This window comes from Somniosus microcephalus, chromosome 10 (genome assembly GCF_052327205.1).
Source record: "Somniosus microcephalus isolate GS21.2 chromosome 10, FLI_Smic_1.0, whole genome shotgun sequence".
NCBI lineage: Eukaryota > Metazoa > Chordata > Chondrichthyes > Squaliformes > Somniosidae > Somniosus > Somniosus microcephalus.
In genome coordinates this window covers 122638754-122710842 of record NC_140996.1, presented here as the reverse complement: position 1 = coordinate 122710842, position 72089 = coordinate 122638754, and the positions used below count along the sequence as shown (strand labels likewise).

Sequence of the window (72089 nt, the reverse complement as noted above, 5' to 3'; positions counted from 1 at the left end):
TCTGGAGGGAAACGCTTCACTAAGATTGATCTGGCCCAGGCGTACCTGCAAATGGAGGTAGAAGAAGCCTCGAAACAGTACCTCATGATCAACACTCATAAAGGTCTCTACCAATACAACCGGCTGGTGTTCGGGGTAGCATTAACTCCGGATATTTGGCAAAGGGCAATGGATCAAGTCCTGCAAGGGATTCCAGGGACCGGTGATATTTGGACGACATCCTGGTCACGGGCGAAAATGACAGTGCTCACCTTGCCAACCTGGAGCAGGTGCTCACTAGATTGAAGGAATATGGGCTCCGAGCAAATCGCCACAAATGCGAGTTTTTCCAGAAGCAGATCTCGTATTGTGGCCACGTTATTGATGAAGAGGGGTTACATAAGTCCCCTGAAACGATTGAGGCAGTAGTCAAGGCTCCAGCACCAGAAAATGTGTCAGAACTGAGGTCGTTCCTCGGACTGGTGAACTACTACCATAAGTTCTTGCCGAATTTGTCTACAGTGCTACACCCACTGAACACCCTACTGCAAACGGGGATACCATGGAAGTGGAATGACGAATGTAAACGAGCTTTCCAGAAGTGCAAAGAATTGATCACATCAGAAGAGGTGTTGGCTCATTTCAACCCAGCACTACCAATTCGGTTGGCGTGTGATGCATCACCCTATGGCATTGGAGAGGTGCTGTCGCACAAGTTCCCGGACGGCTCGGAGAGACCGGTAGCCTTTGCCTCTCGGTCACTAACCTCAGCCGAGCGTAACTACGCCCAGATTGACAGGGAGGCCCTCAGCCTAGTGTGGGGAGTGAAAAAGTTCAACCACTATCTGCACGGGCAGAAGTTCACCTTGCTGACGGACCACCAACCACTTGTCTCCATCTTTAATCCAAAGAAGGGCGTGCCGGTGATGACTGCACAACGGCTACAAAGATGGTCGCTTTTTCTAGGGGTGAACCAATATGAAATCGAGTATAAGGGCACGAAACAGCATGGAAACGCTGATGGGCTATCACGCCTGCCACTGCCTACTGCGGAGGAAGCACCAGCAGTGGATCCTGTCGAAATATTTCATTTGACTATATTTGAACGCTTGCCAGTAACTAACGCTGATATAGAGAAGGAGACCCGAAATGACCCGACACTGTCTCGGGTATATGACTTGACGGTGAAGGGATGGCCAACACATGGCAACTCACTGTTGCCAGCATTCTCATCCAGAAGAGAACAGCTATCAGTATGCCAGAGGACCTTGATGTGTGGATCCCGAGTGGTAATTCCACCCAAGTTAAGGGAGAGAGTGCTCAATGAGCTTCACGAAGGCCATCTGGGAGGGGTAAAAATGAAAAGCCTTGCTAGGGCTTATGTGTGGTGGCTGGGGATCGATCAGCAAATCGAGGACCTTACAAAGAGCTGCTCAGGATGCCAGAAGGTCCAAAATGCACCACCACATGCCCCTCTACACCCATGGGAGTGGCCCTCATCTCCATGGCAACGGGTGCATATTGATTTTGCTGGTCCATTCATGGACTCAATATTTCTAATAGCTGTGGATGCGCACTCGAAATGGCCTGAGGTGATCAAAATGTCCTCCACCACCACGGAGAAAACTATTGCAGTCCTACGGACCATATTTGCCAGGAATGGCTTGCCAGAGCAGATTTGCTCTGATAACGGACCACAGTTTGTGTCCGAAGAGTTTCAAAGATTCATGAAAAGGAATGGGGTAAGGCATTACACATCCGCCCCGCATCATCCAGCTACAAATGGATTGGCTGAGAGGTTCGTACAAACCTTTAAGAAAGCAGTAAGGGCCATGTGCGATGACGACATTCCACTACAGTGTCGGGTCATTTCGGGTCTCCTTCTCTATACCAGCGTTAGTTACTGGCAAGCATTCAATTATAGTCGAATGATATATTTTGACAGGATCCACTGCTGGTTCTTCCTCCGCAGTAGGCAGTGGCAGGCGTGATAGCCCATCAGCGTTTCCATGCTGTTTCGTGCCCTTATACTCGATTTCATATTGGTGCGCCCCTAGAAAAAGGGACCATCTTTGTAGCCGTTGCGCAGTCATCACCGGAACGCCCTTCTTTGGATTAAAGATGGAGACAAGTGGTTGGTGGTCAGTCAGCAAGGTGAACTTCTGCCCGTGCAGATAGTGATTGAACTTTTTCACTCCCCACACTAGGTTGAGGGCCTCCCTGTCAATCTGGGCGTAGTTACGCTCGGCTGAGGTTAGTGACCGAGACGCAAAGGCTACTGGCCTCTCCGAGCCGTCCGGGAATTTGTGCGACAGCACCGCTCCAATGCCATAGGGTGATGCATCACACGCCAACCGAATTGGTAGTGCTGGGTTGAAATGAGCCAACACCTCTTTTGATGTGATCAATGCTTTGCTCTTCTGGAAAGCTTGTTTACATTCGTCACTCCACTTCCATGGTACCCCCGTTTGCAGTAGGGTGTTCAGTGGGTGTAGTACGGTAGACAAATTCGGCAAGAACTTATGGTAGTAGTTCACCGAGGAACGACCTCAGTTGTGACACATTTTCTGGTGCTGGAGCCTTGACTACTGCCTCAATCTTTTCAGGGGACTTATGTAACCCCTCTTTATCAATAACGTGGCCACAATACGAGATCTGCTTCTGGAAAAACTCACATTTGTGGTGATTAGCTTGGAGCCCATATTCCTTCAATCTAGTGAGCACCTGCTCCAGGTTGGCAAGGTGATCACTGTCATTTTCGACCGTGACCAGGATGTCGTCCAAATAACACTGGGTCCCTGGAATCCCTTGCAGGACTTGTTCCATTGCCGTTTGCCAAATATCCGGAGCTGATGCTACCCCGAACACCAGCCGGTTGTATTGGTAGAGACCTTTATGAGTGTTAATCGTGAGGTACTGTTTCGAGGCTTCTTCTACCTCCATTTGCAGGTACGCCTGGGCCAGATCAATCTTAGTGAAGCGTTTCCCTCCAGATAGCGAGGCAAAAATATCTTCAATCCGCGGAAGCGGATATTGTACAGTGTGAAGTAGTGGGTTCACTCTCACCTTAAAGTCCCCACAGATGCGAACCTTCTTTGGTTCCCCAGGCGTATTACTCAACGACCTCTTCATTACAGGAACGATGGGTGTAGCCCACTCGCTCCAGTCCACTTTGGGCAGTACTCCTGAACGTTCCAAACCTTCCAGCTCTGCTTCGACAGCTGGGCGGATCACATAAGGTACCGGTCTGGCCTTAAAAAACTTTGGGCTTGCATTTTCCTCTAGTTTGATCGTCGCTGTTATGCTTTTTAGTGTTCCAAGTCCCTGCTGGAACACTTCTTGTGCGTCAGTTAGCATTTTTGACAGTCGCCCAGATGTGATGTCGTCATCCTTTTTGGCATCTACAGTCAGTGCTTGTATGGAATGCCAATCTAGCTGTATCTTCCAGATCCATTCACGTCCTAGTAGTGGTGGCCCTCCATCTGGCAATACATATAGATCCATTTTTGGTGTTTCCTTGCCGTTATATATAACGCTCACCCTTATTTTTCCTTTGTGGTAGACTTTTTGCCCCGTGTACATCTTCAAGACAATCTTCATATCTCTCAAGGGTATATGTGAGAATAGCCGCTTGTAGTCCCTTCGGTTTATGACTGTTAGGGCTGATCCTGTGTCCAATTCCATTTTCACTTGGACTCCTGCTATCTTGAGCGTTACCCAGATAGTTTGGTGATCCTCCGTTTTGATCACATTATGTAGTTTCAGACAACCCAGCTCCTTGCTTCCGGAGTCTGTATCACTCTTCTGTTCGTCTGAACTACTCTACGTCACCTTATGTACCTTCTTGTACTTCTCCTGTGGAGATTTCTTGCTGCTGGTTTTCTTTCCCGACCTGCAGACTCTTACTTTTCCACACTGTCTGCACACTTTGACCTTGAACCAGCAATCATTATGGTCGTGTGTTGTTCTGCCGCAGCGATAGCACTTCACTGTTCCGTATGACATTTCATTTGTGCCATATTCTTGCGGTCTCTGTTGTATCTCTGCAGCGCCCCGTGCTGCTGCTTCGTGTGATACCGCAATGCTGAAAGCCTTGTCCAGCGTAAGATCCTTTTCTGATAGAAGCTGTTTCTGGGTTCCTTCACTTTGAAGCCCACACACAAACTTGTCCCTTAATGTATCTGCTAGTCCCGTTCCAAACTGGCAGTGTTTCGATAGCTTGCGCAGTTCCGTTAAATACTCAGCATTACTTTCATCTTTATGCTGGTTCCTTTTGTGAAACTTAAATCTTTCTGCTATCAGCAGCGGTGTGGGGTTTACGTGGTCCTGTTGGATTGATGCTATGTTTTCAAAATCCTTTTCTACTGGTTTCTCTGGGGTTACTAGGTTTCGTAGTAAGCCATACGTTTTTGCACCCATTGAATTCAACAATACCAGCGCTTTCTTGTCAGCTGGCACTTCATTCACCTTGCAGTATACTTCTATGCGTTCGACATATGTCGTCCAATCTTCGACTTCATTGTCGAACGCTGTGATACTGCCACTCTTCGGCATTTTTGGGTGTGGTTAGACTGGCTTAAAATGGCGTGTCCCGCGCTTTCCTTTCTTCCCCGCTGCGGCTTAAAATGGTGTCTCCCGCGCTTTCCTTTCTTCCCCGCTGCGGCTTAAAATGGCGTCTTCCACGCTGCTGCGAACGCCGCTCTCGGCGGTCCTCGTGGCAAATGGCGATGTCCTGTGGGATTCGTGTGCTGCTCCTGCGCTGCTGCCAATGCCGCTCTCTGTGGTCTTCATGGCAATGGCAGCGCCTCGCGTTTTCCTGCGCGCCTCTCTCCCCCGTTGACGCTGCTCAGCCCTTGAACACCGGCTGCGCTCTGCTCTCTCTCGTCTCTCTCCCCGTTGATGCTGCTCGGTCCTGAACACCGGCTGTGCCCTGTGCACTCTGCCCTCTCTCTCTCCCCCATCGACGCTGCTCTGCCTTTTTCTGTGCCGCTCGGTCGGCTCTAGCCGCCGCTGTCCGGGAAGGGTCTGCGCAGTACCTGTTGCCAGCCCGTTTTGCTGGACCACCATGACTGGAAAGCCAAGCCTGGCTCTCAACAGCCTCCCCTGCGATGGTCAAATCTCCGCTGGATGACTGTGCGGTTGCCCATGGTCGACGCCCGTGCTTCTGGACTCGACCTCCTTCCACTGTTCTCCAGGAGCGAATCCCTGGGAGGTGATGCAGAGTTGCAGGTAGGTTCGAATCTGCGTCGTCGCCAATGTTATATCCGTGTATCTTAATGTTGTGTCCTTCAATAATCAGACAACAGACTGCAGGGAATTATCAACAGGTGTTTACTGAATGAGGGTTACTCTAGAACAAACTGTACAGATCACTACTCAGGGTTTATATACAGGTGTGGTCACTGCCGGTACTACAGTATACAGGAGCTGTAAAAAGTAGTTCTCTCCCTTAAGGTATATATACATTACATACATTACAGTACCGACCCTTGAGGAACACCCCAGCCCGAAAAACATCTGTTCACCACTACTCTCTGTTTCCTGTCACTTGGCCAATTTCGTATCCATACTGCCACTGTCCATTTTATTCCATGGGCTTCAACTTTGCTGGCAAGCCTATTATGTGGCATTTATCAAACGCCTTTTGGAAGTCCATGTACACCACTTCAACCGCATTGTCCTCATCAACCTCTCTGTGACCTCACCAAAAAACTCGATCAAGTTAATTAAACACGATTTGCCTTTAACAAATCCGTGCTGGATTTCCTTAATTAATTCACACTTGTCCAAGTGACTTTTAACTTTGTCCCTGATTATCGTTTCTAAAAGCTTCTCCACTACTGAGGTTAAACTGACTGGCCTGTAGTTGCTGGGTTTATCCTTACACCCTTTTTTGAACAAGGGTGTAACATTTGCAATTCTCCAGTCCTCTGGCACCACCCCCGTATCTAGGAGGATTGGAAGATTATGGCCAGTATCACCGCAATTTCCTCCTTAACTTCCCTCAGCATCCTAGGATGCATTCCATCCGATCCTGGCGACTTATCAACTTTAATTACAGACAGCCTTTCTACTACTTCCTCTTTATCAATGTTTATCTCATCCAGTATCTCCACTACCTTCTCTTTCACTATGACTTTGGCAGCATCTTCTGGTAGCAATCCATTACTTACACTAGCTTTATATTCCAAATTTACTATGTTCTCATTCTGATCTACCACTGCCCACCCAGTGTGTGGCTCTCCATCTATGTATTTTCTAGATCCATCTACATATAAGGTGATGTCTGGGTTCTCAATGGCCTCATCCGATATTCCGCTAGGATTTTCTAACTGTATTGCCACCTTACAAAGGTCTTCCTGTCCTTCAGCTATCATTCCCTCAGCTGGGTTGGGGCGTAGGTCCCTAACTATCTGTACGGACTGGTCCTTGGGTATTAGGACTGTTTCCCAGGCAGCCCTCCTGCTGTCTGAGACGGCTCTCAGCTTCCCGGTATTTAACAGTTCCACCAACGTATGTTGGGTATGTAAGATAATTTGTCCTGACATAACTATGCGTTCACTGACTCTGATGACCCATGCCGCATAATCTAGTGCCGCTACACAGCGGGCCAGTCCGGCCACTACTGGCGACTGTTGAATAGAGTAATATGCCACTGGTCTCATTCTAGCACCGTGTTCTTGGGTAACTACTGCATTGTAAAAGTTACCCTCTATGCTACAGTGTAAGTGAAAGGGTCATCCCATGTTTGGCAACCCCAATGCAGGTGTTGCCATCAGGGCGATTTTAAGTTCGGTGTAGGCTACATCTTGTTCGGGTCCCCAGTCCACCCTCTCTGCTGACGGCTTTCCTCCCTTTACGAATCGTTGGATGGGCTCTGCGGTGGCTGTGAAGTTTGGTATGAAGTTTCTGCAATAATTAAATAGTCCGAGGACTTTGCGGACCCCCCTTACTGTGATGGGTCTGGGCATCTGGCTAATGGCTGCTTTCTGATCCTGTGGCAATATCTTGGATCCTTGGCTGATTTCATGACCCAAGTATTTTACTCGTTCCAGTCCCACCTGAGCCTTTCTGGGATTTACCTTAAATCCTGCCTTTTCCAGGGCCTGCAAGGTGCTTTTTAAAGCTCCTGTGTGTCCCTCCTCACTTTCAGATGTGATCAGTATATCATCTACATATTGTAGTATTGTACTGTTATACTGTGACAAATCCAGGTCTTCCAGGGATCGGCTCATGACCCGGTGGAATATCCCAGGACTGTTGTGAAACCCCTGTGGGACTCTCATCCTGAAGGGATAATTACTAGTCCTAGCCCTTTTCGGGCTACCCCAGATCAGGCATATTCCCCAGACGTTCAACTTCAACTAAAGTTAGAGATAGCCGAATTCTATAAGATGCTTAATTGGGTCTAAAGGTTCAGACTATCTCTCCCTAAAGGAAAGAAATGACTTGAAGATGTTACCGTCCTCCGGATAGCACTTCTAATAAGTTTAACTAGACTGTAACCTTCCAGATATTATGAGGGTCCGGAATACCCCCCAGAATTCTGCAACTCCTTACAAAAGAGTGTACAGAAATTGAGTTCGCGAGATTGATACAGAAATACTACTTGAGACTATTCTAAAAATATATAGATTTATTTAAAGCCGACATACAGTTAACAGCTTTTGAGTCAATCGCAACATTAACAGTTCAAAAACAAATAGCTTACATTTCTTATCCTCAGAGACCCTTATTCTCAAATCTTAACTTCGTACATTTTTACATTTCTTATTCTTAATTCTAATCCAGGATATCCACCAAAATCAAATACCTTGATTACCCGAGACTCAGAGTTGTAGGCTTACAGAGTGGTTCTGAAGCCGAGAATCGCTTGCCCATTTTCAGCGACTTCTTACTGTCTACCTGAAAAAGCTCTATTTTTATACCTTTTTTAGTGGTTTAGCCTTTGAAGTTTTCTGCTGATGTAAGCTAATTATCTCAAGTCATCTTTGTTGAATTCTTTCTATTCTTACTGTCATTTCAGCTGCCAACTCTCAGACTTCTGTCTGTTGTTTAGGTGTTCAAAATGTATCATAAAATGGCTATAACAAATGTATCTATTTGATGCCATTTTTATCAAAGGCCTTCCATTCAATTCTTAATATTGGCTTAACTGGTTATTAGCAGACTCCTATCTTCGTGGTGTTCCAAGTTCAATACAAAAACCATGTAATTGCTTGGTGTATCTATTGAAGTCATATCTTCAAAGTGTTCTGTTGGTATCATATTTACAACATGTAAATTAAAAACACTTCAACTAGGGTGTTTGCTTGTTTTCTAGCTATCTCAATGGTTGTATTAAGAATGATATCTCCTGTCTTCCAAGTTTAACATAAAAACTATTTGACCAGCAGGTGTTTCTTTTACTTGATGTCACCTTTTCAAAGGCACATGCCTCTTTTAATGTTTCTGTGTTTCTGTTCAACGTGTTAGTTTATAACACTTTACTTGGGTCATTCCATTGTGTTTGTCCCAAACTCCAGACCTTCTGGAAGCGCCAAACTGCTATTTCAATAGGGCCATTGTTTTAGTATTTTTAACTAATTCCCATTTCAAAGCTTGTATGGTGTTTTACAACTTTTGTGTTATCAAACCATCCCATCTCAGAAGCCTGTATTGACACAGCTTGTGTCGCTGAGGCTTTCCAGACTTTTAAACCCATAAAATCAGAATTCTGTTCATAAAATGGTGTATTTTTCTGAAATATGGCTTATTCCTTCACAGTCTAGGTATATTGTTGATTCCCTACCGTAAATGCAAACTTATCTTGTCATTCCTGGGCCAGTGGGATGGACCGGAATCCATTAGCTATGTCTAACATGGTGAATATCCTATCTTCAGGCTTCAATCCATTAAAGATTGTTGCTGGGCTGGCCACAATTGGGTGTTCCCATGGGATTACTTTGTTCAAAGTGGTGTAGTCTATCATTAGGCAATACGAGCCGTCGGGCTTTGGTACCGGCCAAACGGGCGAGTTAGTTGTTGATGCGGTTTCTCGCAGTACCCCTTGCTTCACTAATTCCCCAACAATATCTGTCACAGCCCTCTTGGCTTCAGCTTTTATAGGGTACTGTTTGTGCGCTATATGCACGGGTCCGGGCACTTGGATAGGCTCCGTTTTTACTAAGCCACAATCATGTTTAAAATGTGCTCCATCCCCTGGTATACTGGCACATAAGGTTCCCCAACGTCTGTCTTGTGACCAGTCTCGGGACAATGTTTTGGTACTTCCTAATCGTATAGTGTAGTTGGTCATGGCTCTTGTCCCGGACATTTTCTGTTTCCTTCCTGTTTTATCAGTCCATACTAACTGCTTTCTCGTGGGGTCTATCAGGACTCCCAGTTCGCTTAAGTGATCTATCCCCAGTATTGTTCCTTCTGGGTTTTTGCATACCCAAAATTGTACAGGCAGTAATAATCCTTGTACTTCCAATATTTGGGTTTCACTTTTATATGCCCTGGTCTGATTTCCTCCTACTCCCTGAATAAGTATAGAACGTTTAGTTAGGGGTAAATCTAAATCTGTTATAGACACTGAGGCTCCCGTATCCACTAATATATCACACTGCCGGCCCCCTAACAGCGCAGTTATGTACATACGAGGGTCTGTTATTACTCTGGGGCCGATGCTATCTATTTCCTAGTCATTGTTTTAATCAGCTCCAGTAGTTGTGTTCGTGTCAGGGATTCCACGAGTGGTCCCTCCATGGCTCCTGCAGGGCAGTTTCTTGGCCCTTGGCCCTCACTACCTCCTCCCCGAGCCCAACAGTCCTTTGCTTCATGTCCCATTTTATTACAGTTTCTGCACTGCATTCTCCGTTTATCCTTCCGCGGTGCATTGCAATCTTGGCGCCTGTGCCCCGGTTGGTTGCAATTAAAGCAGGTTTCAAATTTATCCACCGCCCCTTCTTATTCTGCGGCAGCTAGTTTGCTTTTCTGCATATTGTCTACCTCTGTAGCCCACTCTATCAGTTCATCGTAATTTTGCATAGTCACTAGTACGGTTTTCAGAATGGTTTGGTGAGCGGGGCTTAACCCTTCCTTGAATGAATATTGTCTCGGGTAAGGCTTGCCATTATTCCTGAATGTGCTTGGAAGCTCTGGAATTTCCTTTCCCCATATTCATTAGTTGATTCTCCTTTGTTCTGTGTTACCCCCATTATTATTCCCCAGTTTATGGGGATCGTGCCTAACATGAGGGACACTGCATCTTTAAAGGCTGTGTAATCTGCCTCATGCTGTGCCAGGGTGGGTGGTACTGCCTCGCACCATGTGCCATCTCTGTAATTCTGTGGTAATAGTTCCCATTTATCTTCTGGCATTTTTGCTCGTACTAATCCTTCGACATCCTTATTATTATGTAAGAGATGGCATATATGTATTTCTCTCGCTTTTTGCCAAAATTTGGCATTGTTCTGTCTTGCTCTGAATTCGGGGAGTTGGTCCAGTAATTTTAGTTTTTCGCTTGGGGGAAAAGGGTACGTAGGTGGTCCTGATTCTATTTGATCCCGCACCTACGGGTGGGTTAGCATTGGGCTGCCCGGACAATTCGGGTATAAATTCTATCTTTATAGGGGCCATTGGTCTAGGGCTTTTTGGGAGGGTGGTTTCTGATGCCCCGGTGTCATCCTCCCTTTATGGGGGTGGAGTATTCCACCCACCTTCTCTTTCTCTTTCGGTTTTGGCTGCTTTCCGTTCTAAGTCTCCCCAGTCTATAGATCGGTCGTTGTCGTTAGCTGCCATTTTTCCTGTTTCTGGGCTGTTATGAATTCATTAGCTCTCTTACTTAATTCGCATTACGATCAGGTTATTATTATCACTGCCTTCTCTTCTTTGTTTTTCTTTTCGCCTTCCCACCATTCTTTTTGTTTGGCGGGGACAGCGTTGGGATCCCAATTACTTGCTAGCATTCTGGCTATCATTTTCTTATTCTTTTTGGCCACATATTCAGTCAGGGACCCTTTTGGTCCCCAATCCATCTCTCTATCTCCCATGGTGATTTGTTGCCAGTGGTATCTTCCCCTTTTTTTCCCCAAGACTCTTCCCGAGTGAGACTGATACTTGCAACTTATACCGACCTCGCAATGTTACGCTCCGTTACCAATTCAACCTAGATAACACAGTATTAGTAAGAGTCGTTTCACCTGGGGTTGTTATCCGTAGGTTGCGTGGAGTCTCGTTCAGACCTGCAGATTCTGATCTCTCGGGCAGCCGACACATAGCAGGCTTTTACTTTGTCCTAACTATGCATGGTAATTTTAAACGTACTCATGCAGTTGACATACTTCCGTCTGCCGTCCGCTGCGAGATCCTGCCGACTATGCCAATCGTTGTGGGGGACTTTCAAATCACTCAACACAAGTCCAAGATCGAGAGTCCAAACAGCCTTTATTTGCACTGGTGGGAAGATAGCAGGCTCCCGCCTTAGTCAAGCTTCTCCGAATTGTTACAGCAGTTAGTAGATATTTGTACATACAGTTTGATGTGCTATACATTGTTCCCATCTACCTTCTAGAATGTTCTGCAGTATAACATCATTTTGTTCTTATTCACATTTGTTTACTGGCCCTTTGTCCTAATCCCAAGAATCGTTGACTTTGTGTCTGCTTCCTGATCTACTTAATGCCCTTGGGATATTGTTAGGCCATCTGGTTTCTAGGCTGGTTACACATCTTGAGCATCCCCTTTGTCTTGCAACATTTGCATTTCTATGTTTTTGCTTATGGCCCAGAAATTCGGGTCGGGAGCTTCCCGCGGGTGTAAGCCCCCGACCTGCAGTTACCTTGCGCGCCTGCCGTTGAGCTGTGGGCCCCCATGGAATTGCGATCCTGGGCCTCCTCCAACTGCCGGCGTGCAGTGCTTGCGTATCCCAGGGGCGCAGTTTGTTCGATGCATCCCCTGGGATCACGTGGGCCTTGGAGAGCCAATTGGAGCAGGGAATGCTTCATTCATAAGTTTGACAGGAAGGGCTGTCAAACTTATAAATACTATAACCCCCAAAACATCACTAAATCTTCAAATAAATAAAAAAGTCACATTTTTTAAATAAACTATAAATTACATGAAATAGCTATTTTAAACAATAATTTAAATTTTTGAAAAAAATAATTTTATTTTCTAACGGGGCAAAAAATAAACTTACCTTTCTTTAAAGTATTTAAAAATAATAAACCTGTGGAAAAAATGTTTTAACTTTAATTAATTCACCACTTACCTTGTAAAAAGCAGGCCTTGCGACTGCTTTTTAAATGTCTAACATCTGGAGACTTACCCTCCCGGGAAAACCTGCAAAAAAAACATAAGTTCGATGGGCACGCGCAGCCTCTCCTGCACACGCGTTCGACCTGTGAACCCCTTCTTTCAGGGGAAGGGAAGTGCCGGTTTCCCGCGCATGCGCAGTGCATGCAGGAAACAGGCACTTCCATTGGGCTTACGGGTGAGTACCCCGTGCGTACTCACCCGTGGAGGCCCGAATTTCTGGGCCTATATCTCTTGTAGCCAGCCCAGTCATGTGATTATGTGAGGTAATGTATACACCGCCATGTTCTCCTGACCATTTTTATATAGAACCAAAGTCCCCATCATGCACCACCACTCTACGCTAACTTTTATACATCTTCTTTCCCCCTTTCACCATTAGTCGATTGTTAACATCAGTATTGTTAACTTTCATATTGCTTGCTGTGAACCACAATCCTATCGGGGAAGGCAGAATTTTAGTTCATTCACCAAATTTAAATTTAAAAGTTATGTTTCCTGGCCTTATCCCATGTACACATAAGGATATACCTACAAATATTTCAGATTAAAACTTAATTTTTGTTAAATTATTTATCGCCCTTTTGTAGCTGAGAGACGTTCAATACCCCTTGATTTATTAATTCTTTGGTGCAAGCATTAAAGTAGTTTTGACCTGGGGTTCAGTCAATATGGTCCAATCTTAAGATGTCTCCAGTTGATGCCATAGAAATGGCAGAAAATGCTCCAGTATTTTATTAGACTTTGAACAACAGTCAGTCACAAAATTTCAAAGAGTGATGTTTATTACCAAACTCAATCCAATACATCATGTCGGAATTAACTGTCTTTAAAAAAAGATCAAAACAAATGAGACAAAGCAGATCAGCCTTAATCTCCCAAGATTTAGGGGTTCAATCTTAAATTGGACCTTGTTAATGCCTTGTATTTAACTAGGCTTTCTTAGATATAAACTGTATTCACGTTCTTCGATACTTAACATAACAGCTCCGGTTACCTTAATTACACACAACATTAACTCCTTATTCACCTTAAGTTATTCATTCCCTGTTATGGGTGATGAGGCCAGAGATGCTAATTGCTATGTAACAATCCCATGTCACGAACTAGAGACTGATTACATAATTTACATAACCAGTCTTCCAAAAGTGGCCACAATAGAAGACCAGTAGCCATAATTTAGTAATTTGATCAGACTCTCGCAGGTAGATCGTGACCCTGTTGGCAACCCACCCCACACCATCACACAAAGTCAATATCCACCCCCGTCTGTAATCTCAGGGTAGTTAGCTTCAATTACTGTAATTCAGTTCAGCCCCAAACACAGAGGGACTCGTATCTCAAAATAACAGATACACATATAAAGTTAGGACAGCACATGCTTACAAATACCCAATAGATTACAAGTCATCTTCCTCTTGTTTTATTTTTGGTATGCCTTGAGTTACATAGTTACATCGGGTTGAATTTTAACCCCAAAAACAGGAGGGTTGGGGTCGGGTGAGATTTAAAAATTTAAAAAAATCTCAAACCCCAACCCGCCCAGTTCCAGGTTTGATGCAGGTGGGACAAGGGGCGGCCAGCCAACACACTCCCAGGAGTCGGGTTGACCATTTAAATATTTTAATGAGACTGGCTGCCTCAGATTTAATCTTTTTTACAGGTTTAACCCTAGCAGGCCGGATTTCACAGGCCTCGAGAAACCCGGCAGATAAAGGGAGATGAGGACTGCTTCGAGGAGAAGGTACGTGCCTTTGCAGCACTGCTTGTGGGCCAGGAGAAGCAGGGGTCCTTTCCCTCCCCCCCCACCCCGGCCCCCCAAGCTTCCCTTGTTCCCTTGGATTGGACCCCCCTCCCATCAGACACCCCCTATACAAAGACTGCCCGATCGGGGATCGGATCCTTTCCCCATGCTCCCACTAGCAGCTGCAAGCTCCTTTTCTGCAGCTGCAGCCTGCTCCGGAGTGCTCCCCACCAGACTGGAAGCCAAGCTTGTTAATTAGGCTGACTTCCAGGTGGAGACCTGCTGTAAAAACAAATACGCACTCTGTGGAGTCAAAACTCCACAGCACACGGAAAAAATCAGACTTCCGGGTTTTGTGACTGAAACTCTACTCCCCAACTTACCAAACCCGCCCCAAACCCGGAAGTCAGCCTAATTAACAAGCTTGGCTTCCAGTCAAGATCGGAGCCATAGGCCTGGATTTTAGCCTGGAGGCGAGTTCTGTGTGGGTGTTGGGAAACCCGGAACTAGAGGTTTCCCGAATGTCCTGCAGAATTTAACTGCAGTGCCCCTTTAAGTGGGGTTCCCACCCACCGGCAGTCTGATTGACAGGCTGAAGGGCTCTCAGGCAGGAAGCCTACTTCACAAGCCTGGGAGAGCAGGTAGGTGTTTTGGGGGAGTGAGAGAGATCGTGGGGGGTTCCGGATCATGGGGGTGATCCGATGGTGGTCTGAGGGGTCCTGATTGTGGGAGGGGGTATTGATGGTGGTCTGGGCCGGGTGGTCTGCGGAGGTGGGGCGGGGGGGGTCCCAGTTGAAACTGTAAGTGGGCGGGTTCAAGGTGGGTTCGGTTCAGATTCAGCCCATGGAGTCTACAGCACGGAAACAAGCCATTCGGCCTAACTGGCCTATGCTGGCATTTATGCTCCACACGAGCCTCCTCCCACCCTTATTCATCTAACCCTATCAGCATATCCTTCTATTCCTTTCTCCCTCATGTGCTTTTCTAGCTTCCCGTTAAATACAACTCTGCTATTTGCCTCAACTACTCCTTATGGTAGCGCGTTCTACATTCTTACCACTCTTTGGGTAAAGAAAGTTCTACTGAATTCCCTATTGGATTTATTAGTGACTATCTTATATTTATGACCTCTAGTTTTGGACTCCCCACAAGTGGAAACCTTTTCTCTACGTCTACCCTAGCAAACCCTTTCATAATCTGAAAGACCTCTGACAGGTCGCCCCTCTGTCTTCTCTTTTCTAGAGAAAAGAGCCCTAGCCTGTTCATCCTTTCCTGATAAGTATATCCTCTCAGTTCTGGTATCATCCTTGTGAATCTATTTTGCAGCTTCTCCAGTGCCTTTATATCCTTTTTATAATATGGAGCCCAGAACTGTTCACAGTTCTCCAAGTGTGGTCTAACCAAGGTTCGATACAAGTTTAACATAAGTTCTCTGCTTTTCAATTTGATCTCTCAGAAATGAACCCCAGTGCTTTCCAAATAACTGTAAATTTACTGAATATAACTGAGGAGGACGTTAGCTTTTGCAGGAAATTCTTAATGTTAATTAAACTAGGGCTTATAAATGATTAACCATTACAGACAGTGAAAGGGGTGAAGCCTGCCGCAGCCAGCAGCACCGCAAAGTGAACATTCATGCACACTTTTAAAGAGACAGTACACTGAAAACAAAAGAAATCCTGTAGCCTTTTACTTTTAGCCTTTTTCTATCAAAACAATTTTCAGTTTCTGATGTTTGCTACTTAACCCCATTCTGTACTGATTGGAAACCTCAGGCTTACAGTCTGCGTCCTCACCCAAGCCTGGTATGGTGAAAGTCCTGGCAATAGTTTTGTGGGTTTTTCCCTGATTCTTTTGTTATTCTTGGTATAACTAACCAAGGGATTTTTACGTAACTCCTTTTGCAACCTCTGACTGGTGTAAAAGGGCTGATACTAACTCCACCACCTCTTTCACAATTTATTTCCTTCTTCTCCATTGGTGGGCAGGAGAGCTGTAATGATTTAGAGTATCGGGGAAGGGGGTGCTGGGAAACCAGTCAAGTGTCCCAGTCCCTTTCTAGGTTCACGTTTCAGAACAGCTACCACTTCTTTTTTCCTTGTTGGTCTCAGCCCTCAACTCCCGTTCTGCATTCCTTTAGACTATATTTACACCTCTCACGTTTCTTCTCTAGCTGTTCCTTTCCACAACTTACACTTTGTGCCCTAAACACCTGATTCTCAGTTTTGAGATGGTTCCTTGAAGTAGAGTTTCTGAGCAAGTACTCCTGCTGTTTGTTGTTCAACAATCTTATCTTTAAGTTCCTGGATTTAATTCTCCGGCAGCTGTTTAAAACCTCCTCTTCATAACATTTCTCCAAGTCATTCTCTAACTCCACTATCATTGCTTCCATCTTTAACTGTTTCTGCATCAATTTCTCACTTGTTTTCATATTCCTTACAAACTTTAAGCAAAAATGCTAATAGCCAGACCACCTTTGTCTGTCTATCCTTGAGTTTCTTTCCTGTTTCAGTTCCCCGAGCCAGAATCTGCACATCTGAAAAGGGTCTATGTGCTGCTTGAAGTCCTTAAATTGTTCCTCCCACCTTGGGAGTTTAGATGGTGGTCTCCACCTAACCTCAACCCCAGCCTGCAGTCCAATGTCTGCAGTACACGTGCAGCACACTACCAGCTGTACAATGCCTGCGCTTTACAACTAAGCTCCCAGAGCTTTGGTTAACCACTTAAACCAGTTATACTAGGATGCGATTGCCCGAGCTACTGATCCCTTAAACTTAATTAGCAAGTAGGCTGTTGTGATGGGGCAGCCCCTTCCTGCCTCTAGCCAGTCCGGGACTTGGTCCAGGCTTTCTCAAACAACTAGGCTGATGTCTCTTCATCCAATTTGGCTCTTGGATGATCTTAAAGCTTTCGTGTCACGGGATTTTGCACTCAAATGAAGGACTGTGTCCAGGCTGAAGCTGGCATTCATTAGGACTTCCAGGTACTGATATGAATTAACAATTGGAACTGATGCCCCTCTATCTTCCAAAGGTGATGGTCCCTCGGGTCATGTAAGGCCACAATATTGCATTGTGGGGCACCCAACACTGGTTACCCCATGGTTCAAGATGGTGAGTAGAGTAAGCTAGTTCACCAGGTGAATCTGCAAAGATACAATATCATCTGTGAAAAGGAAGAGCGCAATATTTTCAGAAATGCCTGGAAAAGACTCTCCAAGTATAAGTATAATGTCACCCAACACATCATTGATGAAGACACAAGTAGGATGGGTAAGAGTGTACAACCTTGCCTCAGTCTTCTTGCAAGAAACAAATTCAATGGGTGGAAATTGGCTAGCACCAGACTATGGGCACAAAACAGGTGGTGCAACCACAATGCACATCCGAAGAGGTCGACCAAGGATCTCCCAAAATTGATCCTCAGCATCTGTCACGCCTCCAGAGCCAGCTTGAATATTTCCATTTGGACTGGCTGTCTTGCCGGCAGTGGCCCTAAGGTAGGTCATAGGGGGTAGACGGAAGGAGGATGGTACGGGGCTAGCGTGGACTGACAGCAGACTCAGGAGTGCGGTGGAGCCGAGAGGAGCACTCCTGTTTCTCCTGGGTCCACGTGAAGATAAAATTAGAAAAAAACATACCTATTTATTTGTGGCGCTGATTAGACCACAGTAAACACTGTAAATCTGAGTGGAGCAGGCCTGGAAAAGATGCTTAAACAGGCGTTAGGCTCCTCATTGACATATTCAAGAGGACTAATGATGTTTAAGGGGACTGCCTGGGATACCTGAATATCGTCTGAGGACAATATTGGGGTGTGGGACAGAGCCCTGTGAAATTGGCCCTTTTTGCCTCCCGTTTTCCACCTGGAAAACAGATGCAACAAGGATAAACTTCTCCCCCAGTGAGTCTCCCATCCACCTTCACATGAATCTTGGAGCTGGAATAGATATCCTAGATACAATTCAAGATTTGGGCTTGTATTCCCATAGGCTCCAGATTTTTCATGAGGGCTGTATGAGGCTCTAGTTCAGTGGTTGCCAGGTAGATGCTCCAGGGCAGACAGCTACTTGGGAAGTGCAGCCAATCAGGCGATACTGCTTATTGAGCATTCCTTCTTTCTTGCAGTACCACTGGAAGAATGAGACAGTGTGACTGGGGAGTTTACATTCAGAATTACAATAGTCAGGCCTTCACATATCAAAAGCGAGGGAAATGCACCTCTATCTGTAGATGCATGTGTGAGGGTACTGGTGGGTGTGCACAGAGCATGTCTGGTGATGTCTGCTTTGTCTGGTGTCCATTCGTTGGTTCTTCTCTTCCTGTAAAAAGTTCAAATAGGGAGATTCCTATTGAGAAACCCATTGGCTGGGGGTGTGGGGGAGGGGGAAACAAATCCAAGTGGCAATAGCAAAAGCACAAAAAAAAAAGTTGAGAAATGGTCTCAGGACTGTCCGATGAATCTTCTTACTAGGCTTTTTAAATGAACATGGGGTAATTTTGACTTTGTGCGATAATATAAAACGGGTGATAGTGAATCCATTCTCCATCACCTGTTTTTTATTTCCATTGAAGTCAGAATTATTTTCATATGTCTACAGTTGATCCTCGAGCAACTCCGGATGCCGAGTTTTTATGGGTGTAAACATCACTCAGCTTAATTCACGAATGTTGTGAAATAGTGCGCCGGACAAACCAATGTTAACCCCTTCTAAATTACGTATTAGAATGAATTTCCTGCCCGTTTTTTTTTCTGGCCCTGGAAATGTGTGTGCGATGCGTAATGAGGAAGATCCAGAATTATGGATCTCCATCCAAATTTCTAGAAAATAGAGGATTCAGTGTTTGTTAGCAGCTAAAGGTTCTTGGAGACAAGAACCTCTCAGTCACTGCAATTATGATAAAAAGCATCACTTCTCGACATAAAAAGGTCACGATTACTATGCATATTTAGAAAACGATGGGGGTGAATTTCCTCTGGCTTCGCCCATTTCCTCTGGTTTCTCCCATTTCGCCATAACTTTGGCGGAAGAGCATCTGAAACCCCGTTTACATGTAAACGGGAGTTTCCATCACACTTCCAATGATGTTACGGTGGCGGAAGAGGAGAAGCAGGAAATACATCCCCAACACTTTTGTTGGAAACAGGTATCTGTGGAGCTAATGAATGCTAAAGTAGTAATTGTTACATGTGGTTCTTGTCAGGCTCCAGTTTATGATTGTTACAATCATTTAAAGTAATTTGCTCCTCTGGTGTTGCAGGCAACTCCTGAGTTTTATCAGTAATTTTGAAAACATCAAATCTTACAGGTAGAAGCTTTCTATTAAATACAAACGAGGCCAGGTATGAGAACATCACAGTAGAAAGTAAGGACAGCACCATTGTGAAAGTTTTAAATGGAAAGAGTTGCTCATAGGTGCCATTCTCAAAGGAAATGCCTGGATATTGAATTATAGGCGGGATTCGAAGGAAAGGTTCACCAGCTAATAGTCTCAAGGTTAATCCAATAACATATCCTGCAGCAGATCCGTATGCATTTGTGTTTGGGATGAAGAGGACACAGACAAACTGTGGAAACAGTATGGCATACACTAATTCTGAACTCAGGAACCACAGGCCGTAAATCGAGTTTGTTAGAAGTGCCAATGTTGTAGCTGCAGCTCCAAACAGAACGACTGAAGTCCGCATAACCCATATCACTTCTTTCTCAGCAGCCTGTGGATAAAATAAATATGTAGATTAGTAAAATATAACAACATTTTGCTTTATTCATTAAACTTAAAATAATTGGTGATGTAGCATATTGGTACTCCAGCATGCTAGAGCATGGTTCATGGCTGTCAGTTCCCATTTGATTACTCCCAACCTCAGCCAAGCACTGATCACAATGCTGCCCTGCAGAGAAGGTAAATCAGAGGGGCCATCAATGTTCCCTCTAAGCTGCGCAGCCACGCAGTCCTCTGCATTCTCACGCAGCCCGAGACCGGCTTTTTCAATGTTAAATTGTGAATGGGCCATGCGGCCCCTTAAAGGGGTTGTGCACACAAAAAAAATTAGGGGGGAACACATTGGCCATCACCCCTGCATCTATCAGGTGCCTGTCACAATATTGTAATGGTAGCTATCTGCTTTCTCAGTTGAGGAACTTTGCGTAATGCAGTGACCAGAACCATAGCTGTGAATACATTTAAAAATATGGATGTGGAACTCAAATAGAGATGATGGAATTAGATCAGTCACATAACATACTGGATGCTATTTAATGGGAGTGTTTTATAAGACGTAATTTTTTTTAACATTTGCTCTCAGAATGTGGGCGACACAGGAAAAGCTGCATTTATTGCCCGTCCCTAACTGCCCTTGAGAAGGTGGCGGTGGGCCTTCTCGAACTGCTGCAGTCCTTGTGGTGATTATACACCCACAGTAAGATTAGGTAGGGAAGGGAATTTGCTCGATAACATAGAGCAAATTGTTTAATCACCATGGACTGTTCCTCCATTAAATGGATTTCCCCTGTCATATTGAGCACAGGATCTGTGCAGGTTTCCATTAAAGAAAGACTTGCATTTCTATAGCGCCTTTCATGACCTCAGTACATCCCAAAGTGCTTTACAGCCAATGAAGTACTTTTGAAGTGTAGTCACTGTTGTAATATAGGAAACGTGGCAGCCAATTTGTGGACAGCAAGGTCCCACAAACAGCAATGTGATAATGACGAGGTAATCTGTTTTAGTGATGTTGGATGCACGTTGTTCGTAATAGGTTACACTTTAACTGATGTCTACTGTCCTATTGATTTGCCTACATTGTCGTACAATAATATGTGATGCTAATTTATCAACATGATGAATAGTTTGTTTTGAAAATCTGGATAAAACATTGATATTACAGAAAAAAGACCTAATGAAATATTCTGACATGGAACTTTCCGGATGTTCATCTGTCTAATTAAAAACATTGAAAATGAACTCCTACTTGCACAATATTTATCATAATGAGGTTCATGCTTATATTTCCTTTTCAAAGTTAAATTCATCTTACCTGTGACACAAGGTATTCAGTTATTGAAGCAACTGCTTACAGTACAGCACCTCATCACACAATCTTTGCTCATTGAAGAAGCAACTGGAAGGAAATTTTAAGCCCAACATATTGGCAGTGAAGTAAAAAGGAACACAATTTATTGTGTACTGCAATTTCTAGGTATGAATACAATCCTGTTGCAAAAATAATGTAAAGACTGGAATCTAAGGACAGCTAGATCCACACGGTAACAACAGAAAATGCTGGAAATACTCAGTAGGCCAGGCAACATCCATGGAGAGAGAAACAGAGTTAACGTTTCAGGTCGATGACCCTTCATCAGAACTGAGAAAAAAGCAGGAAATGAAACAGATTAAAAAGCAAGTTTGGGGGCTTGGAAATGGGGGAGGGGATGAAAGAACAAAAGGGAAAGTCTGAGAGGTGAAGAGACATTAAGAGATATTCAAGGCGAGACGAGATGGTAATAGGACAGGTAAAGAGACAAAGGATGGCTCTAGATGAAGTGTGAAATGTGCTGGCAGATTGAAAGACAGCTGCCATGTGGGAGAGAAACAAAAAGGAAAAGGCACAAACCAAAGGTGTGGATAAAAAATATATAAAAATATAATAGGGGTCGAGGTTATGATCTGAAATTGTTGAACTCGATGTTGAGTCCGGAAGGCTGTTAAGTGCCTAATCGGAAGATGAGGTGCTGTTCCTCGAGCTTACGCTGAGCTTCCATGGAACAGTGCAAGAGGCCGAGGACGGTGAGGTCTGAGTGGGAATGAAGCGGTGAATTGAAATGACAGGCGACCGGAAGCTCGGGGTCACCCTTACGGACTGAACGGAGGTGTTCCGCAAAGTGGTCACCCAATCTGCGTTTGGTCTCCCCTATCATATTTTTATATTTTTTACCCACACCTTTGGTTTGTGCCTTTTTTTTTTTCTCTCCCACATGGCAGCTGTCTTTCAATCTGCCAGCACATTTCACACTTCATCTAGAGCCATCCTTTGTCTCTTTACCTGTCCTATTGCCATCTCGTCTCGCCTTGAATATCTCTTAATGTCTCTTCACCTCTCAGACCTTCCTTTTTGTTCTTTCATCCCCTCCCCCATTTCCCAGCCCCCAAACTTGCTTTTTAATCTGTTTCATTTCCTGCTTTTTTCTCAGTTCTGACGAAGGGTCTTCGACCTGAAACGTTGTCTCTGTTTCTCTCTCCACGGATGTTGCCTGGCCTGCTGAGTTTTTCCAGCATTTTCTGTTGTTATTTTGGATTTCCAGCATCCGCAGTATTTTGCTATCGTATTAGATCCACAAGGTACTCAATATAGTTGGGCTCAATACTGGAATTGTGTTTTAGGCATTTATGGGGTGTGGGCATCGCTGGCAAAGCCAGCATTTATTGCCCATCCCTAATTGCCCTTGAGAAGGTGGTGGTGAGCTGCCTTCTTGAACTGCTGCAGTCCGTGTGGTGATGGTACTCCCACAATGCTCTTAGGTAGGGAGTTCCAGGATTTTGACCCAGCGATGATGAAGGAACGGCGATATATTTCCAAGTCAGGATGCTGTCTGATTTGGAGGGGAACGTGGAGGTGGTGGTGTTTCCAAGTGCCTGCTGCCTTGTCCATTTCCTTTTTAAAGTAAGCTAGGGGACACTTTTCTTAGTCTGGGCCTACTACTTGTCTGCTATTGGCCTGCTTGCCATATCACAAGCCAGCTTAAGGTTCTTTGTGCAGTATGTCTGACAAATTGCAAGCATCAACGTCACAAAAATCTGCTGCCAACATTGCTTCTTGATGTGAATTAAGCATTTTTCTGTTTTTTAGCAAAAACCATTGAGCTGCATGAAGAACTGTACCTCAGGAGGCTAAATAGGTGTGGTAAGTTCCATGACAGGGCCTTTTCTCATTGCATGTTTTACTTGTGCGGTCCAATAATGCTGGTGCTGCACAGGCATTATTGTGTATCTGTGCACATGTGAGCTTAGCTTGCCAGATAAAGGGAGTTCATCCCATTAGCTTAATTTCCTGGCACTCCAAGCACATTTCTCATGATGTGTTCGGAATGCTAGGCTGCATTGTTGCGCACAAGCAGCCAGTGAAGGGTTACTGTCTGTCTCTTGTCTGGTGAACACTTTCCTGTGCAGCAGAACTCGTGCGCAAACTCATCCTCTGGGGAGGTGGCCCCCGAGTTACCCTTTCCCCCTGGCCTTGCTGCAGCCCACTCATGCCTGGTGCCTCACCCTGTGCAGAGCCTGCTTCTACACTAGCCTCTAAAGTATGCTCAGTGCCAGTTTCTGAGCTGGTATCTGTGAGTGAGACATGCTGTGACACTGTGTCGTCTTCTTCTTCTCCCCCCTCGCTCTCCTCCATCACCTTGGGGACAGGCTGCTCTGGTGCTTGGTCTTGATTAGCTGAAAGCAGAAAGGCACAAGAGTTGGCATTATGGTGAGGGGACGGTGGGGGAGGGGGGAAGCAAGATATCCATACATACTGCAGCAGCAGCTTGAAAGTGAGAAGAGATTGTGAGATGAGGAGGAAGTGGGATGTGTGAAGAAGGATTAGGAATGAGCATACTGTTGTTGTCCCCAGGAGGTTCAACCTCACCGGTTGCCGCGGCCTCCATGATTTGCCGCCCAATGATCTCCAGCACTTGCTCCTCCATTTGGCTGCGGTCCTGGATGGCAACTTGCCCTCCACCTGTATGCCACTGCTCCCTCCTGTTATGCATGATCTTAGCCTGCAAGAGAAGGGGAAGCGTGTGAGTGAGTGTGGTGCAATGTGTTTGGGTGATGTGCTTGCCATAGTTGAATAGCTGTCAGTGTGTGCAAGTTATGAGATGTGGATGTAAGTGTTGCAGCAGTAGTAAGGTTATAAGGGTGAAGTGAAGCTATGATTGTGAGGTCTGAGTGGTGGTAGGTAGATATTGTTTGTAGGTGAGTGATGGGGGCGTGGTGCATTGATCAGTGTACGAGGCTTGTGGTGTACATGGTGGGATATGGCATTTGCTGAAGCCTTCACTCACCTTGACCTGCCATGTGAGGTCATTAAACTTCTTGTGGCACTGGATCGCCGACCTGGGGCCCACAGTGTTGGTCGTCACATAAGTGGCTATCTCCTGCCAGAGCCTTCAAAGTGTATGTGGTGTGGGCTTCCAGCCGGTCTGCGGGAAGATGACAGCCCACCTCCTTTCCACGGCCACCACCAGTGCCTCAAGAGCTGCATCTGAGAATCTGCAGGCTCTCTCCCTGTGCTGAGGCTCAGCCATCTGCTTCCACTGCCGTCCAATTCCAGGTGAAGTTGGAACTGGATTGACAATGAGGTGCTGTAGCATTAATGCACCTCCCCTTTAAGTACTGAATAACTCCTGTGCCACATATGACTGGGAATTAGACTGGACCTGATATTGGCCCGCCTATTGAGCAGTAAGGCAATGAGCAGCAGTTTTAGCGCTGAGGTCAGTACTATAATCATGTTAATGAGGACTGAGCACAAATTTTGCATTCTACCTAGACCATTTAACCTGGTGCAGCTTAACATCGTTGGGCCGTGACACAGCCTGTTATGCGACCATATCCAATTTCTAGGCCATCATTAAAAAATAGATGGTTTCCAAAAGTTGTAGACACAAGACACAACTGCAAACTTCTCATAACTATATACCTGAAGTGGTAAAAGCAAAGCCAGAACGTGGCAGTCACCATCCCAAGTGCCCAAAGCCTTCCTGCTACTTTTGCTACTGACATTGATATGATTTTACTTTTTTAATACTATAAATCATGTATCATCACACATAAGAGAAGAGGAAATCTTACATTTCATTTTTCATAACATAGTTGATTCCGCAGTAGAGTGCTCCTGGTGCAGAGCAGTACTCACAGGGAAATCGTGTGTCCGCAGTGTCAGATTTTCTGTTCATTATGTTGCCGGCCCACAGTGTGCCAACTGACACTCCCTGTGGGCGCTGCTCCACACTAAGAGGGCTCTACATTCTATTCATTTTTTTAACAGTTCAAACAGATGCTCACCTTTTTTCTAATAATGATCTTGTAGATATTGCGTGCAAACATTGAACTTGCTGATAAAAGTGATGAATCTGCAGATGACATAACTGCTGCTGCAATGGCACCAATTCCCAATACAGAAATGTAAACAGGGCATAGGTACTGAAGGACAATGGGTAATATCATACTCGATTCTTGTCTTTCATTTGGAGTTGGTAAACCATAGCTTGTTTGATTCCAGTCTGGAATAAATGTGATATTTTACATTTAGAATTGCCTTAATCAGTATTTTCTTAATACGAGGTCATGAGGCCTGAAAGAAAATAGCCTAGAAATTCGGTGGGTTGCGCCACCAGTTAGCGCCTAAAGAGGGCACTCAGTGGCTTTAGTGCCACTGGCCACGCCTCCTGCGATATTTAGCTGGGGCACTAATGGTGGCGTTAGCCTGTTGCGCTGCGCCACCACCGATGACGTCATCGGTGTGCGCAGCGCTCCGATCGCGATATTTGGCAGCGCCCACCTCTGTAGCGCCGCTCGCTAATTGCGCCCGCTTCATGGGGCCTACCTGTGGCGGCAGTGGCGCAAGTTAAGGTGGAGGTGCGGGTCAGCTGTTTTTTTCGGCGGCCGCCTGCCAGCACCTCCGTCCCCGGCCTCCTGTTCTCCCCCTGCGGCATTGCCGGCTGTTTTCCGAGAGCCCGGCACTTCTCCTCGGTGCCGGGCTCTTTTGCCGGCACTCGCGATCGCTCATCGCGCTGGTGCAGGCCCCTCCCCCTTAAGAATGGGAGGCAGGCCTGCAGTACTGCAGCGCGCCGTGCCGCAGCGTGTGGTGCTGCGGCACGTTGCGCTGCGAAATTCAGTTTCAGCGCCCTAAGAGGGACGCGGAGTGCCTCGAGCCTCGCCCCGTGTCCCTCTTGGGGCGCTCAAGCTGAATTTCCGGCGATCGCTGCTGCTCCGATCGCAGCGCAAAAACTGGCGCCCAGGCGAGCTTGGCGCCCCGTTTGCGGCTCCACCCAATTTCTCCCCCAATGTATGAAAAAGCCCAAAGCACTCTGTTACAGAAGGGTAGGAAGCAGATTCTCATCCAGGATCTCACATATGGTGAACGCCATATCTCAGCCATGCCATTATCTGCAAGCCCTGAGCCGAGCTCTGGCACTTCCCCACAGGAAAGGAGAATCGTCTTAGGCCACTGTCACATACCTTCAGGTAGATAGTTACAGGATAACAAGAACTGACCAATTTCCTCACATTTTTACTGAATAAAAACTATTTATTGATGATATAACTAGTCCTTCAAATGAAGATAGTCACCATATGAAATTGATGCTCATAATGTATTCAAATTGTTAGACCTCTAGGGCAATGGTGGGTACCTGATGCACTGGCTGCTTGCTCCTTGTATTACTGGGTATGGAGGCCTATGGTCTTCAACGTGCTCAATGGCCTCAGCACAGTTGAGGCTTATTAGGGACAGCAAAGATATTAAATTAATACTCCTCCCTATAATGCAGTTGGAGTGAAGGTGAGGGAGGGCCTTTTAAAAACTATTTTATTTTTTGCTGCCTGGCCCAAATCTCCATTCTTTCACTTTTCACCCCTCTCTCCCCTCCTTCCCTTCTCACCCTCCCTCCCCAACACCATCCCCCCTCCCAAGAAACCTGCTGGCCCTTCACTGGCTGCTGGTGCCTGATATTCCAGCCCCTTCCCTGCCTCCTGGTGCCCTCAGTGCTTCATGAGAGACATGCTGGGAGCACCAGAAAAATATTCAAATGACCCTACCACAAGTTACCAGGCAAGGCTAGTTCATTTGTAGTGTAGACACATGCTGCGCTTAGGGGCAGTGGTTCCAGTAGGACTGCATTAGAACTGCATTATCAACATCATAGTTTATATCTTAAAATAATGAATTTGAGACATTGGTATAATGAGTTAGAACTGTCCTTTCACTTCTGGGACCTAGGTTTTATTCCAAACCTGACAGACCAGAAGTGAGATGAGTTTGCGAAGTCTCCACCAGACTCTTGGTGAGCATAAGCCCGAAGCTTATACCTAGTTCTATTTTGGCACTAAAACAGAGCAATTATGTCAATAACAGCTAATGAACACTTAATATGTTCATATGACAGTATTCTGTCCACTATTTAAGCAAAATAGCAGCCAGAGGAACATCACATGAACAGATTAAGCATTCATCTGCTTAAATTATCCACAGTAGTTTCTAACTTTAAATTATGGGTCTTAGTCAGAGATTACAGAACAATGGTTGGTGCTGATGAGAGAAATAGTTAAGATCAAACCAATAGCTGGAAATTGGAAGATTTATTGTTAAAATTGTCATCTGCAAACTCAAACAGTCATGGGGTTCACTATTTATTCTACCAAATTTTCGAATCGCCCAGCAACATTCATAAGAACCATATGAATTTCCATTCAAAATATACTTACGTTTTTAAATTATAACTTTAAAGCTAAAATTTAAAGACATTGACCTGAATTTCCTGGCATATTTCAGTGTGCTAGAGATAAAATGGAAGCCTTTCTGCCCTGCTTTTGACCCACCAAATTTCTAGTTCAAGTTGGGAGGTGGGCCAATCATCTGCCAACCCTTTCAGCAGTGCAGATACTAAAATTGGATGGAAATAACAGGATGATGTCTTTTGTCTGAATTCCTATAATTTCCCTTCCCATTGAACTCTCTCTAACCTAAGGCATTATGGCTTGCCAGGGTCAGCTGATTATGACACAACTGATACATTTAAAGGTGTTCAATGCATGGACAATTTTTGCCCCTATCTCAAGTTTCACTGCATAGTTTGGAAATTTTGTTTCCTTTGTGGAGCTATTGAGGTGGACTTTAAACTGACAGAGCGAGGGACTCTCTGGTCACCTGCAAATTTATAACCCCTGCCCACAACAAAGGATATTATTGGGTAGCATAGGATTCCCATGGGGATTCCTCTGGATGCAATGATGATGGAGGAGGAGGAGACCAGAAGGGAATAAAAGAGAGTGTGGCAGCATCAAAGAAGGATGAAGCCAATTCACAACTATCCTCTTCCCCAAGGAATTCTTAATATGGTATGAATGATGATTTCTGCCTTCATAGAATTCATTTCACACTTCACAAAGGAAGCTCTGGATGACCTGTGCCATTTTCTATACACAGACCTGCAGCCCAGATCAACAGCCCATACAACTATTCAGGAAAGGCAGTCAAGGATGGATTTTGGACAGTAAGGCGTACCCTTTGTTTTCATGGCTCATGACTCCACTTTTATTGCCATCCTCACCAGTTGGTACAACGAGTGACATTCAGCAACTAAAGTGATTATTGAGAGATTATTGGGGTTTTGAAGGAAAAGTTTCAATGCTTTGATAGATCAGGTGTGCTCCAGTATGTCCTGAGTATGTTTCTCACATTGTGGTCACTTGCTGTAATCTACACCATTCCACTATTCAGAAAGAATGGAAATGAATACCTGGAAGAGCTAGGTTCAGCTACTGTGGAAGCTGAGGAATCTGGAATTTAACATCCTAAAGATCCTGACACAGGGGATGCTGTCATCCTGGCTGCCAGGGAAATTCATTAGTAGATTATTAGAAATATGTTCTCCTTGATTAAAGCAAACTTCCATCACTATATCTCCCAGCCATCATGCCTACACCACTCATTCTATAGATAGGAGACCTGGCATGCACTGCTATCCTGAGAGACAGATACATCATGTCAGTTAACTCCAGCCATGCCGCTGGCACTAGGCTCAGGTTCAAGTTGGCAAATGATCAGCGGAAGAGCAAATCAAATGGTTCCTACCAGACACTGAAAGCCCGAAGAGAGCGATTCCTGTAATCCGGCTCTAAGCCTCTGAAGAGTGAAAAGCACTACTTCCTCAAATCCATTCCTCAAGGTCTCAAAGGGCAGCAATCTGTGCTTCTAAGGACTAACTTGTCTTGGGCCACTGCTATGGGGTGGGGAGGGTAACGGTTGCAGACTGCAATGAAGCTTCCAAATGCTCCATTGGTGTCTGCAACAAAGAAAATGCTTCCCTGATGCTGGTGTACATAAGGGCAGTGAACTCCACCATTACCCCTACTATCTGCTGCATTGGCCATGGAGAGAGGAGCCAGGCTCTTCATTGTCATGTTGTCATCATCATCATCATAATAATCATCATCTTACTCCTCCTCCCCATCTGCCCCCCTGTTGCTGAGACTGATCTGTGGAAGAAAAGGAAATGAATTAGGAATGGCTGTGCCACACTCAGGAAAACTAATGAGATAGAGACAGCTCTAGATTTTCTTGAGAGTAGCATAGCTTTGCACTCAATTGCCTACAACTGGCATCAGCCCACTGACCTCGCCAACACTGACAGGCAAGCTGGAATGCCTTTCTAGCAATCCATAGCCTGGGCCAGCTGCCTTATGTCAGCGATCACTCTGCCAGAGAGGTCAAGTGCTAGAAGGACCTTGTAACAGGAGAGACTGAAGTTCTAAGGGACTGCATGCAAAAAACAACTTGTGAGGGGAGGTCCAAACAGGCTCCAGAGTTAAAGAGTCATTGAACCACAGTCTACTGTACAGGATGACTTGTCATTCCATTCACAAAGTGAGGGTTAGAGGGTCCATCGTACCAAAGTGAAAAGGCGAAGGTAGCAGTTCTCTTACCTTTTCTGCCCTTTACAGGTCATTGACCTTTTGTAGCACTGGTCTGCTATACTGAGGGTGAGAGAGGTGACACTCAGCACCATTGCCACCTCCCTCCAGATGGCTCAGCTTACTCCCTTCATAGCTTTCTCTCATGCAATCTCAGCAATCACTTACATTGTCATTTGCTCTATGAGGATCTCAAGATTTACATCAGAAAAAAATTGCGGTCAGTGCTTCCACCTTCTTGGTATGATGGACCACAGACTTTAGAACCCATTTCTCAAGTTACAGTGATAGAAATGATCCATAAAATTATAGAATGGGCTGGGGCTGCTTTTCATGAGTTGATAAGGATGAAATGTAATATCTCAGCTCCTGAAAATTCTTCTGTCTGTTGTAAAAAGGGTCTTGAAGAAGCACAAAATTACTTTGGTAATAATTCATTGCAATTCAACATGCTGACTAACGTTGTAAGAAAAACACTTACCCGCTGACCCTCCAGGAAGCTGCTGTCACTTTAAATGCTGCAGATTTTAAAATCCTGCAGCAACAAGTTTTCTCCCCAAACCCAACAAAATCCATCCCAACCCAACTCAACCCAACTCATCCCAACCCATCCCAACCCAACCCAACTCATCCCAACCCAACCCAACTCAACCTAACTCAATCCAACTCATCCCAACCCAACCTAACCCAACCCAACTCAGTCCAACTCAAACCAACTCATCCCAACCCAACCCAACTCAACCCAACTCAACCCAACTCATCCCAACCCAACCCAACCCAACCCAACTCAACCCAACTCATCCCAACCCAACGCAACCCAACTCAATCCAACTCACCCCAGCCCAACCCAACTCAACCCAACTCATCCCAACTCAACCCAACTCAATCCAACTCATCCCAACCCAACCCAACCCAACTCAACCCAACTCATCCCAACCCACCCAACCCAACTCAACCCAACTCAAACCAACTCATCCCAACCGAACCCAACTCAATCCAACTCATCCCAACCCAACCCAACTCATCCCAACTCAACCCAACTCAACCCAACCCACCTAACCCAACTCAACCCAACCCAACTCATCCCAACCCAACCCAACTCAACCCAACTCAATCCAACTCATCCCAACCCAACCCAATTCAACCCAACGCATCCTAACCCACCCAACCCAACTCAACCCAACTCAACCCAACTCATCCCAACCCAACCCAACTCAACCCAACTCATCCCAACTCAATCTAACTCATCCCAACCCAACCCAACCCAACTCAACCCAACTCATCCCAACCCACCCAACCCAACTCAACTCAACTGAATCCAACTCAACCCAACCCAACCCAACCCAACTCAACCCAACTCATCCCAACCCAACCCAACTCATCCCAACTCAATCTAACTCATCCCAACCCAACCCAACTCAACCCAACTCATCCCAACCCACCCAACCCAACTCAACCCAACTCAATCCAACTCATCCCAACCCAACGCAACTCATCCCAACCCAACCCAACTGATCCCAACCCAACCCAACTCAACCCAACTCATCCCAACCCACCCAACTCAACTCAACTCATCCCAACCCAACCCAACTCATCCCAACCCATCCCAACTCAACCCAACTCATCCTAACCCAACCCAACTCATCCCAACCCAACCCAACTCAACCCAACTCAACCCAACTCATCCCAACCCAACCCAACCCAACCCAACTCAACCCAACTCATCCCAACCCAACCCAACTCAATCCAACTCATCCCAACTCAACCCAACTCAACCCAACTCATCCCAACCCAACCCAACCCAACCCAACTCAACCCAACTCAACAGAGGACCAGATGAGGAGGAAGAGGAGGAGGAGGAAGATTATTATGATGATGTTTTACATGGGAGTTGTGCTCTGGCTCACGCAAAAAAAAATCCTGCATATTCTGATGGGCTCAGCTGTGTACCTCATGGGTGGCCAGAAGTCTCGCTGCGTTGGTGTTCTACATTCCAAAAGGCCCTGAGAAATTTGGGGTCATTATGATTGGCATGTATCGTTCATTTTTTGGACTCTGCATACACACAATCAGCCAGTTTCCTCTCTCCTCACAATGAAGTTTTTAGTGCTTAGAAGCCACATGCCAGTAGAATGAAAACAATGCCCTCTGAGTCTGAGTGATGAATAGCTTACGGTGCTCACTTATGTCAAGGAGCATCATAATTTATCGAAGTGTCTCACGTGCATAATAAACTAAACTATATTGTATCATTTCACAATATGGCTGGTGACTTTCCATACCTGCAGAAACAGCAACTGCACCAATAATGATCGAAGGGAAAGACAATGTGAAGCAAAAAACACCAGCTATATAAGATGTTTTTTGTGCTTGAGAAACTGATGATGCAGAAAGAACTCGCTGAAAATACACCTGCCAAGGAATACCTCCCAGAATCTGAAAGAGATTAATGAGAAGCTAGCATTTTAGAACAAAACAAAGACATTGTCCAGGAAGTTGATTATTTAGCAAACACTGAAACATTCTTAATTGCATGATTTCATCACAATATCACAAATACTAGATAATTATAGATGAGCAACTTTTTTTACCTCCCAGTTGTACCTCACATATATGAATACATCATCTCTTTTTCTGTCTACTCTGTTTATTCTAAACACGTTATACCCCTGAATGTTATATTCAACCCCATCCTCTGGATTTCCATCTTATAGTTCCCTACTGCCACAGCAGCCTTTAGTTTCAGCATCTTATTTCTAAAGCTTGTATGTATGTACATTTTATTGTATATTTGCCTCCTATCACATCCGCTAGTCTCTGCTTATTCCTGATTTCCAGTTCATTTGTGTCTCTCTGAGCTTGTACCCACTTGTTGACTACTTTCTATCCTACCATTGGTCTCGTCTGAGACCCTGCTTCCACCCTGTCCTACACCCCAACTGTGTAGTTTAAATAATTTTCTATTGCTGCATCAATGTTCCTCACAGGTCTCTTTGTGCCTATTTGGTTTAATTGTAGCCTGTCTCTCCTGCACCAGTCCTTTTTATCCTGGAAGGATTCCCAGTTATTTATAAAGTTGACATTGATGTACTCATACCATGCTGCTAGTAAATTGTTTATCTCCTCAATTCTTTTTGTGAACTCCCCTTCTTCCCCAAATACTGGAAGAATGTCAGAGAATGTTACTTTTTACCCTTTATCTTGAGTTTTGAGTCAATCCTCATACATGTGACTGTTATTTCTCCCTATGCCATTTACCTCTATGGACTACGACCACTGGATCTCTACCTGTGCCCTTCAGTATTCATTCTAACCTTTCCTCAATATATATTGTTCTAGCTCCAGGTAGACAGCTCACCATCCTGTGAGTTTGTCCTTATGATACACATGGTGATCTACTTTCCTGAGCAAGAATTTCCTATGACTACAATCCCTCTGTGACCTGAAAACTGTGTCTTTGACCAAGCTCTTCTACATGGCTTTCTAATTTCTTTTTTTTCTAGAAATATTACATTCGCAATGTCGGGTGGTGCCTGGTATCTGTTCACTAACATAATCTCTTGGGTAACTTCACAGAGTTTTCTACCTTTCATGCTTCTTTAGTCAGCCTTAATCCATCCAGTATCCCATTTCCTTGGCTTCCTTCAGCACTTGTCCCCCTGTCGTGACAATGCTGGTCCCGATTGTACGGGTCTCCGGCGCTGATCACTGAAGGTTCATTTCCATCTTCTGATGCTAGACTGGCCATATCATTTAGCTGAGATGACTCACTTACTGAATCTAATACTATCCACTTTAAAAAAATCCTCTCGCTTCTGTCTGCCTCTGTAAGTTCCTGTACCTTGCTCTCTAAGGTTATAACTCTTTCTTTAAGTTTACTGATTAACTGACATATCTCTTCACTCCTCTATTTTATTTGGCTTATCATATCTCATTAGTGAGCATCCCACACAATGTGAGTTCCCCTTTCTTGTTGTATTTCTTCTGATGCCCCCTTTTGCATTCATTTTTTTATTCCAGGTGTTCTCCTATCTGGTGCCTGCTTTTAAATTTTACTTTCCTCTGGTGTTCTTATTTAATTTGGCTTATAACAGGTTTTCCTCTTTGTCAATTATTTCCCAAAGTGTTTACTTTCACATCAGTTCCTCTTTACACCTTTAACCATAACTTCTCAAGTGTTCGCCCTATAAATGTATGTCTGCCTGTACAGCCCTATGAAAAAATACTTGTCATTGATTCATTTTTCTTTCCTGCTCCCCTATTATTTTACTTGATTGCTGAAACTTTGCGCTGCTTGGGAAGCTTTGGAGAATTGAGCTCTCTATAATAATTATACCATAGGTAGGATTACTGGAATCTTCTTGAGCGGAGCTGTCCCGTTACCCTTTATTTGGCCGGAATTTTCCTAGTCCCGAGTGTGCGGGTTTGGGAAATGAGCAATCATTTTAGTATTGATAAAAGAAAGCAACACAAATATTATGGAGAAAAAGAGGCCAGAGGTTAAAGGTGGTAGTTAAATTGTTTATCAGAAATAAGTGTTTGACCTTATCCCAGATCTCCACCAATTACATTTTAATGCAGCCACCAGGAAGTGTACAACTGCAGCCCAAGAATTACTTCCTTTCTCTGAATTTTACATTTCTCCTTGTGAGGAATCATCTGGCTTCTGTTCAGGACCCAGGGTTGGAGGAATGCATGAAACACATAGCTCTGAAAACAGGTGTGAGGGGTAGTTCATGTCCACCATTTTGTGACACAACACAATGTCCCAACAGCCTACATCAACAGGCCATCCAGGAGTGGACAATCATATTGTCAGTTTTGCAACAAACTTTGCCACTAAAATGTTAGTTATTTTAATTATGGACTAAATAGAATCATTTTAATACTAATGTTTGATTTGTGAAGAGTTCTAACCATATAAAGAAGGTCATCAATCCATCGGCCGATCTGCTTCACTTCTATTTTACCGATCCATGGACTCTGGTAAAGGTCATTTACCATGGTGTATTTGATGTCTGCAACTGCTGGATTTATAATGGTAAAAGGCACACAAAGCCACTAGTAAGGAAAACAAAATAAAATAATTGCAATTTAATCCTGTTTTACCTGCATAGTCCACATTATCAAAGAGAGTCACCAATCCTTTAAGTATATGATTCTTTCGTCAAGCATCCAGAGATATTTTATGGCACTTTATGTGCAGTAACAGTAGTACAATACAATCAACGAGCTATGGTTATCAGTTTTATTGCCACTACCGATCATGTAATTGTGTAGTTGTGAAGTAAATTGTAATTTTGTATTGAGATGGCTTTTTTGTACTGTCATTTTTAATACCTTATTTAACTAAATTTAAAATAAATCTGGCACGTTTCCTAGAACATCCAAGTTGACAATCAGGCTTCAATTATTTTGGTGCATTGATCTGGTTTTTAAGAAAAAGGGGTAAATTTATGCATAGTGTCAAACACAGTTGCTAAGCACAGTTTAAGGGAGAAAAATTGGGTGGCGCCCCTTTTGGGGCGCTAACGTTGCCAGGGTGCTAATTTTAGCGCCCTGAAAAAATCAGCACCCCTCCGCCAGAAATTCAGTTGTAGCACCCAAAGCAGGAGGTGGAGCGCTACTGGAAGCACTGCACCTCCTTCTTGGGGCGCTACAACTGAAGATCGCGTGCTACGTGCAACAGCGCCACGAACGTTGGCACGTAGCGCCACGTCATTGCAGGCCTCCCTCTCCTGATTAAAGGGGAGGGGCCTAGCGCTGCACGCACCGGGGCCCTGCTAGACCACCGGGGAGCGGGTTGCCGTGAAAACAGCCAGGCATTCAAGAGGAGTGCTAACGAGAGGCGCAAATCAACCCAATTTTCCCCCCCTCAGGCTGTTTCACCTGAAATTTCACATTACCATTTTATAGTGGACTTTTGGTAACACACAGGCCCCAAAAATCTACAAGCTGCGATCATGGTCTATGGGCTCAGCAGGTGATGTAGATGTATGGGTAGATCTCTGACACCCGCCTGCCCCATGCAGCTGGAAAATCTATAGCTTGTCCATTTGAGGGCTCATAATCTCTCCTGAGATCCTAGCCACCTCTCCTTTGGCCTCCGGTATAAGGGCGTCAATTGTAAGATTCGCAATTTTCAGCAAAAATCACGCAAGAAAACTGGATAAAATAAGACTGTTTATTGACCAAAGTAAGCTTGCACAGAAAAACCTTTGATAAAAGGGCATACAAAATGGCCGCCAGGCCCCGTGATCAGTTTCTGAACCATTTTATTTCTGTTACTGCAAGCCAGACAGGCTTGTGGATTGAAGACAGTAAGCCCGCGAAAGCCAGTATCTGGGAACCGAAACTCAGAGGAACAGCATACATATTCAATGGATTACAAGTACAGGAGGGGGCCCATCAAGATATGGGCGGACAATGCAAAATCACTCATACCCATTTATTGTACAAAGGAAAAACCGTTTAGCAGCCATCAAGGAAAATCTCCGGACCGATCAATATGCGAACCGAGCCGCGGTGACAATGCAAAAGACATTAAAAGACATTATCGGCCAGGAAGGCCAGTTTAAGTTATCACCGACTCCGTTACAAGACAAAGCGCCCCTGCAGAGATTTCTGCCCGCCAAAATTAATACAAAGACAGGACTATGATTTGGCGGGAGATAAGACTGTCCCAAAAGAGTATAACTATGGATTGAAAGTCCATCTAAGTTACTTCGGACTTCGGGTTACTTGAACAACTTCACTTGACTGGACGGCGGCTGCTTCTTCTTCTTGGACGACTTCAACTTCTTCGGACGGGGCCAGGATCGGCGCCTCTTCCACTTCGGCAGATGCAGAATCGATGAAAACGTTTTCGTCTTTTTAAAGACGGACGGTTTCGGTAAAAGGACAACGTGGTCGGTGTTCAGCCAAACAAGGCTCGGCCACGACGAGAAGACGACGAGGGTGGCCCGGGTACTGGGGTCGGGAGATCATCGACGACCCAGGCCGACGGAGAAGAAACCCTCTGGAGGACTGGCGATCTAGGCCACAAGATTCTCCCATGTGCATAGCCTGCATCTGGGTCTGCTCCATGAACCCAAATCGACTTAGTGGATCTCAACCTTAACGAGCGCTCATCGAGGCTGTGTCTATCCCACCGCTTCGAGAGAGAGAGAATATCGACTGCGCCAGAAGTTTCCAAATCCACGTGACGACGGAAAGCGGTGCCAAAAAGGCTGCGAACCCCCTTTCTCGCGATTTCGAGAGTGGTGAGCATGATCCCAGGTTCCCCAGGTCGAAACTTAGTTTAGGTATAGGGGAGGGAGTTAAGGGAAATCGTAATGTGTTTCCCCTTTTACGACGTGCCGTGTGTTCCCCATTTCCATAGAGTCAAGTTCATAAATTTGTGCATGATTGTAGTTACTTTAATCTGTGCCTATGACATGTATTTTGTAATGCTTCAAACTGTTTAAAAATAAAAGCATCCATTTCGTGCTATTCAGCCTGGTCTATTGAGTTCTTTTCTCTGCACTACTGTTCTCTGCATCTAAGTCCAAGGTCTAGAACCGTAGGGGGAGTGGGTCGAACCACTCAAGGGTAATTCTTACACGAAGCCTGGCAGGAGGCCAGAACGGGCAAGAGAGCAAGAAAAAAACCCTACACAATCCAGATTTTAGTTAAAAAAATGTTGTCCTTTTTTGGGGGACCAGGCTACTCCCTTGCCTGGACTAGCCATTGGGGCCCATTTGCACCCATCTGGAGGCTGGTCCACCTGATTTTGCTCAGTATACTGACCTCTAGTCTCCTGGCATAGGGAGTTCTCTCCCTGGCTCTACTCCTGGGGTCACCCCTTGAAATGATTGGCTTTGTAAGGGGTGAGTGGAGGTTGATTGAGAAATCGTAGAATTAGCAGGTACCTGGCACAATTTGGTCCCAGCCATTTTCCAGTGGGTTCTATTGGACTCCTTCTGGAGTTACGGCAGGAGTCTAGTGGAACCTCTGAAGGACATTCAAGGTCACTGTATTTAAGTAATGTAGAATAAGACGGCATCACTGTTACTGGTTCCCTGAAATTAATATTGTCATGCTTTGGCTGATTATCCAACGTTATTGTTAATTGCATACGGAATTATAATCTTATCAAAGATACCATTTATCAGGGTTGATTGTAAAAGCATACTTCAATGAGGATCGAAGAGAACTTGTGCATCAACATTTCCCAATCTATCACCATTTAAATAATATTCTGCCTTTCTGTTTTTTCTACCAAAGTGGATAACTTCACATTTATCCACGTTATACTGCATCTGCCATATATTTGCCCACTCACTCAACGTGTCTAAATACAGTAGTGAGAAAGGATATTGACTCAGAAAATCGAGATGTAGAATCAGTCTGGGTGGAGCTAAGAAGCACCAAGGGGCAGAAAACATTGGTGGGAGTTGTCTATAGGCCTCCAAACAGTAGTGGTAATGTAGGGGGTGGCATCAAACAGGAAATTAGAGATGCATGTAACAAGGGTACTACAGTAATCATGGGTGACTTTAATCTACATATAGACTGGCCAAACCAAATTAGCAATAATACTGTGCAGGATGAATTCCTGGAGTGTGTATGAGATGGTTTTTTAGACCAGTACGTTGAGGAGCCAACTAGGGAACAAGTTATCCTAGATTGGGTATTGTGCAATGAGAAGGGGTTAATTAATAACCTTGTTGTACGGGGTCCTTTAGGGAAGAGTGACCATAACATGATAGAATTCTTCATTAAGGTGGAAAGTGAAGAAGTCCAATCCAAAACTAGGGTCCTAAATCTAAACAAAGAAAACTACGATGGTATGAGGAGTGAGTTGGCTATGATAGATTGGGGAGCTTCATTAAAAGGCATGACGGTGGATAGGCAATGGCTAACATTTAAGGAATGAATGCATGAATTGCAACAGTTATACATTCCTTTCTGGTGCAAAAACACAAAAGGAAAGGCAGCCCAACCATGGCTAACAAAAGAAATTAAGGATACAGGTAGACTATCCTTTATCCGCACTTCCGAAAACCGAAAACCTCTGAAAACCGAAAGTTTTTTCATGGAGCGTAAGTCATGCGCACAATATGACCCGAGTGGCGCAAAACATGACCCGACACGGCTGATGCTTGACCCACGCAGGTGTGAGGCGTCAGTTGTGTCTCAGCGCTGTCACACGTGCACCTGCTGCTCTCTTTGATATTTGTTGGTTTTTTACGATTTTTGAAAATGCTAAAAAGAGCTGCAGATACCCCTATGGGTAACCGTGAGAAGCAGAGAAGGAAGCATCTCTCATTATCGATATCACAGAAAGTGGAGTTATTGCAGAAGCTTGATCGTGGTGTGTCTGTGCGACGTCTTACTGAAGAATATGGTGTGGGAACTACCACCGTATATGACTTAAAGAAACAGAAAGACAAGTTGTTGAAGTTTTACACTGACAGTGATGACCATAAACTAATGAAAAGTAGGAAAACATTGCATAGGGCAAAAAATGAAGATCTTGACCGTGTGCTGATTGAGTGGATTCAACAACGAAGAGGTGAACGTGTGCCACTGACTGGTTTGATGGTCATGAAACAAGCTAGAATATACCATGACGAACTGAACATTGAAGTTGAGTGTGAATATTCAGAAGGTTGGCTGCATAAATTTAAGAAGCGTCATGGTATAAAATATCTGAAAATCTGTGGTGAAAAAGCTTCTGCTGATCATGAAGCAGCTGAAAATTACATAGACGAATTTGCCAAAATAATATCTGATGAAAACCTCGGTCCTGAACAAATTTACAATGCTGATGAAACAGCTCTGTTCTGGTGCTACGTTCCTAGAAAAACATTAACAACGGCTGATGAGAGTGCACCAGCAGGTTTTAAGGACGCTAAGGACAGGTTGACTGTTCTTGGGTGTGCCAATGCTGCAGGCACACACAAGTTAAAGTTGGTAGTGATGGGAAAAAGCCAACATCCGAGATGTTTGAAAGGTGTATGCAATTTACCTGTGCATTATTATGTGAGCAAGAAAGCATGAGTAACCAGAGGAATATTTTCTCACTGGTTCAATAATCACTTCGTACCAGCGACACAAGCTCATTGCAGGCAAGTTGGACTGGAAGAAAACTGCAAAATTTTATTGTTCCTGGACAACTGCTCCGCACATCCCCTTCCTGAATTTCTTGTGAAAAGTAATGTTTTCGGCATTAACTTTCCCCCTAATGTGACATCTTTAATACAGCCTTGTGACCAAGGAATTTTACGCTCCATGAAGAGCAAGTATAAAGACTTTTTTTGAACTGTATGCTTGATGCAATCAACAGAGGCATAGGAATCCAAAGCTTCCTGAAAGAGTTCAATGTTAAGGATGCCATTTGCGCAGTTGCTAATGCTTGGAACGATGTTGATAAACCAACATTAATAAATGCTTGGCACAGACTTTGGCCTACAACGATGTTTGATGAAGATGGACCTGCAGATGAAGATTTTGAAGGATTTCCTGTCAGTCAGGCGAAGATGATGATATTAAACCTCCTTACTTACGCCAAAGGTTTATCATCCGAAAGTGTAAATAAGTTAGAGGAAGCTGACATCGAAGAAGTGCTGAACATTGACAATGATGCACCTGTTGTGCATTCGTTGAGTGATGGGGAAATTGCTGAAATGGTGTTAAATAAAGACAAGCATGAGGATAGTAGTGATGATGATGATGATGACATTGTGAACACAGGTGAAAAAATCCCCATAGACAATATGGTGACAATGTGTGATCAGTTAATTGCTGGCCTTGAACAATGTGCATTTATCAGTGAGCAAGAGATTATGCAAGTTTACTCAATTAAAGAGAGACTGCTTAGACAGAAACCAATGTTAATGAGACAGATGACATTGGAAGAAATCTTTAAAAAGGCCGTCTGTCGTAGTGCTGCTTCATCACTTGAGAATCCTGTTCCTGGCCCATCTTCAGATGTCCGACTCCAACCTGATGACGACGATGACAACCCTGATGTACCCTCTTCGCCAAGATCCTCAAGCCAGATGTAATGTACCTTTACTGCATGTATATGTACAGGTATTTAGCTTAGTTTGTACCTGTATATGTTTGAAGTTTTGCTGAATGTTTTCCTTACAAATAAACTGCACTAGAGTATTTATGGTCTACATTTCTCCCACTATTTAATTTACCAAATTATTACTGTACAAATAAACTGTAATACTATTTATAGTCTTTATTTATCCCACGCAGTGTGAATATTCATAAGGTTCGCTGCAGAAATATTAATGTGTTTGCTTACGGGGTGCTGGAGGAGGGGACCGAGTGTAACATATCAAAGTTTGCAGATGATACTAAGATGGGGGGGAAAGTAGTGAGTGAGGAGGACATAAAAAACCTTCAAGGGGACATAGACAGGCTAAGTAAGTGGGCAGAGATTTGGCAGATGGAATACAATACTGGAAAGTGTGAGGTTATGCACTTTGGCAGGAAAAATCGTAGAGCAAGTTATTATCTTAATGGCAAGAAACTGGAAAGTACTGAAGTACAAAGGGATCTGGGGGTCCTGGTGCACGAAACTCAAAAGGTTAGTATGCAGGTGCAGCAAGTGATTAAGAAGGCCAATGGAATGTTGGCTTTCATTGCTAGGGGGATAGAATATAAAAATAGGGAGGTATTGCTTCAGTTGTACAAGGTATTGGTGAGACCGCACCTGGAATACTGCGTACAGTTTTGGTGTCCATACTTAAGAAAGGACATACTTGCTCTCGAGTCAGTACAAAGAAGGTTCACTCGGTTAATCCCGGGGATGAGGGGATGGACATATGAGGAGAGGTTGAGTAGATTGGGACTCTACTCATTGGAGTTCAGAAGAATGAGAGGCGATCTTATTGAAACATATAAGATTGTGAAGGGGTTGGATCGGGTGGATGCAGGGAAGATGTTCCCGATGATGGGTGAAACTAGAACTAGGGGGCATAGTCTTAGAATAAGGGGCTGCTCTTTCAAAACTGAGATGAGGAGGAACTACTTCACTCAGAGGGTGGTAGGTCCATGGAATATGCTGCCCCAAAAAGCTGTAGAAGCTACATCATTACATAAATTTAAAACAGAAATAGACAGTTTCCTAGAAGTAAAGGGAATTAAGGGTTACGGGGAGCGGGCAGGAATTTGGACATGAGTCTAGGTTCGGATCGGTCATGGCCCTGTGGGTAGCGGAGCGGGCCCAGGGGCCATGTAGCCTGATCCTGCTCCTATTTCGTGTGTCTAATTCTGTTAGATTCAGGAGATGGTTCCGTGATAGTGAATTGGCAGTTAGGATCAGATCAGCCATGATCTTATTGAATGGCGGAGCAGGCTCGAGGGGCCGATTGGCCTACTCCTGCTCCTATTTCTTATGTTCTTATGTTCTTAATACCATTCCAAAATCCGAAAAATTCCGAATTCCGAAACACAGCTGGTCCCAAGGTTTTCGGATAAGGGATAGTCTACCTGTAGTATTAGATCTAAAGAGGAGTCATATAAAGTTGCCAGAAAAGTAGCAAGCCTGAGGATTGGGAGCAGTTTAGAATTCAGCAAAAAAGGACCAAGGGATTGATTAAGAGGGGAAAAATAGAGTATGAGAGTAAACTTGCAAGGAACATAAAAGCGGACTGTAAAAGCTTCTACAAATATGTAAAAAGCAAAAGATTAGTGAAGACAAATGTAGGTTCCTTACAGTCAGAAAGGGGAGAATTTATAATGGGGAACAAGGCCATCGAAATAGTGGATGCATTGATTATCATCTTCCAAAATTCTATAGATTATGGAACAGTTCCTGCAGATTGGAGGGTGGCAAATGTAACCCCACTATTTAAAAAAGGAGGGAGAGAGAAAACAGGGAACTACAGACCAGTTAGCCTAACATCAGTAGTAGGGAAAATGCTAGAGTCTATTATAAAGGATGTGATAACAGGACATTTAGAAAATATCAATGGGATTAGACAGAGTCAACATGGTTTTATGAAAGGGAAATTGTGTTTGACAAACCTACTGGAGTTTTTTGAGGATGTAACTGGTAGAATAGATAAGGGAGAACAAGTGGATGTGGTGTATTTGGATTTTCAGAAGGCCTTTGATAAAGTCCCACATAAAAGATTAGTGTGCAAAATTAAAGCACATGGGATTGGAGGTAATATAGTGGCATGGATTGAAAATTGGTTATCAGACAGGGAACAGAGAGTGGGAATAAATGGGTCTTTGTCGGGGTGGCAGGCGGTGACTAGTGGGGTATCGCAGGGATCAGTGCTTGGGCCCCAGCTATTCACAATATATATCAATGATTTGGATGAGGGAATCAAATGTAATGAGGCAGAAATTCCGATTGCTTTGGGTGGGTACGCGCTGTGTACTCACCCGTAGGGACATTGGAAATGCCAGTTTCAGGCATGCACTGTGCATGCACTGGATACCGGCATTTCCGATCTGTCAAGAAAGCTCTTGACAGATCGGATGCCTTCCCTGGAGAAGGGCCTCTGCAGGTGGAGAGTTCCATTTTTTGGAGACCCTCCGCCCGCAGAAAACACAATTCTTGCGCTTGTAAAAGATTATTCCACTGATTTATCATTTAAAAATACTTCAAAGAAAGGTAAGTTTATTTTTAGCCCCGTTAAAAACTTTAATTATTTTTTTCAAATATTTAAATTTTTGTTTAAAATAGTTAATTTATGTAATTTATAGTCATTTAAAAAATATAATTAAAAAAAAATTATTTGAAGTTTTACTTATGTTTTGGGGATGATCTCTATTCATAGATTTGACAAGTCTTCCTTTCAAATCTATGAATGGAGATTCCCTGCTCTGATTGGCTCCCCATGACCCACATGATCCCAGGGACGCTGCGAACTACCTGCGCCCCTGGAATATGTGGGCCCTGCACACCAGCAGTTTGAAGAGGCACAGCAATGGAACTCTGCGCCTCCCAGAAGCCCTCTGGTCCAGGTGGAGATTTTTCCATATCGCAGCCCTCCGCCCGCGAACAACATTTCTGGGCCATAATTTCCAAGTTTGCTGACGACATGAAACTAGGTGGGATTGTGAGTTGTGAGGAGGATGCAAAGAGGCATCAAGGCGATTTAGACACGTTGAATGAGTGGGCAAATACATGGCAGATGTAGTATAACGTGGATAAATGTGAACTTATCCACTTCGGTAGAAAAAACAGAAAGGCAGAGTATTATTTAAATGGTGATAGATTGGAAAATGTTGATGTACAAAGGGACCTGGGTGTCCTTGTACACCAGTCACTGAAAGCAAACATACAGATGCTGCAAGCAGTTAGGAAGGCAAATGGTATGTTGGCCTTCATTGCAAGGGGATTTGAGTACAGGAGCAAGGATGTCTTACTGCAGTTAAACAGGGCCTTGGTGAGACCACACCTGGAGTACTGTGTGCAGTTTTGGTCTCCTTACCTAAGAAAGGATATACTTACCATAGAGAGAGTGCAGCGAAGGTTCACCAGACTGATTCCTGGGATGGCAGGACTGTCGTATGAGGAGAGATTGGGTTGACTAGGCCTGTATTCACTAGAGTTTAGAAGAATGAGAGGGGATCTCATTGAAACATATAAAATTCTGACAGGGCTAGACAGACTGGATGCAGGGGGGATGTTTCCCCTGGCTGGGGGGGGTCTAGAACGAGGGGTCACATTCTCAGGATACGGGGTAGGACATTTAGGACTGAGATGAGGAGAAATTTCTTCACTCAGAGGGTGGTGAACCTGTGGAATTCTTTACCACAGAAGGCTGTGGAGGCCAAGTCACTGAATGTATTTAAGAAGGAGATAGATAGAATTCTAGACACAAAAGGCATCAAGGGGTATGGGGAGAGAGCGGGAATATGGTATTGAGATAGAGGATCAGCCATGATCATACTGAATGGCGGAGCAGGCTCGAAGGGCCGAATGGCCTACTCCTGCCCCTATTTTTCTGTTTCTATGTGCTTATGACATGGCTGCAGACAGTGCGAGATCGTGTGATAAGCCTGTCATTTTGGAAAGGGTTTTGCAACCAGGTCTATGATGGATAATGGAGTTTTGGGAGAGATTTTCAATTTCTGCTGGAGAAAAGTGGTCATAGTAGTTTGACAGTTTATTGGATTTTTTATGGTGTGTGTATGAAAATAGTACCTTGTGCTCTATATGATTTGCCTCATCCTACTGTTAGTATTTTTAGGTGTTTATAATTTTTGAATAAATATGTAAATATTTCCCAGTAATCTTTGGCACTTTCGCTTTGATTTGTGCTGTGATATCTATTTACTCAAGAGTCTGAATATGAAGCTTATATAAATGAACATGTCAGAGTTATGATCACTTCAGAATCAGACACCCTACGCATCGAAGGCTTCTGTAACTCCAAAGTTGTGTTTTACTCTAATCATACATAGAACATTTAAAAAAAATCTTAGCTTTTCTAATAAACATAAAATGGCCTGAGGCTAGTGGAGAAAATTGAGGTTGTTTTGTTAGAACAGAGGAGATTATGAAATGATTTGATAAAGGTGTTTACAATTATGAAGAGATGAGACAGAGTAGATAGAAACAGACTGTTTCCAGTGGCTGCAGAGTCTACAATAAAGGGACATAGATATAATATTAAATGTAAGAGATTAAGGATTGAGAGCAGGAGAAACCTTTTTACACAGAAGGTTGTGAGGCTGTGGAATGTGCTACCAGAGTTAGCGATTGAAGCAGAGACTATGTTAACATTTAAGAATAGGTTATATAGGCGGTTAAAGGAAAGGGGAATACAGGGAAATGGGAAAAGGGCAGGCACATGTGGAGGATAAATATGGAACACGGACTGGTTAGGGCAAATGGACTGTTTCCATATTGTAATTTCTATATAACTGTGTAACATATATGTGCAATATATCAATATATCTTGGTGATAATGACAATCCATCTATCATCTGAAGGACTAGGGCAACATTAAAAAGGTCTAATTGGATGATCTATGGACAAACTGGCTGAAGGAAAATCCATACTATAGCCCAGACAGGTTCCCCCCCTTTCAGGAGACAACAGGATAGATAGGCTTAGATCTGCCACTTGGCTGTTATTTTGGTAGAAGTGTGGCCGCACTGGACTTCCACCCACAACAAGGACGACCAATTTTCTGGTCACTACAAAGCCCCTGTAAAAATGATTTGCTGTGTCAATTAATTCCTTCCAACAAAACAACCTCAATTTTCTCCAATAGCCTCAGGCCATTTTATGTATATTAGAAAAGCTAAGATTAAACAAAAATGTTCTATGTGTGATTAGAGTAAAGAATGAAATTGAAGGTTATACAGGGATAGAAATGGATAAAAAAAGTCATCAACCTGAAACATTAACTTTGTTTCTCTCTCCACAGATGCTGCCTGACCTGCTGAGTATTTCCAGCATTTTCTGTTTTTATTATAGAAATGGATAAAACTGATCATAAATAGTTGAGGATGTGATGCTACATGAGAACTACCTGAAGGGCAAGAGAAAGGAGAAAGAAAGAAGTAAGCAGCTCCTCTACACCATATGTTATTTTCCACTACTACCCATTTTTGAAAAACAGATCCTGCTGGCTTCAGTTCTTTTGTACATTTCACTTTTCAAAGCCAGTGCATGTTCAGTGAAATCAATTTTTCAACATAACAGACTGTTCAAAAATATTCCAATTAAGCAACCAAAATGTTGCACAGGCAGTTCTGGGACCTGAACTCAATAGTTATCTGGGAGGGATTCAGGCTTTCAGTCACTTGAGCTACTGTGCAATCTGCATATTCTCACTTTGAATTGTAGTATCATGCATGCAACGTAAAAAATGTCTCATACTGTTCAACTTTTAAAAATAATTTTAAATTGTAGTTTTGCGATACAGATATATTCCAAAGAAGCACCTTTCATCTTTTATACAATACCTACTTGACATGTAATAGATAGAGGTGAGCAAATGATCTGTGGGCCTGGAGTTTCCTCCATGGCAGCAATAGGGAACTTGCGCCAAAAATGCGCTCGACACTGCACCCGTCTGGCCGAGGTGAAATTGCGCCCAAGTTTCTATGCAAACTGATTAACATAAGACTGAATGTAAAATCTCCCATGAATCAGTACAATCAACCAGCATAATCGAGCGTAATTGATTCATGACTGGATCAGAGTTGATGGAGTCTCAAGGTGCTAGGGAGGGTAGTACAAAAGGTGAGGGGAAAAAAATTCTCTGCATGGTGAGGCAGAAGTCGACTATAGCATTTACCTTTCACCCCACCAGCCTCCACATTCAATGGATCATCCTCTGCCATTTCCGCTACCTCCAAAGTGATCCCACCACCAAACGCATCTTCCCCTCCCCTCCCCTTTCAGCATTCCGTAGGGACCACTCCCTCCGAGACACCCTAGTCCACTCCTCTATCACCCCCAGCACCTCTTCCCCTTCGCCTGGCACCTTCCCGTGCAAGCGCAGGAGATGTAACACCTGCCCCTATACCTCCCCCCTTCCCACTGTCCAGGGCCCCAAACACCCCTTCCAGGTGAAACAGCGATTTACTTGTACTTCTTGCAATCTAGTATACTGTATTCGCTGCTCACGATGCAGTCTCCTCTACATTGGGGAGACCAAACGCAGATTGGGTGACCGCTTTGCGGAACACCTCCGTTCAGTCCGTAAGGGTGACCCCGAGCTTCCAGTCGCCTGTCATTTTAATTCACCGCTCCATTCCCACTCGGACCTCACCGCCCTTGGCCTCTTGCATTGTTCCACGGAAGCTCAACATAAACTTGAGGAACAGCACCTCATCTTCCGATTAGGCACTTTGCAGCCTTCCGGACTCAATATCGAGTTCAACAATTTCAGATCATAACCTCGGCCCCTATTACATTTTTACTTATATTTTTTATCCACCCCTTTGTTTTGGTTTTTCCCCTCCCCCTTTCCTTTTTTTTCTCTCTCCCACATGGCAGCTGTCTCTCATTCTGCCAGAACATTTCACACCTAATCTGAGCTGTCTTTTGTCTCCACTGTCCTATCACCATCTCGTCTCGTTTTGAATACCTCTTAATGTCTCTTCACTTCTTTTGTTCTGTCCCAGCCCTGCCTTTCGATCTATTTCATTTCCTTTCCAGTTTTGAAAAAGGGTTCACCCGAAACGTCGACTCTAATTTCTCTCCACGGATGTTGCCTGACCTGCTGAGTTTTTCCAGCGTTTTCTGTTGTTATTTCGGATTTCCAGCATCTGCAGTATTTTGCTAGCGTAATAGCACTTACCTCTCTTTCCTGCAAACATTTACAGAAATTGATTTAAATCGTTCGTACAGATTCTGATGTACTTTTAATTTTCCCTCCCTGCGGAGGAATAGCCTGAAAATGAGCCATCCTTCCAGTTTTTTGAAAGATGTATTATTTCTGCAGCAGAGCACCGCGGGTCAGCTGATTTGCGCTGGATTCATGTGACTGCAGGGGCCTGTGCACCTGAGAATCTGGGCGCAATGTAATGAACCCCCTGAAGAAGCACAATTGGAGGAAACTCTTGTTTTGGTGCTGGGGGTGTGGCCAGTTTTGTGGGTTCATGTTCAGATGCACTTAAAAGATCGCGGATACTTGGCCATAGTTATGAACAGAACTCATTTATGCCCAAATTTCCACAATCTTTTATGCTGTTTGACTTGTTTGCGCCCAGGAGGAAACTCTGGCCTAGAAATTCAGTGGGCTGCGCCACCTGTTAGCGCCTTAAGAGGGCGCTAAGTGGGTCGCAAGCCACTGGCCACACCTCACGCTAAATTCAGCGGGACGCTAGTGGTGGCACTAGCCATTAGCGCTGCGCCGCTACCGATGACGTCATCAGTGTGCGCAGCGCCCCGCTGATGCCCCGCTGACGCCCCAGCCACGATATTTAGATGCGCCCCCTGATTTAACACCGGACGCTATGTGCGACCGGTTCAGGGGGGCCTACCTGCGGTGGTGGAGGCGCAAATTAAAGGAGAGGTGCGGGGCAGCCATTTTTGTTGCTGGCCGCCTGCCAGCACCTCTCCGCGCTGCCGTCTCCGGCCTCCTGACCCCCCCCCCCCCCGCGGAGTGCCGACTGCGTTCCAAGAGCCCGGCACTTCTCCTCGGTGCCGGGCTCTTTTGCCGGCACTCGCGATCCTCGGGGGCCCAGCTGGGCCCCAGATCGCGAAGAACAAAGCCCCTCCCCTTTAAGTAGGGGAGGAAGGCCTGCAGTACCTCAGTGCGACGATATTCAGTCACAGCGCCCCAAGAGGGATGCGGGGCACCTCCAGTAGTGCCGCGCTTCCCTTTGGGGCGCTCCAACTGAATTTCCGGCGGGCGGCCGCGAATGCTTCCGGGGCGCTACTTTTAGCGCCCCGGCGAGGCTGGCGCCCCAAACGGGGCGCTACTGAATTTCTAGGCCTCTGGGCCCATAGCTTAAATTCTGTTATAGGGATACCTTTCAACAAAATTTCTGAAAACAGACAACACAGGTTGAGCGTCCTGAATCCAGCAACCTTGGGACCGAGGCTGAGCCGGTTTTCGTGTTTTTCCGGACTTCGGAACGTGTTTCTGATGTCCGAAGTCCGGAAATATCGCAACCTGGGCTTGGGCGTTTCCGGACTTCGCACATCAGAAACACGTTCCGAGTCCGGAAATGCCTGGGCCACTCTGCGTAGCGCTGATGCGTTTCTCCACCCCTCCCCTTCTGTTAAAGGGGCGGGACGCTGTGAGCTCTGCAGAGCATCCGATGGCCCACACTAGGCCACCAGGGTGGCGTGGTGCCGTGGTCGCAGCCTGGCGGAAACACTTAGTGGAGCTGTGCAGATTAAGGAGGATAAAACACAACACTAAAGTTTTATTGCATCACTCGCATTTTTCATAGGATTTTTCAAAAAAAGACAACAAAAGTTAATGGCTTTTTGAAGTACAGGTTGAGCGTCCAAAATCCGGAGTTCTGGATTCCGGATCATTTTACAGATTCTGGATGACACTGTCACCAATCGTCCCGGTGTCCGGATTCTGGAATATTCCGGATTCCGGAACTCTGGATTTTGGACGTGCAACCTGTATATAGAGAACACTTACCAGGCTGATGATAATAAAAACCATTTGCATCACATCTGTATATGCCACAGAGTAGAGACCACCCAATAATGTGTGTATTATAACTACACAAGCTGATAGAATGATGGACAAATAGGTTTCAATATCCAAAATTACAGCCATTGTAGAACCTGAAATAGACGTGAATCATTGTTCATAAATCATGGAATTATAATAAATAACCTAGTCAACAAATACTATAATTTGTAAATATTCAACAACCTGTTTAAAACTTACCCAATGCTGCAAGGATAGCAGCTAACCAAAATATATCTCCCAATACGGCTGGGATGAAGAGGAGACTGCCCATGGCATTACCAAATTTCATCTGGAATGGGTCCATCATAGTGACATACTGATTGGCTCTCATTGGTTTAGCAAAGAAAAGGCCACCTGCATTAGAAATAAAAACAGCTTTTATATTTATAAGGACAGAAAGTCAAGGGTTGCAATCCTGGTGGTTGTGCCAGGATCCATCCTGCCAGTTCCCTCCAGTGTTGACTCCACCACAGTTGATGGGACCAGTGGAAGGGCACCTTATTAGCATGGCACCGATGGGTGCAAATGCCAATTCAGGCACATCACTGACAATCGCATGTCCATAGCATTCCTCCCCACCCCCACCCCCAATTCTGGCCATGGTCTCTTACACAGTTCCCTGCGTAAAGGGGCTGATCTTATAAAGATTTTTTAAAAGTCGAGGCTGGTGGGGTCCATTTTCATTCTTCTGAAGCCTGGTATGATTCAACTCACTCAGCACTGATTCACCCGGTCCCAACTGAGGCAAAGGGGTGGGTACTCATGGATGAGTTGGTTCCTGCTCCTGGCTCTGCCTTTTTGCTGTCATTTGCCTTGTGAGAGCAAAGGGAAGTTCCAACTCTTTCAAGGAAAATAGGGCAATCCCAGAAACGTCTGCGAACCAGTGCAAACGTGAAAAATGTTGTCTCCCTAATATATGGCACTTGCATCTATGTATACATGATAAGATTGTAAGGAACTGTATAACTATTTGGCCCCTCAAACCAATTCCTTATAATGAACCCAGTTTGGCATAAAAATAAAACAAAAAAGGTGACTCAACCGTGGCTAACAAGGGAAATTATAGATAGCATAAGATCCAAGGAGAGGAGATATAAATTGGCCAGAAAAAGCAATAATCCTAAGGATTGGGAGCAGTTTAGGATTCAACAAAGGAGGGCAAAGGGATTAATTAAGAAAGGGAAAATAGATTATGAGAGTAAGCTTTCAGGGAACATAAAAACTGACTGTAAAAGCTTTTATAGATATGTGAAGAGAAAAAGATTGGTGAAGTCAAGCATAGGTCCCTTGCAGTCAGAATCAGGGGAATTTATAATGGGGAACAAAGAAATGACAGACCAACTGTGGTAAACCACTGTTATTGTTGTTCACCGTTGTTGTTGTTGTTGCACACTGTTGTATCTATGCATGCCTCAGCTGGCTCCGCCCCTGGCTCCACCCACATGCCCAGGTATAAAGGTGACTGCTCTGCAGCCCCCTGCCTTCTTGGAAACCAGTCAACCACGAGAGGCATGCTCTGTTCTTTGTTAATAAAAGCCTTTTAGTTACTCTCCTAACTCTCCGTCTTTTATGAGTAATTGATAGCGCATCAATTTTATTAACAAAAACAAAATGTCGGCACCAAACGCTGAGCAGCAGGCGCTGCAGCAAAGGACGGCACCAAACGCTGAGCAGCAGGCGCTGCTGCATGCCCTCAGACCAACATGCCTGGACCTAGACCCTCAAGAGGCGGGTTCGTCTACCAAGTTCGCACAATGGCTGCGTTGCTTCGAAGCTTACCTGGAAGCCTCAGCCGTGACACTAGATGGAAACAAACTAAAAATCCTGGCCTCCAAGGTGGGCCACCAAGTCTACACGCTCATCCAGGACGCGACTACCTACGCGGCGGCTATCGATCTGCTAAAAGGACAATACACACGCTCGGGAAATACGGTTTATGCCAGACACCGCCTGAGATCCCGCAAACAGCAGTCCGGGGAATCGGTGGAGGCATTCCTACGGGCACTACAGATACTCGGCCGAGCCTGCGATTGTGAAGAGGTATCGGCCGCAACACACACGGAGGGACTTATCCGAGATGCTTTCGTTGCGGGCCTCAAATCCGACTACTCCCGGCAGAGACTGTTGGAGAAGGGCGAAATCGACCTGAAGAAGGCAGTGTCCCTCGCGCTCTCACTAGACGCGGCCCACCGGAATATGGACGCATTCTCCCCTAACCGCTCCGCACCGTGGACGCCGCAACCTTGGGTCATGGGACCGCCACCCCCGGCACCAACTGCTGCAGCGATGTCCAAGGGCCCGAAATGTTACTTTTGTGGCCAGGCAAAACACCCCAGAGCACGCTGCCCGGCGAAAAACGCTACCTGCTCTGGCTGCGGGAAGAAAGGACACTACGTCAGCGCCTGCAAAGGTAAAACCACTAATGCCAGCAGCGACGCGTGTGAACCGTGGGGGCAGCCATCTTGTCCGCCATCTTGGACACCTCCAGCCGCGTGGGGATCGGGATCATGGGCGCAGCCATTTTGTCCGCCATCTTGGACACCTCCAACTCCAATCGCGGGTGACCCGGACTCAACCACCGCCTCGTCTGACGACCACAGTGACTCGCTCGAGCATACGCTGGCCTCCGTGACGCTGGACCAATCTCTCCCTCACCAACTGTCCAGGCCCATGATGGACATTACGGTAAACGGCCGCGCCACTACCTGTCTTTTCGACAGCGGGAGCACGGAGAGCTTTATCCACCCGACACGGTGCGCAATTACTCTCTCCCGGTCCTGCCAACACGCCATCGGATCTCTATGGCTTCCAAATCCCATTCAGCAGACGTCGGTGGCTACTGTGTAGTGACCCTTTCAGTAAGGGGCACAGAATACAAAAATTTTTAACTTCTTGTCCTGCCCCATCTCTGCGCTGCCGTTCTACTGGGGTTGGATTTTCAGTGCCACCTTAAAAGTGTCACATTAGCGTACGGCGGACCCCTCCCCCCACTCACAGTCTGCAGCCAGCAGCTTTTAAATCGCCCGCCGCGCACCATTTGCAGCCTCTCCACGCTTAAAGTCTCCCCCCCCGCCTTGTTCGCTAACCTCACCCGCGACTGTAAGCCCATCGCTACCAAAAGCAGGCGGTACAGTGCCGGGGATAGGAGCTTCATTAAATCCGAAGTAGCAAGACTCCTGAAGGAAGGGATTATTGAGGGTAGCACTAGCCCATGGCGAGCACAAGTGGTGGTAGTGAAGACTGGCGAAAAACAGCGCCTAGTTATTGACTACAGCCAGACGATCAATCGCTACACCCAGTTAGATGCATACCCACTCCCCCGCATATCTGACATGGTCAATCAGATAGCACAATACCGGGTGTTCGCGACGATTGATCTGAAGTCGGCATACCACCAGCTCCCCATCAGGGCTGAGGACCGCCAGTACACAGCTTTCGAAGCTGACGGTCATCTCTACCACTTCCTCCGAGTCCCCTTCGGCGTCACCAACGGGGTTTCGGTCTTCCAAAGGGAGATGGACCAAATGGTTGACCAGAACGCGCTGCAGGCCACCTTCCCCTATCTAGACAACGTCACCATCTGCGGCCACGACCAGCAGGACCATGACGTTAACCTAGAGAAATTCCTCCGTACGGCCCAGCGGCTGAATCTAACATACAACAAGGACAAATGTATGTTTCGCACCACGCGCCTCGCCATTCTTGGCTGCGTAGTGGAGAACAGAGTCATCGGCCCCGACCCCGACACAATGCACCCCCTTATGGAGCTCCCCCTCCCCTACTGCCAAAAAGCACTGAAGAGATGCCTAGGGTTTTTCTCTTACTATGCTCAGTGGGTGCCCAACTATGCGGACAAAGCCAGACCCTTCATCAAGTCCACCTCCTTCCCCCTGACAGCAGAGGCATGTGCAGCCTTCACTCTCATAAAAAGAGATATTGCGAAGGCCACAATGCACGCAGTGGATGAGTCCATCCCTTTCCAAGTGGAGAGCGACGCATCCGACTTCGCCCTAGCTGCAACCCTTAACCAGGCGGGGAGACCCGTGGCCTTTTTCTCAAGGACCCTCCAGGGCCCCGAGATTCGACACTCCTCTGTTGAAAAGGAGGCCCAGGCCATTGTGGAAGCGGTGCGACATTGGAGGCATTACCTGGCCGGAAAACGATTTACCCTGCTCACTGACCAGCGCTCAGTAGCTTTTATGTTTAATAATAAGCAGAGGGGCAAAATCAAGAACGACAAGATCTTGAGGTGGAGAATTGAACTCTCCACCTACAATTACGATACCTTGTACCGGCCCGGGAAACTCAATGAGCCCCCAGATGCCCTATCACGTGGTACATGCGCCAACGCGCAGGTTGACAGACTGCAGACCCTCCACAATGACCTCTGCCACCCGGGGGTCACCAGGTTCTTCCATTTCATCAAATCCCGTAACCTGCCCTACTCCATCGAGGAGGTCAGGACCATGACCAGGAACTGCCAAATCTGTGCCGAGTGCAAACTGCATTTTTATAGGCCAGACAGAGCAAGCCTGATCAAGGCCACTCGCCCCTTCGAGCGCCTGAGCGTCGATTTTAAAGGGCCCCTCCCCTCCTCTGACCGCAATGTGTACTTCCTCAACATAATTGATGAGTACTCCCGTTTCCCGTTTGCCATCCCTTGCCCAGACATGACCAGTACCACGGTCATTAAATGTCTGAATGACCTTTTCGCCTTGTTCGGCTTCCCTAGCTATATCCATAGCGACCGGGGCTCATCCTTTATGAGCGACGAACTCCGTCAGTACCTGCTCGCGAGAGGTATTGCTACAAGCAGAACCACCAGCTACAACCCCCGGGGGAACGGCCAGGTGGAAAGAGAGAACGCGACGGTTTGGAAGGCCGTCCTCTTAAACTTAAAATCTAAGGGCCTTCCGACCTCTCGCTGGCAGGAGGTCCTCCCTGCGGCGCTCCACTCCATTCGGTCACTGCTTTGTACGGCCACCAATGCCACCCCCCATGAAAAAATGTTCACTTTCCCCAGGAAGTCCACATCGGGGACCTCACTACCGACATGGCTGACGTCTCCAGGACCCGTCCTACTGCGGAAGCACGTGAGGTCCCATAAAACGGACCCCCTGGTCGAGAGGGTGAGCCTCCTCCACGCCAACCCCCAGTATGCTTACGTGGCGTACCCGGACGGGCGGGAGGACACAGTCTCCATACGAGAACTCGCACCTTCGGGTGCCCCTGAAACACTACCATTGCCATCCACCACTACCCACAACCCAACCCCTGTAGACGGCATGCCGCAGCGCCAGGACCCGTCATTGACCACCCAACCACTCAATGAGACGCCAGATTCAACGTTGGATGCTGCACCATCACCGCCGCCACCACGACGATCAGGACGACATACAAGGCCACCTGATAGACTTACTTACACGAACCTTTAGCACACTTCACCCCACCGGACTCAATTTTAAACAAGGGGTGAATGTGGTAAACCACTGTTATTGTTGTTCACCGTTGTTGTTGTTGTTGCACACTGTTGTATCTATGCATGCCTCAGCTGTCTCCGCCCCTGGCTCCACCCACATGCCCAGGTATAAAGGTGACTGCTCTGCAGCCCCCTGCCTTCTTGGAAACCAGTCAACCACGAGAGGCATGCTCTGTTCTTTGTTAATAAAAGCCTTTTAGTTACTCTCCTAACTCTCCGTCTTTTATGAGTAATTGATAGCGCATCACCAACTAAATACATATTTTGGTTCGGCCTTCACAAAGGAGGACACAAATAACCTCCCAGAGATGCTGGGGAACATAGCGTCTGATGAAAGGGGGGAACTGAAAGAAATCAGTATTTGTAGGGAAATGGTGTTAGGAAAATTGATGGGACTGAAGGCCGATAAATCCCCAGGGCCTGATAATCTACATCCTAGGGTACTTAAGGAAGCGGCCCTAGAAATAGTAGCTGCATTGCTGGTCATCTTCCAGAACTCGATAGACTCTGGAACAGTACCCATGGATTGGAGGGTAGCTAATGTTACCCCACTATTCAAAAAAGGTGGTAGAGAAAAAGCGGGGAATTATAGACCGGTAAGCCTGACATCGGTAGTGGGGGAAATGCTAGAGTCCATTATAAAAGATGTAATAGCAGAGCACTTGGAAAGCAGTGACAGGATCGGACAAAGTCAACATGGATTTACAAAAGGTAAATCACGCTTGACTAATCTACTGGACTTTTTTGAGGATGTAACTGGTAAAATAGATAAGGGAGAACCAGTGGATGTGGTGCATTTGGACTTTCAGAAGGCTTTCGATAAGGTCCCGCATAAGAGATTAGCGTGCAAAATTAAGGCACATGGGATTGGGGGCAAGGTATTGACTTGGATAGAGAACTGGTTGGTGGACAGAAAGCAAAGAGTTGGAATAAACGTGTCATTTTCCGAGTGGCAGGCAGTGAGTAGTGGGGTACCGCAAGGATCGGTCCTAGGACCCCAGCTGTTCACAATATATATTAATGATCTAGACGAGGGAATTGGATGTAATATCTCCAAATTTGCAGACGACACAAAGTTGGGTGGGTGGGTATGCTGTGAGGAGGATGTCATGAAACTCCAGTACGATTTGGACAGGTTGGGTGATTGGGCAGAAACATGGCAAATGCACTATAATGTGGATAAATGTGAGGTTATCCACTTTGGTGGCAAAAACAGGAAGGCAGATTATTATTTGAATGGCAATAGATTGGGAGAAGGGGAAGTGCAAGAGACCTGGGTGTTCTTGTGCACCAGTCGCTGAAGGTAAGCATGCAGGTGCAGCAGGCGGTTAAGAAGGCAAATGGTATGTTGGCCTTCGTAGCAAGAGGGTTTGAGTACAGGAACAAGGATGTCTTGCTGCAGTTGTACAGGGCCTTGGTGAGACCGCACCTTGAGTATTGTGTGCAGTTTTGGTCGCCTTATCTGAGGAAGGACGTTCTTGCCATGGAAGGAGTGCAGCGAAGATTCACCAGGCTGATACCTGGAATGGCAGGAATGATGCATGAGGAGAGATTGTGTCGATTGGGCTTATACTCACTGGAGTTTAGAAGATTGAGAGGGGATCTCATCGAAACCTATAAAATTCTGTCAAGCCTGGACAGACTAGATACAGGAAGGATGTTTCTGATGGCTGGGGAGTCCAGAACCAGGGGTCATAGTCTAAGGATAAGGGGTAAGCCATTTAGGACTGAAATGAGGAGGAATTTCTTCACCCAGAGAGTGGTGAACCTGTGGAATTCTCTGCCACAGAGGGCGGTGGAGGCCAGTTCATTAAATATATTCAAGAAAGAGTTGGATATATTTCTTAAGCCTAAAGGGATCAAGGGATATGGGGAGAAGGCAGGGACAGGGTACTGAATTTGGATGATCAGCCATGATCTCAAATGGCGGAGCAGGCTCGAAGGGCCGAATGGCCTACTTCTGCTCCTATCTTCTATGTTTCTATGTTTCTATGTTAACCATGTACAGTTTGAATTGGAAGGAACTCTCTCAAATGTATTTAAACTCTGATGGTAAACCTTCAGAATGTTTCCAGGTTACAGTTTCCAAGAAAATAAACTGTGGATTCTTGCCCTGAGCTCAAAAGTAATTGAGCATAATTTTCACAATATCAAACTATTTAATGTATAATATTCAACTGTCAAGTGTTCTGCTGATGACATTCTGATGGTGTTCGCAGGAGTGGAGTTATATAGCGCCCTTAAATATTTGATCATCTATGGCTGGTCATGGTTCAGTAACATTCAACCTCTTTCATAACCATATCCTTTTTATGAAAATATTTTGTTTTTCACCCATTTCCCTCTTGATGGTCTCCTCACATTACTCACCATCCAGAGATCTCCGGCTGAGAAACAGGCAGGTGATCTGCTCCCAGAGCTCTGCTAATGGTGATTTTCAATTAGATGACACTTAAGAACACACTAGTGTGACTCACTGTCCAATTTTCCTTCCTTTCCTGTGAATAGTGCCTTGTCTTCACCTGCTTGCTCATAACTATACAGCTGAGATCAAGAATTCACCACTGAGTGGGTTGGGGGTGAAAACTGTGTCTTACTGATGTGTGGTGAAGTACATTTGAGTTCCAATGTGTTGTGCCACTGTGCCATCTTTTATAAACTACTTGAACACCTAATTTCTTGACGATAACTTAATTCACTGCGCTTTTGTTATCCAAAGAGCTTTGGTAATTTTGTTTTATTTAAACCAATGCAGCTTATTAACATACTCAAAAGGTTAACTAAGTTCCTTAGGGTAATATACTGCATAATATTTGCTTCAGTATACCAGCTGAGAAATGACAAAGTTCATGGTCACACGCTTACTTTTGTCCAAGAGAGTTGCATCTCTGGTTGCACTCAAATCTGTGTTGCTAGATTAATTTTGTATTGTGTTAGCACTGTTTTGTTTATTAGTTCTTACCAAAAATAAGGCTTAAACGATAACTTATGGGTGCCTGTGTCCAGCTTACTCCACGATGTGGCAGATAGACTATTTCAGCAATCCCAATGATGAAACCTCCTCCAACCCACGTTGCTGTAAAAAAATAAAACTCAAAAGTAAGATGGTTTATATGAACTTGTTGCAATTTGGTGCCGTACCACTCCTATATTTGCATGCTTCCCAAATAAGAACATAAGAACATAAGAAATAGGAGCAGGAGTAGTTTACTCAATTAGCATATACAACAAGTTTTATTTGGGTTAAAATTGTGTTCACTTCTATTTTAGGTGCGTTGGTTAATATGCTTGTGTAAAATTTCCGTGTTCAAAATTTTAATGAAGAGTGAGATTTTGCTCTCTTGTGTTGCTTTGGTTGTACAGGATCTGATTAGTTCCTGTTTTAAAGAAGATACTGGGTGGGTGATGTGGCTTTGTAGACCTCCAGGAATTGGCTCAGATTGTCTGATATTCCCCTGTTCCAGTACAGCTACAATACTGGCATCTACACGACAAAGTGGAAAATTGTCAAGGTATGTCCTGCCTACAAAAAACAGGAAAAATCCAACCCAGCCAATTACTGTCCTATCAGCCTACTCTCAATCATCAGCAAAGTGATGGAAGGAGTCATCGACAGTGCTATCAAGTGGCAGTTACTCACCAATAACCTGTTCACCGATGCTTAGTTTGGGTTTCACCAGGACTACTTGGCTCCAGACCTCATTACAGCTTTGTTACAACATGGACAAAAGAATTGAATTCCAGAGACGAGGTGAGAGTGAAAAAAAAGAAAAAACCGCTTCAGATAGAGGCTGTATACCACTCACTTGGATTGACATATATTCCAAAATTCTTTATCCATATGTTCATTGTGGTAGCAGTTTTATTTCACCACAGCATGGGATTCATATTCTTGCTGCACAAATTTATACATTGTGAGGGTTTCTGTCTTTGGCAAGGAGGCTGTGCAAGTTTAGGATTGGGTTTGAGGATATTATGAGGTCACTCATGGTTTTTGTGGTTTCATGTTTTCCAGGAAGGTTGGATGTTGGGGCATAATCAAAAAATGTGAAGGTGTGCACCTTTATTGGCTACACTCCTTCAGCATAGTGTATAGGGTAGAGTTTTGTCTGCAGTAGTTTCCTATATTGTGGAAGCATTGCTAGGGGTTCAGTTGATTCTGCAGTTTGTGGAGTGATGTCAAGTATCAATGTACTGCTTGATTTGGGGTTAGCGGAATAATCAAAAAAGTAAGTACAGCTGAGGTAATTTAGTCCAGCTATTTCATCCTTTATGGAAACCTATGATCCCCACCAATCAGCACCCAACTGTCTACATTTCCTGCCTCCATCCCTACCTTAGCTCCTTTGCTGCTGAATCTCTTATGCATGTCTTTGTCTCTCCAGACTTGACTATTGCAATGCATTTAAGACCTGCTCTGCTGCACTTATACTAGCGGAGGTGTGACATTGGAATTTCTTGGCCATAGTCTTAATTGACATATTCTTGGAGGCTGAACCACAAGATGAGCTATTCTATTCTACCTCTAGCTGCATTAGAGCATATCATTCTTCAGGACTGTGTTATTTGAATTTAGAAAGGAAAAGTGTACAATTTGCATTAGTGTGAGAAAACAGAGAAGACTTTGGGCCCACTATTATGGTCCAGACCAAGGCAAAAACTCAGAGCACCTCCATAACAGTGAGTGAAAAATGGGGTGGAACAGTTACGCCAAGTTTTCACCCTATTTTTTATGTCCTGTCATTTTCTATTGGAGGGTGAGGTTCCTGTGAGTGGATCATTTGTGCACTCCCTCTCTAAAGAGGCATGTTTTTTTTTATTAGTTTATGGGATGTGGGCGTTGCTGGCAACGCCAACATTTATTGCCCATCCCTAATTGACCTTGAGAAGGTGGTGGTGAGCCGCTTTCTTGAACCGCTGCAGTCCGTATGGTGAAGGTACTCCCACAGTGCTGTTAGGGAGGGAGTTCCAGGGTTTTGACTCAGCGATGATGGAGGATCGGCGATATACTTCTAAGTCAGGATAGTGTGTGACTTGAAGGGGAACTTGGAGGTGGTAGTGTTCCCATGCACCTGCTGCCCTTGTCCTTCTAGGTGGTAGAAGTCGCGGGTTTGAGAGGTGCTGCCGAAGAAGCCTTGGCGAGTTGCTGCAGTGCATCTTGTAGATGGTACACACTACAGCCACGGTGCGCTGGTGGTGGAGGGAGTGAATGTTTAAGATGGTGGATGGGGTGCCAATCAATCAAGTCCTGGATGGTGTCGAGCTTCTTGAGTGTTGTTGGAGCTGCACTCATCCAGGCAAGTGGAGAATATTCCATCACACTCCTTACTTGTGCCTTGTAGATGGTGGAAAGGCTTTGGGGAGTCAGGAGGTGAGACACTCGCCGCAGAATACCCAACCTCTGACCTGCTCTTGTCTGAGGGAATCAGGAGGTTCCACCTTTATAAGGCCTTAGGAGAACTCTCGCCAGCTGAGAATTTGCCTGAGTCCTGCTGCAGGCCTTACAAAGGCCCCTATCCTTTGTTAGGATAGGTAATCAATCCAAGAGAGGACTGTTTGCATTCAGTAAGAGCCCCGCTTGCTCCATTGAGTACAGAAGATTTAAAAAAGGTTTATAATGGGCCCTTCCTCGGCCTTTGCTACACCATTAGAACAGCATGGCATCACTGCCGAAGATACAGGATGGGTTCCACTGAATCACCCTTACTCCTGCCCAGCATATGTAAATGACTGTTTCCTCATAATTTGGGATGGGATCTGAGCCTTTCCATTCAAGCAGACTGCTATGTTGCTATTCCACCAGTGGATGGTCCTACAGGAATTTTAGGCCCTCTTATCATTCCCTGACTCCAACAGTATTTAACACAATAAAAACAAACTGGGCTGAAACATAGAAACATAGAAGATAGGAGCAGGAGTAGGCCATTCGGCCCCTCGAGCCTGCTCCGCCATTCGATGTGATCATGGCTGATCATCCAAACTCAGTACCCCGTACCTGCCTTCTCCCCATATCCCTTGATACCTTTAGCTCTAAGAAATATATCTAACTCCTTCTTGAATATATTTAAAGACTTGGCCTCAACCGCCTTCTGTGGTAGAGAATTCCACAGGTTCACCACTCTCTGGGTGAAGAAATTCTTCCTCATCTCTGTCCTAAATGGCTTGCCCCTTATCCTTAGACTATGACCCCTGGTTCTGGACTCTCCGACCATCGGGAACATTCTACCTGCATCTAGTTTGTCCAGACCTGTCAGAATTTTATAAGTTTCGATGAGATCCCCTCTAATTCTTCTAAACTCCAGCGAGTATAAGCCCAATCGACCCAATCTCTCTCATACGTCATTCCTGCCATCCCAGGGATCAGCCTTGTGAATCTCCACTGAACTCCTTCCATGGCAAGAATTTCCTTCCTCAGATAAGGCGACCAAAACTGCACACAATACTCAAGGTGTGGTCTCACCAAGGCCCTGTACAGCTGCAGCAGGACATCCTTGCTCCTGTACGCAAACCCTTTCGCTATGAAGGCCAACATACCATTTGCCTTCTTCACCACCTGCTGCACCTGCATGCTTACCTTCAGCGACTGGTGCACAAGGACACCCAGGTCTCGTTGCACTTCCCCTTCTCCCAATCTATTGCCATTCAGATAATAGTCTGCCTTTCTGTTTTTGACACCAAAGTGGATAACCTTGCATTTATCCACATTATATTGCATCTGCCACGCTTCTGCCCAATCACCCAACCTGTCCAAATCATCCTGGAGTTTCTCGGTATCCTCTTCGCAGCACACACGCCCACCCAGCTTTGTGTCATCTGCAAACTTGGAGATATTACATCTAGTTCCCTTATCTAGATCATTAATGTATATTGTGAATAGCTGGGGTCCAAGGACCAATCCCTGCCGTACCCCACTAGTCACTGCCTACCACTTGGAAAAAGACCCATTAATTCCTACTCTCTGCTTTCTGTCCGCCAACCAGTTCTCTATCCAAGTCAATACCTTGCCCCCAATCCCATGTGCCTTAACTTTACACGCTAATCTCTTATGCGGGACCTTATCGAAAGCCTTTTGAAAGTCCAAATACACCACATCGGGATGTAAGACTTGTTTCAAATCCATTGGTATATGCTATTGTTCCTTCCATATAATGTTTTCCTAGGCTGCTAGCAGCCAGTGGAGAGTATGAAAATGCAGTAGATTGTGAAGTTCAGCTTTAGAGGGAGTTCAGGCTTGAGCTGCCATTGGATAATTTTTTTTTATCTGTAATTAATAGATGTGTGAAGTGAATAAGAGGAGTTTTCATTGTTGTGAGAGGATGAGGAATTCCTGGATCATACTCTCCAGAATGTGGTCAGCCAAGAGGCAGTGCTAGACAATTCAGGACAGAGGGATAGTGTAGAAAGAAAGAAATATCTGTAGGTGCAGCAGAGGGAGACCTGGTTCATGTGCTCACAGGCCCCTGAGTTACTGGAAATGTCCAATAGATACTTAGTTTTGGCCAAGTATGAGGTGGACAGTGATAGCCACTGAGAGAAGGGTGGCCCTGAGCAACTTTGCATCACTGAGGAGCAATGAACTACCCAAGGGAATGAGAGGCAAGTAGAGAGTGGTAGGAATGGGGAATTCTATAGTCAGGAGTATTGGACAAGAGTCCTGAAAGGTATGTTGTCTCACTGGTGCTAGGATGAAGGATATCATTGATTGAGTGGAAAAACTTCTGGAAAAGAAACCAGAGCAGCCAAAAGTCATGGCCCATATTGGGACCAATGATAGAGATAGAATTACATTTGAAGTCTTGCAGAAGGAGTTTAAGAAGTTAAGCACGAGATTGAAAAACAAGATCTCAAGGGTGATAACCTTCTGATTGCTTCCTGTGCCATGTTCTGGATAGATAGGGAGAAGAAGATTAGAAAGGTCAACATAGTGCATGCAGAGCTGGTGCAGGAGGATGGATTCACATTCTTGGGTCATTAGAATGATTTCCTTCTTGACCTCTCTGTAGCCTTTGACATGATCGACCACACTAACCCCCTCCAATGCCTTTCCTCCATTCCAGTAGAGTGGGATTGCCTTTACTTGGTTCTATTCTTACCTATCCAATCATAGCCAGAGCATCTCTAGCAATGGCTTCTCTTCCTGTCACCACAATGTTAGCTCTGGAATCCTCCAAGGATCTATCCTTGGTCCCCTCCTCGCACTCATCTACATGCTGCCCCTTGGTGTTATCATCTGCAGACATGGGGTCAGCTTCCACTTGTACATGGATGACACCCAGCTCTACCTCTCCACCAACTCTCTCGACGCCTCCACTGCCTCTATGCTGTCAGATTGCTTGTCTAATATCCAGTCTTGTATGAAATGCAGCTTCCTCCAATTAAATGTTAGGAAGACGCCTTTATGGTTGGCCCAGTCACATACTCAGTATTCTCGCCACCGATTCCATCCACCTCCCTTGCCACTATCTCAGGCTGAACAAGAATGTTTGCACTCTCAGTGTCCTATTCAACCTCAATCTGAGCTTCCAACCTCATCACAAAGACCGCCTACTTCCACCATCTTAACATCGACCTCCTCGGATCCTGCCTCAGCTCATCTGATGCTGAAACCCTCATCCATACTTTGTCACCTCCAGACTCGACCATTCCAAATCTCTCCTGGCCAGCCCCCCATCTTCCATTCCCTGTAATCTTCAGCTCATCCAAAACTCTGCTGCCCTTACCCTATCCCACTCCAAGTCCTGCTTACTCATCACCTCTGCCTTTGATGACCTGCATTGTCTTTAACATAAAATGTAAAATTCCTGCATCAACCGGAATGGAAGAAAATAAATGTTTGCAGGGGAAGAGGCATACTATAAACTGACTGAACTTCCTTTATACTTGTTGATTGAACCAGGGGATTCGAGTTTACCTAATCGCATCATGGATTGGTCACTTTAAAAATAGACAACTAAGATCTATTCTGGTGGCTTGCTGGGCTCTGCCCAGTGTGATTGCATTATACAGGAAAGATTGGGCACTGCAGTTTGTCCACTGTACAGGTATTTGGAATTTGAATTTCACAACTTTTTATAACTAGAAGATTATTTTTATTTGACAACTAAAGTTGCATTCAGCAGCTTTACTTTTACAGATCTATCTATTTATCTGTTGTTGTAAAAATCCCAACCAAGGTTCCAATGTTCCTCCCTCCAACCATGGCCACCTCACTTTTGTCCCCAGAACATTTTTTCTCTTCACGCTTCGATTTTCGAGAAGCCCAAATTCCAGTTGCAAGAATTAACACGTAGAAGACAATGACTGCCACAAGTCCAGGGACGTTAACAGCCATCTTCCACAGTAACCGTCTGGGATGGAAGGAAATGTTTTTTACAGCCTTGCATACAAGCTTTGTGTTTGTTAGATAAACTTGTCTTACAAATGTTTTAATTTGTTCATGGAAGACAGTTCAGATCATTTCACACTCACACCCACATCTCACAGCTTGCACACACTGCCAACTAATCAGCCATGACAACCACATCATCCAGACACATTGCACCACACTCACTGACACACTCCCTCTTTCTTACAGAACAAGTTGGGCAGCACGGTGGCATAGTGGTTGGCACTGTTGCCTCACAGCGCCAGAGACCCGGGTTCGAATCTGGCCTCGGGCGACTGTCTGTGTGGAGTTTGCACATTCTCCCCGTGTTTGCGTGGGTTTTCTCCGGGTGCTCCGGTTTCCTCCCACAGTCCAAAGATGTGCGGGTTAGGTTGATTGGCTATGATAAATTGACCCTTAGTGTTAGGGGGATTAAATAGGTGGGGTTACAGGGATAGGGTGGGATATGTGTCGGTGCAGGCTCGATGGGCCGAAATGGCCTCTATCTGCACTGTGGGGTTTCTGTGATTCTGTGATAACCAGAGGCAGCAGGAGCTAACCGGCGGGGGAGAGGCGTGCTTGCATTACCTTACCCCGATGGAGGAGACGGTGGTTTCCATCAATGGAGTGGCCATCGCTAATCCCGTGGCCAACGGCGGGGCGGAAACCATCGAAGATGATGGTATCCTCATACCTAATCCTCCCCCTCATATCCCACTTCTGCCTCATATCCCACTTCCCCCTCATCCCACTATGTCTTTTGATTTAAAAGCTGCAGATGGTGTAAGCATGTACCTCTTACTTTCCCACTGCAGCCCTACCCTTGTGCTTTTCTCCTTTCAGATACCCAAGAACTGTAACCTGGACAGGCAGTCGTGGAACAGCAACAGGTGGAAGAGGAAGAAGGCAGTGATGATGAAGACACAACACCTTCACTCGCCCAGTAGCCACCCTTTGGTTTGTCATGGTGGCTCAAATGCAGATGGTGTGATGTATATACCTTTAAGGGGGGAACTACTTTTTACAGCTCATGTATACTGTAGTACCGGCAGTGACCACACCTGTATATAGCACTGAGTAGTAATCTATACAGGCAGTTCCACTGTGAGCCGCATTGAGTAAACACCTGTTGTACCGTTTCTCCTGTAGTCTGTGTCTTATTATACACAGACACAACATTGGCGACAAGGCAAGTTCGAACCTACCTGCAACTCTGCATCACCTCCCGGGGATTCGATCCTGGAGGTCAGTGGATTGGAGGTCAAGGCCAGAGACTCGGGCGTCGACCACGGGCAACCGCCCAGTCATCCAGCAGAGACTCGAGAATTGCGGGGGAGGCTGTCGAGAGCCAGGCTTGGCTTTCCAGTCGAGGTGGTCCAGCGAAACGGGCTGGCAACAGGTAGTGCGCAGACCCTTCCCGGACAGCGGCGGGCTAGAGCCCGACCGAGCGGCACAGCAAAGGGCCGAGCAGCGTCGATGGGGGAGAGAGAGAGAGGGCAGAGCGCACAGGGCGCAGCCGGTGTTCAGCGGCCGAGCAGCATCGAAGAGAGGGAGAGACGCGCAGAAACCCGAGCAGCGCTGCCATTGCCATGAGGACCGCCGAGAGCGGCATTGGCAGCAGCGCAGGAGAAGCGCGTGAAACCTACAGGGCGCCGCCATTGCCACGAGAGCCGCCGGGAGCAGCGTTGGCAGCAGCGGGGGAGGAAGGAAAGCACGGGAGATGCCATTTTAAGCCATTGGGAGACGCCATTTTAAACCATACCCAAAATGCCGAAGAGTGGCAGTATCACCGCATTTGACAATGAAGTCAAAGATTGGACTACATATGTCGAACGAATAGAGGTGTACTGCAAGGCAAATGAGGTGTCAGATGACAAGAAAGCGTCGGTATTGTTAAATTTAATGGGTGCAAAGACGTATGGTTTATTACGAAATCTAGTAACCCCAACGAAGCCAATGGAAAAGATTTTGAAGACATAGTAACGATACTACAGGAACATTTAAACCCCACACCGCTGCTGATAGCAGAAAGATTCAAGTTTCACAAACGGAACCAGCATAAGGATGAAAGCAATGCTGATTATTTAACAGAACTGCGCAAACTACCAAAACACTGCCAGTTTGGAGCGGGACTGGCAGATACCTTAAGGGACAAGTTTGTGTGTGGGCTTCAAAGTGAAGGAACCCAGAAACGGCTTTTATCTGAAAAGGACCTTACGCTGGAAAAGGCTTTCAGCATTGCGGTATCATATGAAGCAGCAGCACGGGGCGCTGCAAGGATACAACAGAGACCGCAAGAATATAGCACAAACGAAATGGCATATGGAACAGAGAAGTGCTATCGCTGCGGCAGAACAACACACGACCAGAATGATTGCTGGTTCAAAGACAAAGTGTGCAGACAGTGTGGAAAAGTAGGACACATAGCACGAGTCTGCAGGTCGGGAAAGAAAACCAGCAATAAGAAACCTACCAAAGAAAAGTACAAGAAGGTACATAAGATGACGGAGAATAGTTCAGACAAACAAAAGAGTGATAACGACTCCGAAAGCAGGGAACTGAGTTATCTGAAACTACATAATGTGATCACAACGGAGGATCACCGAACCATTTGGGTCACTCTCAAGATAGCAGGAGTCCAGGTAAAGATGGAATTGGACACAGGATCAGCCCTAACAGTCATAAACCGATGGGACTACGAGCGGCTATTCTCACACATACCCTTGAGAGACACAAAAATTATTTTGAAGATGTACACGGGGCAAAAAGTCTACCCCAAAGGAAAAATAAGGGTGACCGTTATATATAACGGTAAGGAAACACCAAAACTAGACCTGTATGTATTGCAAGATGGAGGACCACCATTACTGGGACGTGAATGGATCCAGAAAATACAACTGGATTGGCATTCCATACAGGCACTGACTGTGGCTGGCAAAAAGGATGACGACGTCACTCCTGGGCGACTGTCAAAGATCCTAACTGACGCGAAAAAAGTGTTCCAGCAAGGACTCGGAACACTAAAAGGCATGGCAGCGACGATTAAAATTGAAGAAAACGCAAGCCCAAAATTTTGTAAGGCCAGACCGGTACCTTATGCAATCCGCCCAGCCGTCGAAGCAGAGCTGGAGAGTCTGGAATGTTCAGGTGTACTGTCCAAGGTAGACTGGAGCGAGTGGGCTACACCCATCGTCCCTGTGATGAAGAAGTCATTGAGCAGCACGCCTGGGGAACCAAGGAAGGTTCGCATCCGTGGGGACTTTAAGGTAACAGTGAACCCAGTCCTTCACACCGTACAATATCCAATTCCGCGGATTGAAGATATTTTCGCCTCGCTATCTGGAGGGAAACGCTTCACTAAGATTGATCTGGCCCAGGCGTATCTGCAAATGGAGGTAGAAGAAGCATCAAAAAAATACCTCAAAATCAACACCCATAAAGGTCTCTACCAATACAACCGGCTGGTATTCGGGGTAGCATCAGCTCCGGCTATTTGGCAGAGGGCAATGGAACAAGTCCTGCAAGGGATCCCAGGGACCCAGTGTTATTTGGACGACATCCTGGTCACGGGCGAAAATGACAGTGATCACCTTGCCAACCTGGAGCAGGTGCTCACTAGATTGCAGGAATATGGGCTCTGAGCTAACCGCCCCAAATGCGAGTTTTTTAGAAAACAGATCTCATATTGTGGCCAAGTTATCGATAAAGAGGGGTTACATAAGTCCCCAGAGAAGATTGAGGCAGCAGTCAAGGCTCCAGCACCGGAAAATGTGTCACAACTGAGGTCGTTCCTCGGGCTGGTAAACTACTACCATAAGTTCTTGCCAAATTTGTCTACAATACTACACCCACTGAACACCCTACTGCAAACTGGGGTGTCATGGAAGTGGAGTGACGAATGTAGATGAGCTTTCCAGAAGAGCAAAACACTAATCACATTGAAAGAGATATTGGCCCATTACAACCCGGCATTACCAATTCAGTTGGCATGTGATGCGTCACCCTACGGCATTGGAGCGGTGCTGTCGCATAAATTCTCGGACGGCTCAGAGAGGCCAATAGCCTTTGCGTCACGATCACTAACCTCAGCCGAGCCTAACTACGCCCAGATTGACAGGGAGGCCCTCAGCCTAGTGTGGGGAGTGAAAAAGTTCAATCACTATCTGCACGGGCAGAAATTCACCTTGCTGACTGATCACCAGCCTCTTTACTCCATTTTTAATCCGAAGAAGGGTGTTCCGGTGATGACTGCGCAACGACTACAAAGATGGTCACTTTTTCTAGGGGCGCACCACTATGAGATTGAATATAAGGGCACGAAACAGCATGGAAATGCTGATGGGCTATCACGCCTGCCACTGCCTACTGCAGAGGAAGCACCAGCAGTGGATCCTGTCGAAATATTCCATTCGACTATAGTTGAATACCTACCGGTAACTAACGCTTGTTTCGAAAAGGAAACCCGAAATGACCCGACACTGTCTCGGGTATATGATTTGACGGTGAAGGGATGGCCAGCACATGGCGAATCACTGTTGCCAGCATTCTCGACAAGGAGAGAACAGCTGTCAGTGTGCCGGGGGACCTTGATGTGTGGATCCCGAGTGGTAATTCCACCCAAGTTAAGGGATAGAGTGCTCAATGAGCTTCATGAGGGTCATCTGGGAGGGGTAAAAATGAAAAGCCTAGCCAGGGCTTATGTGTGGTGGCTGGGAATCGATAAACAAATCGAGGACCTGACCAAGAGCTGCTCAGGATGCCAGAGAGTCCAAAATGCACCACCACAGGCCCCTCTGCACCCATGGGAGTGGCCCTCATCTCCATGGCAACGGGTGCATATTGATTTTGCTGGTCCATTCATGGACTCAATGTTTTTAATAGCTGTGGATGCGCACTCGAAATGGCCTGAGGTCATCAAAATGTCCTCCACCACCACGGAGAAAACGATTGCAGTCCTACGGACCATTTTTGCCAGGAATGGCTTGCCAGAACAGATTTGCTCCGACAACGGACCACAGTTTGTGTCCGAAGATTTCCGGAGGTTCTTGAAAAAGAATGGGTAAGGCATTACACATCCGCCCCGTATCATCCAGCCACAAATGGATTGGCTGAGAGGTTCGTACAAACCTTTAAGAAGGCAATAAAGGCTATGTACAATGACAACATTCCGCTGCAGCACAAGGTGGACAATTTCCTGTTCGCCTACCGGAATGCGACACATGCAGTCACCAACCAGGCCCAGCCATGATGTTCTTTAACCGAAGTTTAAGATCTCGCCTGGATTTGCTCAGACCAAACGTACGAAGAGATGTTGAGAATAAGCAATTCCAGCACATCCATGAGAAGCCAACAAGGAGCTTCAATGTAGGGCAACCAGTCTTGGCCTGCGACTACCGTACAGAAAAATGGCAGCCAGGAACGATATGCACACGGCAGGGCCCACTAATGTACACAGTGGACGTTGGGGAGAGCATCGTGAGACGCCATGCTGACCAGATCCTAGAGTCACAGGAACAAGTCAACCCCATGCCTCGCCCATACGCACCTGGTGATGAACCCGACGTACAGGTCGCATCTACCCCAGAAACAGTAGCATCGAAAGCTGATGAACCAACCGACGACAGGGGGCCAGAATCGCCTCCGCACCAAGAGCAAGACACTCGGGAAAGGCGCTATCCAGAAAGGATCAGGAAGCCTCCCCAAAGACTGAATATATAAATAGACTATTTTCAGCTAATGTTGCATGTTAAAAGTGTTAATTGTAATTAGTTTGATATTTAATTGTTAAATGAGTGTTATGGTACTGTTAATCTAAAAGGGGAGGAATTGTAATGTATATTATACCTTTAAGGGGGGAGCTACTTTTTACAGCTCATGTATACTGTAGTACCGGCAGTGACCACACCTGTATATAGCACTGAGTAGTAATCTGTACAGGCAGTTCCACTGTGAGCCACGTTGAGTAAACACCTGTTGTGCCGTTTCTCCTACAGTCTGTGTCTTATTATACACAGACACAACAGATGGCACAGTAGACTGCCGCAGAATTAAGGTATCATGACTGCTGCCAGGATACTGGGCATTCACCTGCATGACCCGCTGAGTGTTGTTGCACACCAGCTGGACGTTGAGGGAGTGGAATCCCTTTCGGTTGCAGTACATCTCAGAGTTTACACCCAGCGCCCACAAAGCAACGTACGTACAGTCAATGGCACCCTGCACCATGGGGAAGCCTGCAATCTTCACAGAGCCACATGCTCGCTCCGCCTGCTGCTCTCTGGCCAGAGAGAATGAAATGTATTCAGCTCTCTTGGAATACATAGCCTCAGTTACCTCCCTTATGCAACAGTGGACGGCAAACTGCGAGCTGTTGCAAATATCTCCAGCTCCAGCCTGGAAGCAGCCCGACCCATAAAAGTTCACGGCCACGGTCACCTTCACAGCCACTGGCAATACGGTTTCACCCTGCGCTGAGGTTTTAGTTGTGGCTGCAGCAAGTGGCAGATTTCAGTGAGGACGTCCTTGTTTAAGTGCAAACATCTGACACACTGTTCCTCACTGAGGTTCAGGTAGGTGTATTGCTCCCTGAACATTCTGGGCAGATATGGCTCCTGCTGAGAACCCTTCTTCCCCCTTCTCCTCCTCCCTTTTCCTGCAGCTTGTCTTGCTCTGTGTCGCCTCTGCTCATTCTCCCTGTCATGCTGTAGGCCAAGTGGAATTCCTCCGACTGCACGTATGTTTTGGAGGAAGTGATCTGTGCGGAACCCTTGAAGTCAGCACAAAGTCCTTCAGCACCTGCCACACCACTCCCTGTAGACTTTAGCAACTTTAAAGAACCCTAGAAACCGCCAAACACTTCTACAAATGCAGCAAGAGCCAGTAGAAATCAATCAGCAACTAACCTGTAAGTAGTTGATGATTCCTTTAAATAGCGCTGTTGGGTGGTGGGGGGGAGGGGTGGTCCTTTCTGCTGCTGAACGCATGTTCAGCTGTGCAAGCCTCAGAGGGTGTTAGCTGGAGCACTGAGCTCCAAATTGGCAGTGCTGGCATCAAATCAGCGACGTCACAATCTGCCTACTCTGCATACTTCCGGTGCATGCTCCTTGCGCCCGCACTAACGCCCTACCCAAAATGGCATCTGGCGTGGCCCATTGCAGAGGTCTGCATGCATGCCGCGGGTTCCATTTTGGAATGTAAACGGTGCCAAATTTTGCAGCCATAGTTTCAAACTCAGCTACTCCACATAATCCCGGCAACTATGAAGTCTAATGCTATAATATATGCACGTGAGTCATTCTAATGTAATGGAAAGAGATCTAATGGACATTAATAATATCTATCCTGGAATGTAACAGCTCCCTTTGCTGCATCAGTTAAAGACAAATGTGTGTTTATACAA

General features: G+C 45.6%; 1 protein-coding gene across 1 annotated transcript; it reads right to left on the bottom strand.

Moving 5' to 3' along the window:
• Positions 1 to 19207: 19207 nt before the first annotated feature.
• LOC147111675 (high affinity choline transporter 1-like) lies at positions 19208 to 64657 on the bottom strand. Its single transcript, XM_085999924.1, has 8 exons — positions 64479 to 64657; positions 58289 to 58407; positions 50046 to 50201; positions 49791 to 49939; positions 34621 to 34764; positions 31986 to 32139; positions 25075 to 25292; positions 19208 to 19738 (listed from the first exon to the last, which is right to left on the bottom strand). Exons 1-8 carry the CDS (start codon positions 64655 to 64657, stop codon positions 19208 to 19210), a joined length of 1650 nt encoding a protein of 549 aa, XP_085856050.1.
• Positions 64658 to 72089: the final 7432 nt, after the last annotated feature.

Coding starts and splice junctions, on each gene's coding strand:
- LOC147111675 (XM_085999924.1), bottom strand. CDS start 64,657: ATGGCTGTTAACGTCCCTGGACTTGTGGCAGTCATTGTCTTCTACGTG. Junction 58,408..64,478: donor TTGGTTGGGATTTTTACAAC/AACAGATAAATA, acceptor GTTTTATTTTTT/TACAGCAACGTGGGTTGGAG. Junction 50,202..58,288: donor TCGTTTAAGCCTTATTTTTG/GTAAGAACTAAT, acceptor TTTCTAATGCAG/GTGGCCTTTTCTTTGCTAAA.